Source organism: Magnolia sinica, chromosome 11 (genome assembly GCF_029962835.1).
Source record: "Magnolia sinica isolate HGM2019 chromosome 11, MsV1, whole genome shotgun sequence".
In the NCBI taxonomy this organism is placed as follows: domain Eukaryota; kingdom Viridiplantae; phylum Streptophyta; class Magnoliopsida; order Magnoliales; family Magnoliaceae; genus Magnolia; species Magnolia sinica.
The window spans coordinates 27,069,015-27,141,103 of record NC_080583.1 but is presented as its reverse complement, the minus strand read 5'-3'; the positions used below and the strand labels follow the sequence as shown (position 1 = coordinate 27,141,103).

General features: G+C 40.3%; 1 protein-coding gene across 1 annotated transcript; it reads left to right on the top strand.

Moving 5' to 3' along the window:
* The first annotated feature begins 26,978 nt into the window (after window positions 1-26,978).
* LOC131218981 (adenine phosphoribosyltransferase 1, chloroplastic-like) lies at window positions 26,979-52,945 on the top strand. Its single transcript, XM_058213899.1, has 6 exons — window positions 26,979-27,159; window positions 29,807-29,917; window positions 34,514-34,606; window positions 49,461-49,610; window positions 51,487-51,545; window positions 52,604-52,945. The coding sequence occupies exons 1-6, from the start codon at window positions 27,084-27,086 to the stop codon at window positions 52,655-52,657; spliced, it is 543 nt and encodes a 180-aa protein (XP_058069882.1). The 5' UTR covers window positions 26,979-27,083; the 3' UTR covers window positions 52,658-52,945.
* Window positions 52,946-72,089: the final 19,144 nt, after the last annotated feature.

Genomic DNA, 72,089 nt, shown 5'->3' with positions numbered 1-72,089 from the left:
CAAGTACCGATTGTCCAAAACCAATGATTTTCTTTATGATTCCATAATGTCTATATTCCTTGTAATATTTTCTATATTTTTAGTTAGTGAAATATTTTAAAAATTTTTGTAGTGGTTTATCATTAAGTTTAAACTCATTCCACAAAATTTTAATTCACTTGGAGTTGTAGAAAATTTATTAAAATTCTAGAAGTAACATCTTTCCAAAACTAACGATTTTTAGACAGTTGTCAAAACATCCTAAAATTAACTATATTTTAGTTTAATTTATTTTTTTTATTTATTTTTATGTGAAACTAGACTTATTTAGCTTCAATCTGGCTTTTGAATCACCTAAATCGAAGTCATATTGAAGGAGATGAATTTTTTAAGTTCACCTAAAATCTGAATTTTTCTAAAAAAATCCGACGGTGGCCCGCCGATCTGGCAGTGGCTCCACCACCCCCTGTGGTGGTCAGTGGTGGCCCGCCGATCCGGTGGTGGCCCTGCGACTCTCTGTGGTGTTTGGCAGTGGCATGCCATTTTGTGGTGGCTCCGCCACTCTTTGTTGGAAAATGGCGTATCTCGCAAACTAGAATGAGTTATTTGGCGTGCCATATATGATTTTGGGGTAGGAGGAGCCACTTTATCCAAAAAAAAAAAAAAAGTTAGGTTATTTTGTGAGATTCCATCAGGTTAATGGTTTAAAATCCATTTTATTTACATTTTTATTATTTATAGTATGTTTTAGTTTAATTATAGCTCTTCATCCCTTGAGCTTTAGGAATTGTGTCCAACATGAAAAGTTATTAGAAAAATTATAAGAATAAAGTGGTGAAATGTGAGAATTTGGTGGCCTTGAGGAGGATGGGTTTAGGGAATAAGGGACAAGGTAAGAGGATGGTGTTTGGATGGGAGTTTTTGTAGTAAGAGGACCTAGAAATGAAGGGAATAAAGGAAAGGAAGGCTTTAGGTGTTTGGAAATGGGGGATCTAAAAGAAGATGGATTGTGGGTCATGGGGAAAAGGTTTTGGAATGAAATGGGGTAGAGATGGAAGGTTTTTAGGGTTATTGAGAAGGATAGCTTGAGGAATTTCGAATTGGGTGCTTGCTTGGGGTGGAATTGGATTAGAAATGGGAGTTTAGGGTAAAAGGAGTTTTAAAAAGGGGCCAAGCAAGGGTAGGAGGGGCCCACATGTGTTTTGGTGTCCTGCCAAACTGGCGGTGTCCTTGCCACTATCTGGACATCTTGGTGGGGTCCCACCGAACTGACGGGGGTCCCGCCACCCTCTGGACATTCTGGCGGGGTCCCACTGAACTAGCGGGGGCCCCACCACCTTCTGGACCTTCCGGTAGGGGGCCCGCCGCTACCTACTATTTCGCCCTAGCGCAGACTCGCCAAATGGCAGTGGTCCAACCATTGCTAGTCCCTTTTTCGATGGGGGCATGCCCCAATGGTGATGGCCCACCCCTGATTGGTCATTTGTAGTGTTTTTGGGCTGAGGCAGCTCACTCGCCATGGCCCCATGTCCTATCGAGTGATCTGAACGGCGTGTCACGCCCGAGATGGGCCAAGAGTATTGATTGGGAGTCGGCGGTGGCCCATTCAGGCTTAGGGGTACCAATTTATGGTGAACCTAGGTTTTTCCGACTCTGTACTTCCCCTTCTCTCACATTCCGACTTCGATTTACCCGTTTAATGGCCCAGGTGGGCTAGGAAAAGTCCCGATCAGAAGCGAGGATGATCCTGACTATCAAACTTGAAATGGGCATATCTCATAAACCGAAATGGGTTATGGGACTTACTATACATGACTTTGGGGTAGGGAGAGCTACTTTGGTCACCTAGCTCAGTTATGCCAAGTTACAATGTCGAATTTATGAGCCTTCACCTAATCGTGGGCTGAAACACACTTTAATATTCGTAGAACTAATTTCTAAGATTATCGTAACACTCTCTTCTTAGTCTAAGTCCCACCTAAGTTCAATCTCCTAACTAAGACTCGATCATTTGGAATAGTCGGGATCTTGGTCCTAGGGTTTTTTTTTTGTGTCGCTAGGTTTCATCGCTCCCATTTATGTCGAGAATTTGCGTTGCGATAGGCCCCCAGCCCACGTCCCAACTTAACCTCAAACCATGCTCTGATACCACCTGTAATGCCCTGGATTTCAGGGGATGAGAAGATACTCAACTCCCGAATTCCTGGGTGCTACTTATGTCTTATAGGGTTTTAAAATATGCATAACTTGTTTGTTTCATAAGTAATGGAGAAGTTTAGTGGACCATGCAGCATAAATCAAGACCAATATAATAAGCTCATGTGCAACTAATATATATATATATATATATATATATATATATATATATATATATATATATATATATATATATATATATAGCAAAAGAGATAATATAAATAAACATAAGGGACTGTGTCCCACAAAATATATAATCCAAAAGATGTATAAATCCCTGCCCTGGGGCCCCATTGCAAGTCCTAAGGCGGTCTACGGGGATCCACCAAAAGTCTGAAAATAAACGAACTCCTCTTCCTCGTCCACACTTGCCCCATCAAGCACATCGAGCTCTGTGACACCTGTATCTAAAATATGTTCTGATTGGAGTTTTAAAGCACCATCCTAGAGTGGGAGTGAGTAGCTAACTTAGTGGTTCCATTATTAATAAGTTATGTATATTATCAAATACATGGACAAAGTTAGTGAAAAGCAATCATTCATAGAATCCTAACTACTCTTATTAATGCATATGCATGGTTTCATGATATGATGCATACCCTTACTTCCAACACTCCCTCAAGCGACAACGTCTAACGATCACAATGCCTAACACTCCCTCAATGCAACCTCGACTACTGAATCACCAATCGTAGATAATGCAATGTGATGGTGAGATGTTAACTGTGTTGATTAATTACGTCCATTCATCTAGCAGTTTAGGAAAACTGGGACACCATGACAAATCAATGCCCTATCCCGATCGCGTAGCCTTGGCAGAATTGATCTCGCGATCCTTGGCCCATTTTAGGTTCTTCACTCCCAAAAATAAAATCATACGAAGGTAATTTTTGAGAAAGAGTCCTTGCTCGTAGTCACTCTGGGAAGGTTCATCACCCCAATGTAGTCGACAACTCGAGCATAGTGTCCCATACCACCATGCCCGGCTCTCGAGACTTGTGGGTCATAACCAGCAGGTTATCAATGGGCACAAATGGACGCAGGGTGTCTTGGATTCAAGCAGGCATGTACATACATGGTTAACGAACATGGATGGCCAGCTGGTGAGCCAATTTGTCCCCTCTAGATGAACTATGAATCGTACGACATTGGGATCAGTGTCCCACATAGTCCAACTACTGCCGACTATCTATTTTTTGACTAGTTGGGTCAAATTAGCCCTTGGGCGGCCCTACCAGAGGGGCTACACAAGTGGGTTCAGAAATTGCTAACCGATCCGGAAAGGGAGTAATGTATAAATGAAACCTATTAAAGTAGATGTCGATCTACTTGTAGTTGTGAAAGATTTAGACAGATATAGCAGTAGCCATTGCCATCATGATTCATCCAGAGTTCTTATATACAGAGAAGAATTTAAATAAGCATGTAAACAAGCTCAATTTTAAGGAAATACTCAAGTATAGGATGAAAATTAGTAATTAATCATGTGTATAAGGGACACGCAATGAAATTTTTCTATCAATTTTTAAATTTTGGGGAATGTGTACTAATTTTATGTTCTTGAATAATAGGAATTAAGGCAATGTAAGGATCTTGGGCGATTGAGAGCCCAAGTTTCCCTCAAACTGGAAAACATTCGAAATAACACTCCAATTCCAAAATTAATATACATGCAAGTAATTTCTACATCTATAATCACTAATTTTAGCCTAGATTTGATAAATGGCCACTTATAGTTAATGGTCCACACCTAGGGGTTGCCGAAGGCTCGCGGAGTGGCTTTTAGGGTGCCGGACTCGTGGGTTGACGCGTCAGAGCTGTGTCACATAGATTTGTAGGTTAGGACACATGCATGTGGCTCCTCTTCCTAGAATTAGGGAGATGATAGGGTGGTTACCTTTTTGGATTGCTGCAAATCCCCTCTTGTGGCGGTGGAGATGCGGGTTCCAGCGTGAGGTCCTATTAGGAGAGGGAATCCTCTCAATTCCCACCCTTTGAGCTCACTCTCTCTCTCTCTCTCTCTCTCTCTCGCCCCCCCCCCCCCCCCCCCCCTCTCTCTCCCTCATTTACTGGAAAATTAGTATGAGAGGGTGGGAGCGGATTTTTAGAGCTTATATAGCGTGGAAGTTAACCCGATTGGCCCTGAGGAGGCTAGTCCTAATGCATATACCCTTAGTGGGTGCATTTCTAGTCCTTAGGGCTATACCAGTGACCCCCTAGCCCATCTATGATACGAAATAGGTGTCCCATAGTCAGATGAAGGGTTGTCCTAAGTTTGGTGGTAAACGGATGAGTCAATTGATCGCAGGGGCCCGATTTGCAATTAACAGTCACTGATGATCGATCGAGCCCACAATTATACGGATATGAACAAGGAAATATCCCCGACTCATGGCCCGAGTTTGATTGCAATTCAATGGTTGGAAATTCTCAACGAGGCCAACTCACTTGAGTTTCAGATTTCAAGCCCCAGAGAGTCGCGCCTTTCAAGCTCTACCTTCATGGTCCAAGTTGTGTGGTTTAGGGCATCGTTTGGGCCCATCGTCCATGATGGACGTCAAGCCCAATGAGACAGACATTATTTTATAATTTCGGAACAAGTGGCCCACTAACGAGCGATCTAGAGCTTGTTTGGATAATCGGGCTTTTCTGAAATAAATTGGATAGGGAGATTTCTTGGGCACAGTTGTTAGGGTCTGGATTAACTAAGTTCACAGTGTGGCCTATTCGAAATTAACAAAAATGGTGATTCGATCATGATCACTCTAGATCATTGGTTCTTAGGCTAAATGAGTGACCGAGTTGATTTGGTTTATTAATCAAGATCTGACCCATCGTTGTCTCGGCTTTAGATATGTCTTTATTTGGTTACATTATCTCAATTAGTTAGTGATAGGTTGGCTAAATTTGGGTCTTATGTGAACAAATCATAAGGCTAAACTAGATGTTTGGGTGATCAGTCGGATTCATTGGTTTTCTACGGTTGATCAATCTTATTTGTACGGTTCTTTATTGGTACCAGCTGCGTATAGGCTCACTTTGAGCGTCAAGGTTCTGTAAGTGACTACATGTCTAGTTATATAAAATAAATAAATAAATAAATAAATAATTTAAGGATTTTTTAGCAATCTAAAATAGCGAAAATTCAGGATGTTACAATGGTCATGGTATAAAATTTCACATCAAACGGATCGTGGGAACCATGTGATATAAAATCTAAGGGTCTAGTTTAATAGCATTTTCATAATTATTGCTAATTTGAGAGTTTTAGGAAATCTAATGGTTCTACATGGTTATATGCATGTTTCTAAGTAATTTTTACAAAAGAACTTATATCTAAATAATTATGAATAAGGAATTATTCACCAAATTAATTAAGGGAATGTACGTATATCAACCAACATAATGGATGGTCAAATGACATGTTAAGAATAGAAAAACTTAATGGTTAGTACTTTGATCATGTATGCAAGTGGGTGTATGGTCAATTTTGTAAACAAATGATTGCAAGTGAGTTTTTGGAGTGATTAAGAGGTAGAACATGTATACCGTTAGATTCAAGTGACTTGTTCACATGTGTAAGTTTCTCATATTATAGTTTTGATGGTTGATTAAGCATATTCATTGGTGGTGAGCAAGATGAACGGATTAAAATCTCAATTCGATATGTGTATGAGCGGATATAGAGATCAAGTAGCTTGTTTACTATAGTCAGGTGGTCCAAACTCAGAGTAGACGATTAGATATCTGTACATAGCAGTGAATAGTTGACTGAATGATTGGCTATGATGGACAAGTGAGAATACTTAGGTATATGATGATCCTATCTCAAAATCAACGGTCAAATTGTCACACCCCAAACTTGGGAACCAAGCTCACAAAATTCCCAACTGCCGAATCCGTTGCCGACAGCCTCCGTAGTATCTCATTCTCGACTCTCAGCTCCCATACGCCAGGTTCCGATCCTGGGATCCTACGAGGATTTTTAGGGTGAATTTTATTTTTTTTGTAAAGGAGCAAATCACAAGTGTACCTAAGTCAGCAAAACATCATCACCACATATCCACTAATATAATATTTAAGTACAGCGCTAAAAGGGAAATACATCATATAACAAAATTCAAAAGATGGGCACATGCTCCTACCTCAATGCTGCTGCGGTCTAGCATAACCTTCATGTAACGAATGTGGATAAGCTTACTACAAATCTTAGAGAGTGTGTGCGTGTGTGCGCAATGCATGTGTCAAGCATACAGATGTCAGAGTAAGCGGAAATGATGGAAGACTAAACTGGCAGTTCCATAAATGATGTTAGTCATACCAAGGCTATGCAATGCAAGACCTACATGGCCGAATGTCATATGCTAGAGATGCAACACAAGTATGCCAATCCTCAACTAGTCCACTGTATCGACCAGAAACGAAATGCGTTTGTTTTGGGAAAATTTCTTATTTAACATTGATAAGGATAGAACAAAGGGAATATTCATCAATTTCATTTATTCTGAGTTCATTACATCCTCTTAATCCTTTAATTCCAAGATAGAATCTCTTAACAAAGAAAAGAATATATGCAACCAAGCATAATCAAAATGTAGATTTCGACAGCATTCCGGCGTAGTTTCATCAAATCTCCAAGGGAGACGAGTCATGTGGGTTTCCCTTATGGGGATCCCTTAAAAATATTCGAAATAACTGGATCATCTATCAGAAATTTCAACATAACGGCCGCCCTCAAAGATAATCCACACAACTTATACCAGAGTTGCGTGGCTAGCAACTTGCGCGAACCCACCCAACTTGTATGAGTTGCGCGACCTTCTTTCCTCCCTTCTCTCTGCCCTCAATACTTGTCAGAGAGACTGATCTCTTGAACATCCAATCCGTTAAATGAGGGGGTGAGGGGGTATTTATAGGCATTCGCACGTGTGAGCCCTTGATTCATGTGCCATGGACCCCACCTCGCATCATTAGTTCCTTTGACAAAACTTGCGCATCCCAGCGTAACTCGAGCGAGTTGTGCAGACCAGCGCAACTCAGGTCTCACGTAACTCAGGTCCTGCGTAACTTATTTTATCTTCCTCTCTCTCTTTTTCATCCCTTTCTCTTTCCTTTATCATTTTTCGTGCCCCAATAGATGCCTCCTTGATCCAAAATTTAATTTTTCTGAATCAATTTGAAGGATTAATCTTTGCCATGGAGAATTTGAGTTGTGCGGCTCCACGCAACTCTCCGACCCGCGCAACTCTCTGGCGGCGCCTTTGTCCTATAAATACCAACTTTTCTTAATCATTTCCATTTCCCAATTTTCATCTTCTAGCGATTCCCCTTTTCCGCACTACACTTCCGCGCAACTTGCCCATGCAAGTTGTCAGCGCAACTCATCCGCACCTAGTGCGGTGAATTCTTGCCTCGAAACTCTACCGAATTTTTTCTGGACTTAACCATTTTTCCTGAACTTCCCAACTATGGCTCGTACTAAGAGAACTTTTCATGTAATAGAACCACCCACAAATTATCCCTCTCATGCTAGCCTTCCTAATTCTCCTCTGACTTCTGATCCTTCACCAACTCCTACAACTCAAGTGGCTCTCTCTTCCTCAGCTCAAGCAACCGCTCCTCCTTCTCCAGCTCAAGCAGCCACCCCCTTTTACCCAGCTCAAGCAACCGCTCCTCTTTCTTTAGTTCACAAAAGTCCACCACGTAAGCGAGTCAAGGTGACTAAGAAACGACCCGCATATATAAAGGAGCCGATATTTCCCGTCCTCGACTTTTCTGACAGAGTCAAGTCACTTTCCTGGTCAATATGTCAAGCAATCATCTCTGGAACCATAGCATCACCTCTAAAGCAAGGTCAAGAAATCGACTGGGAGACTTGGCTAGAATCCACAGCCAATCTGCGCACAGACACTATTCGGTCGCCAATAAGAGAAGATACACCACCACCCGCTCTTTCTCAGAAGAAGCGGAAGAATTCAAAACAACAGATACTTTAAGAAAAGATCCAGGAACACAAAAAGAAGAAAATCCTGAACTCTTGGGACACGATAAAGGTTCAGGATGGCTTTATAAAATTCAACAGCCCCCTTAGGAACGAATTGGTGACAATTCCTTTGAATATTCGATGACATCAGTCCATCCTTAAAAGTGAGTCAACGGATCGAACCTTACAAAGCCGTATGATGTATACTCCAAACTGGTCAATTCAAGAGCCCCGAATGTCAGAGTACATTCTTTCAGAGAGAGGTTCAAAACAACAAATTGGTGAAATACATCCTATGAGATTCCTAGTCCCAAGTTATAACCCTCATGCACGCTTTTCTATAGTTTTTTTATGAAATGATACGCTAACAATTCAGAGAGGGATGATCACTGTGGGAATCTGGAGAATTTTGCACACAAGGCTTCCTCACATCTCGTAAATATTACACTGATTGGGCCAAAGCTATCCTCACCAAACATACTACGACACTGATGTATGTTGGCCTCTATGGTGCTATTGAAGCAACTTCTAAGTATTTTTACAAGGATCACATAATTTATAAGGGTTTCCTGAGCTATTGGTGTCCCACCACAAACTCCTTTCATCTTTCTTTGGGTGAAGTCAGCATTACTTTATGGGACCTTAACAAGATGGTAGGTTTACCTGTGACAGGTCATTTTTATGAAGAATACGTGCCCACCAATAAAGAATTCTCACATTTCTCTTCTTCTAAAAGACAAGCACTAGTATCAGATGCTACTGTTGAACTTTTCAGGGAGATGTCCAAATTTCCCGACACTGGCAAAATCTCTCCTTTCCTCTGGCTAGCTCATTTTTCCCAAGAGCTACAGTATATTCTCTTCCTTTTTATTGTAATCTTCTTATATTCATCAATCATCATTTTTTTTATGATTTTCTTTCCTTGGCAGGTTTAAAAATAGTAATTCGGATGAACTGGAAAATGCACATCGTAGAATTCGAAACCCGTCAGAATTTTCATCCAAGGGTGAATTAGCGGCTTTTTTAACATATTGGTTGAGTACAGTAATGCTTCCGAGTTCCAAATGGGCAAACACCATTAGACCGTTCGTATTTGTTATTGCAGGCGGATTGACAAAAGGATGAAGATATTCATTAGCATCCCCTGTGCTTTGCTCATTATACTGAGCCTTCGGGGACGTTGCTACGCATTGCCAGAACCTGTCTGTCAGGGCCAGTTCACCGTTCACCCTGTGGCACTATTTTTCTTGGTCGCTGGGTATATATTTCCCATGGACATATGATGACCTAGAAAAAGCTTACATTCATCCATCTCGACTCCCTTTATATCATTATTAGAGGAGAGTTATGCCAAAACGAATGTATGAATGGGTCATCGATACCATTGAGTCAACGAATGCCATTGATTTTTACCAGTTCTCATTCGCCCAATATATTGTGGATCACGAAGCCGTTGACGATGACGATCTCCCTCCGCCCGAGCGAGCATTTTTCATATCAATAAGGTCCAACAACTTGCCTTTACGAGAAGGCAGTGAGTTTTGGAGAAAACCGTATTACCCCAACCGATTCGCACGACAATTTGTGTATGATCAGACCATCCCTGACCATTCAGAAGAAGTGACTCGCAACATGCATTGCTATGGCATAGGGCCGTTCAATTGGGGTTTAGTCTAGACAACTTCTTACAGCCCATATCAACTTAAAGTTTATCATACCAGGTTTTGGTTGTTTCGTACGCACGACTTATCCTTGGATGCAATGGCGGGTGCATCAATCATTCCTTATTCATCGATGCTTGTCAGTAATTTCGCCAATATGGATCCCCACCCCTCGACTCAGGAAACGCGACAGAAGAGATGGGATAGGCTATACTGTTGAACATGATCATGCCCCTGCTTCTGACGATATTTACGTGAAGATTTCCATAGGAGAGCACATTCATGAAGTTAAACCGGCTAACACTCTTAAAGGTTGGATTGCTCATGGGTTTCCACTGACACATTTCAAATCTCAGAAAAAGCCTACAGCTAAGGAAAATGCCCCCACATATGTTGACGAAGAAAATACTCCTATGGATGTTGATAGAACAACTCTTATTCCGGCTCCTACAGTTCCTATTCATGCCTCCGAAGCTGCTGGGCCTTCAGAGGCCCAAGAAGTACCTTCATCTGTCCCATCACCACCTCCTCATAGAAAATCCTCATCGCCTGTGACCGATCACAGATGTGAGCAAGATCTTCTACCTCCCCCATGGCTACCGCTATAGAACACCCAATCTCTGCCGAAAAGAGGGAATCTATATGGAAGGGAAAACAAGCAGTTACCGAAGAATCCCCTCTGGGATCGTCATCATCTCCATCATCTTTTGAGGAAGAAGAAGACGATGAGTTCGTCTCTTATAGTTCTACTTCTACTAGTTGGACATCCTCCTCCAGCGGTTCAGGAGAAGAAGGTGAATCGGATGCCAACACAGAAGAAGTTGAGGTCATAGAAGAAATGGAAGAAGGGGAAGTAGATATTGGTGAGGACAATAGAGTCGGAATGACCACTAGGGTTACCGAGGAGCTTCCCCAAGTGGACATTCCTCAGGTCATCACTGGAAATGTTGACGAGGGAGAGGAACCCCTAGACTACGGAGATTATGAGGATATAGCCAGAGCTGACTTAACCATATCTTTCAACAGCAATTATTCTCCTCTCCCAAGTGTAGCGCCTTCAAATCCCCCGATTTATATTGTGACATCACCGGAGATTCTCCCATCTCCTGTGGATATAGTTCAAGTTACCCTTCCCACTTCTGGCTCTGATAAGCGTTCCACTAAAAAGAAGAGAGAACATCTCAAACTTCCCATTAAGACTAGTAGAGCAATTCATGGCATAACTTTCCAAGAAGAGCCTGCTACTATTACAACCCCAACTACTATGACGTCCAGTACTGAACTTAGAGCTCCATCTTTTGCCAACATGGTTTCGGACTCACCCAAACCTCCCTTGGAGGAAAGGCCATGCATAGAAGTGGTAACTCTAGTTCCATCTTCTTTGGCAATCGCTGGTATACTTCACTTTATTTCTCTACTTCATATTAACTTCCTTATAATACACATATATCCTTTAACTTATGTACTTTACCTGTATTTGGCAATTCACGCTGTCTCGAGTGGTTCTACAAGCTCAAATTCTGTTGCCATTGTATCAAATACCATATCTTTGGAAAAGATTTCTCCCCCAGTGCTATCTTTATTGAGAAGCTCCATATCAGTAGTCATTTACATCTTTGAGGATACATCTCAATGGTCTGAGCTAGAGATAGTGTTATCTTTCCTAGAAAATGTTGCACGAATTGCTAGGTTCAATATTTCTCCCTTGCGCGAGTCTTTATCCCATTTTTGCAAGACCTTCCGCGACTCAGTGGATGTCAACAATATAACTATCGCACCCGAAATTCTTGCTCGGCAACAAGAATTATTACCGCTAAAAGAAAAGGTCTCAAAAACAGTAGCAACGGTTTCCATTTATGATAAGGAGTTTCATTCTTTGGAGGAGCAGGTAAAGGCTGCCAACCATTCCTCAGTGACAATAACAGAGAAAATTGCAAACCTCAAGCAGCAAATTCTGGATTTAAAGACTTAACAATGCAAAATAAATTCAAAGGCAAGTCAGCTTGAGGCTGATATTGAAGTTAACAGGCGGATAGCTAATCTGGAGCGGCTGGAAGTTTTAAGAGGGGAAGAGGTGATAAATTCTTTGGAGCAGGAGCTAACAGACGCTCCAGACCAGGCTAAGCTTATCATTGAGGCTGAAGTCGAAAGAGGAGCCACTGAAGTTCAACTGAGGGATGATCTGGGTCGTTACATGCTTGCTCTGGGGATTTCAGATGATATATGAACTTTTTTAAAAATATTTATCATAGTTTGTTTTCACATTTGCTATCTTTTTTTCTTTGATATTATAGACAAACTTTGATGAATCATGCATGTTAATCGTAAACAAATATCATGTTTCAAACATAATGGCTAAACATCATACTTAATCATTCAATTTTCTTATGTTGCGGTTTATTATTAATCATACGGTGTTGTCTATATGGTGTTATTTCGTATGGGCGGCGCTAAGTTTTGGTCCCAGTTAGTAGCACACACAGTTTAAGCTCATAAGTAGTTAAATCCACCACAGTTTAGACTCATAAGTAGTTGGAGTTGGTCTTATGCGAATGGCTGCTGTAACTCTCTAAAGTTCACAGGGCTTATCGCTGTCGGGGAATTCACAAACCGTGATCCATTAGAGGGGCCCAATGAAGCTACCGGGGTCGTGCACTCAATAAGTTTTACGCACAGGGTTGGCCACAGTAACTCTCTAGAGTTCACGGGGCGTGCAAAGCTACCATGGGGTACCAGGTCCAAGGCCGCCAGTCCATCAGTGGAGGGCCTCTTGCTTCAGAGACTTGCCCCCATGAGCTACTATTGAAATCAAACTAGAGATCTGGGGAGTCATCTTACTTCGAAAACTCACTTTTCCTTCACCTGCAAGGTTAGACCCATTCACAAGGGGCGCTCTCTGGCCATCCTCATGATGCTACCTGAAACTGTACAAACAGTATGGGTCTTACATGACTGCTTCGTCAATTACCTGCATGAGTGCATATGAAGCTCTTTATGGGCTTTTTAGGGCCACAGACTCCACTGCTGCCCTGTCACTGATGATGATAAGTCTTATGCATAGTTGGCCACAAGAGGCTTGGCTACGCTGCCTTAAATGATAATCTGCCATTGCTGTCATCGACTTTATATGCGATTGGCCATATAGTCTTGTTCCACTGCCAAAATGGCGAATCAAAATTGATATTCCACCATTGCTGATAATGTTCCGCCAATATTCATATTATGTTTAAAATAATATATATATTAGCCTGACGATGATAGCAATTTTGACAAGACAGGCTTGCACGAGTGATTAATGATGATAGTGATAATCACCGGCTTAAATGAAGATAGTGATAATCACCGGCGTAATCATTGGCGTAATCATTGGCATAATCATCGGCGGCGTATCATTGGTGTAATCATTAGTATAATCACTAGCGTAATCACTGGCGTAATCATTTCATTCACTATTATTTTTTATTACCTATTCTGCCCCCTTTTGGGTTTGAAAGGTATGTCATCAATACCTTTTGTAGCCACAATCGTTGTCACTTACAGGCTAGCTTGTTATTGACAAATCAGATATAGACATTTTTATGGAAATTATTCCACACCTTCCTCCTCGCTCCTTTTTATCGAGGTATTCAGGTTGCAATACTTCGACTTTTCATTATCAAGCATTCTGAATATAGATGCCCCTAAGCTCCTCTTCTGATCAATAGACTACCTCAATGATTCGTTGTTTTGGCCGTTGACAGAAAATAATTTTTCTGAATCAGTCTCCTTAACCAGCATCACTGACGATCTTCTTACAGTTGTGAGATTTGTTGTCGCCTCTCATTATCCTTTCTTAAGATGATTTCTCCTCGCCTTATCATTCTTTACAGTATATTTTTCAATGCGAAGCAGTCTTCTGTTTGATGTCTCAAACAGTGATGATAGCAATAATAATTCCTTTCTTTTGTCATCACAGCTTGTAAGCCCCGTATCCTAGACCGTACCGTTCCATAGGCTTCCGCGGTCTTTCCGGTCGAATTTCGGCAACCTTCGACCCTTAACCGGTATTTGCGCGCGACCCTGATTCTCATGCCGTCAACCCGAGTCGACTCAACCCAGGACTTGTACCTTAGCGACCGCGTCGTCGCCGCGGTTCCGATGCCGCGACTCGCGCACTGATGCGATGCTCTGGCCAAGAGATGTAGGCCAGCGTTCGGTGCGAGGAAAACGCCGCGCGTGCGAATTCCGAGAGAATCTTTACAAGGTGTCACATCAATCAATTAACCCATTAATCCCATCATGTCAACTACACATCACCTTTTACCATTCCCAAGCAAGCTCCAAAAGTCAAAAAGTTTCTTACAACCCATACCTTCTCTTACAACTTTTGCCACAAAAGTCAAAAAGCCTCTTACACCCATCACCACCACATCCATCACTCCATCACCCATTACTCCCTCTCTCTCTCTCCCTTTACAAGTCTCTCTCATTTTCAAACTCTCCCTAAGCAAGAAAAAATCCCATACGTATGACCTCTCCAAGCTTCCCAAGCTACAAGTGTGGCCCACCTTTCCATCCCAGATCTCCCATCCTAGCCATCCATTTCTCATCTTCCTCCATCAAAGAGAAGCTCAAGGAGCTAAGGAAGCCAAGGGAGCAAGAAGATCAAGCGGTGGGTGCTTTGATAGGGTAGTTTTTAATGTTTTTAAGATGGGTCAAGTGGGGCCAACCGATCAATGGTTTGGATCTCACTTTGGACCCTAAGATGTGGCCGATGGCCCACTTGGATCATCATGATCATTCCATGATGGGGCCATTCTCCATGGACCCCATCATGATGTTTATTTTCCTTTCATATTTAGATCAACTAGACCATCTAATTTAGTGGAGAAGGGATCTCCACCGTTGAATTTTGGATTTAAGGGGCCTATGTGTAATAGGACCCACTTGATGTATGATTTAGTGCAAGGGAGGGCCCATAGTGTCGGGATCCCTCCATCACATGTGTCCCACTCTCTATCTCTCTCCCTCCCTCTCTATTTCTTTTTTATGTGTGATGATAATGAGGTTGTGTGGCCCACTAAAATGGACCCCACTGTGAAGTATGTATTTTGTCTAAGTAAGTGGGACCCACTTCATATGTGTAGTACCCACACCATCCATCAGTGGTGGCCCACCTGAGCAGGCCCACCTTGCATGGCCAGACAGTCCAGCGTCCAGGACGTTGGACGTTTTGTTAGGAAAATGCAAATATTAGCTTGGTTTCAAGCCAATGGGAGTGGTCCACTTGTGTAGGCTCCATCTTGATGTATGTTTTCAATCCATACCATCCACTCCTTTCCCAAGCCATTTTTAGGCGTTGAGCCGAAAGATGGGACCAATCAGACCTTCGGGCGGGCCATACCATAGCAAATGGTAGTTTTCACCATTAAAACCTTCCCTAATATTGTTATACACCGAAATATACCTAATATTGGGCTTGTTTTGCTTGTCTTGAGCCATGGAGGGCCATTGGACGGAGTGGATTCTCTAGATGTGGACCCCACCTATGAAAACTATAAAATTTCAAAAAATAAAAATAAAAATACATAACATCAGCATCGCTCGGGCAGACGGGCGGACAGGCAGCCACCCACGACTCTAGCCGTGGGCCCCACCTTGATGTTTATTTGTCATCCAATCCGTTCATGAGGTGGGTCACTTCCTTAAATGGGCCCCCTCCAAATTTCATCCACGTCCAGCACTCAGGTGGCCCACACCGTAGGAAACAGTGGGATTGAACCTCTACCTTTGAAACCCTTTTTGGGTCCACAGAAGTTTTGGATCAGGGTGAAATTTGTTTTCACCCTTCATCTAGGCCCACATGGCCTTATCAACGGGTTGGATGGGGCGTAAACATTATGGTGGGCCCCACATGGAGCCCACAATGATGTAAGTGTTTTATTGCCACCGTCCGCCTGGACGGTGGAGGCCGCTGTGATGTTTGTGTTATATCCCCACCGTCCAGGGACGGTGGGCCTATTGTATGCGTGCGTGTGTGGTGTGTGCGTGTGTGTATATTTATATATATATATATATATATATATAATATTATATGTACTATATATATATTATATTATATCATATTTAATATACTGGTGGTGGGAGGCCCATCTCAGTTCGCTTGTGGCCCATGGTTGAGGCCCACTTTGATATATATGTAAGGCCCATGGGTCGAGGCCCATTGATGTATTAGGGGCCCATGGGTTAAGGCCCATTAAGATGTATTGGGGCCTATGGGTTGAGGCCCATTTGATGTACATTTGGTGCCCCATTGGTGTGGCCCATTTGATACACATAAGGCCCATGAGATTAGGTCCATTTGACGCATTCTAAGGCCCACGAGTCATGGTCCATTGCAATGCACATAAGGCCCATTGGTGCGGCCCATTGATGTGGCCTACTTGATGAATATAAGGCCCATATGATATGGCCCATTTGATGTATTTAAGGCCCAATGGGACGTACCTAAGGTCCATTGCAATGTACAATCCCAACATGGGTTATGCAATGATGTTTACGTCGGGCTATGCCTTGGGAGCAATGGTGGTTTGACGTCCACATTGCAAGTATAGTGTGGTTAAATGTCCGCATTATGACTTTTCCTAGGGCCCATTGTTAGGCTCGTACGTGTAATGTGTAGGCCGTCTAGGCCCATCTTCGTTATGAACATTATCCATCCCATATAACATGTTTAGTTCCATAATTCATGATTATATGCATCATACGTATGCTTGATATGAGAAATGACTGATCATAGCATATGCCTTCGGGCAGATTGTTTAGGGGCTCCCGTACAGGGGGTGTTGCCCTACATGAGCGCACGATACGCGCAGGATTGCTGTATGACTGGATAGTGTGATTCATGCATTTGCATTGTGTGATATGGTTACTGTACGCCCTAGTGACATCAGGGCTGTAGCCTCCACAGACGTATCGTGGTTGGCAGGATTGGATACCAGAAATACTGTTCTACATGGGGTGCGATAGATATCCCTGGGTGAAAGTCCCTAAACCTTTATGGTACCTAGAGGTTGCTTCAACGTCTAGACCGAGTGGGTGCATGAGCGCTGAGTGCCGATTACCAGACGGTTGCGCTTTCCACTGTGTCGTGGTCGGTTGGAAGGGGGTGCGGCCTTACCCGCCCGAGAGTAGGGGGCAATGCTAGTCTGAGTCTGACCAGCTCAAGGAATGGGTCCGCTATTGACGAGCCGAGCCCGATACTGGCAAGCTGATAGTGAGGTCTTTTCCACTCACCTTATTGCGCGCGATGGGGCGGCAATCTGGCTTGGAGTGCACTAGACCCCGGTGATATTCCAGATTTTGAGTTGTATCGATATGTGGACTTAGATAAGGATTTGTATGCTTGAGTTGCATTTTGCATTGCATGGCCTTGGTATGGCCGACATCATTCTTTGCACCACATGGCCTTGGTACGGCTAATGGTATTCTTGGCATTCATCAAGCATGCTCCGCATTACTCTGATACTGCATAACTGCATTACCACCTTGAGCATACACTTTCACCACCCTCTAAGCTTTCTATAAGCTTATGCACGACCGTTGCATGCAGGTGACGTTGGATCGCAGCAATGCTAAGGCTTGGGCGCGTGGCAGATCATTTTGGAGTTTTGTTCATCTTCATTGTATTTCCCTTATGCTCATTGTACTTGTAAAGTTTTTTATTATAGTGGAAATGTGATGGATTTTTTGGTTGTTGTTTGTGGGTTATGCTTCTTACGAATCAAACTGATGTTGAAAATCCTCCTTGTAACAACCCAGGATCGGAACCTGGCGAATGGGCGCTGGGAAACGAGAATGGGTTCTACGGAGGCTGTCGGCGCCGGATTTAGCGATCGGGAATTTTGTGAGCCCCGTTTTCACGTTTGGGGCATGACACAGCTTCTTCTAGGTACCGTGGTAAGGGCAATCTGATAGTTTCGATGGCCAATAATTGTTCCATCATTGGCAATATATCCTCTTTTTCAAACGCATACTCTTCATGTGAATCGTACGGCCGTGGTCGTTTATCGTTCTTATAATCTCTTCGCCGGTCTGACCCTCTCTTCCTTTTATTTCCTTCTTATCTCGGAATGTACTTTTTCTTTTCTTCTGATCGACAGCATTCACCACCGCCCTATTCAGCCCTCTCCTTTCAGTTCTAGCTTGGAACGCGGGCATCTTTTTAGTCATCAGCCCAAACACATGCGCTTTGGTTGCCAAATCTAGAAAAGTCTTTATATTGGCACTAGTAAGTCTAAATGCAATCCCCGTATCCATGGAACTCAAGCACATTTTCACCTGTTCCCTCTCTTCAGGCAACTGATGACATGTTGCTCCTAAAGTTTTCCATCTACCAATGAATTTCTTCACTGATTCATTTTCCCTTTATCTTACGGATGCTAATTCTGCTATGCTAACATCGCGATCTGATGAGAAGAAATTTGACATAAACACATCCTACATTTGTTCCCACGTTTGTATTGACTCTGGGGATATACTTGAATACCAGCGAAATGCTTTGCCCATCAAGGAAGACCCAAATAGACACAGACAATATTAGGGAACAACAAAGAAATTTCTCATAGATGTGATAAAATGCATCAGATGTTCATCAGGTGATTCATCTCCGTAAAATTTTCGAAACTCGAGGTGTTTGAAATTAGCAGGAAAGGGTATGTCCTCTACTTCTTTCGGATATGGCGTTCGATACCGGAACCTTCCCGTACTATTATGCTCTCTCACGGCTTTCGTAACCATTTGTCACACTTCCTCCTATGTTATAATTCTCATCACAGGGATGGATCCATGAGACCCTGCTCGAGGCAACCGGGAGCCTTCAGGCTGTTGTTCTCGTTTGTTCATAGTAGCCATCATCGGAGGTGTTATTATTTGGGCTACGTTGTGTGCAAGAGTAGCCAGAGCTTCCCAAAAATTCTAACATTCATCCATCAACGCCTTTTGCGCTCAAGCCATTTCAACTAACCTGTCCTCGGTGGTGGGCAGAGGGTCTTCACTTGTCCGAGCCATACATACTGTGGCTTCTTCGTTTCCTGGTGAAACTACTGCCGAAATAGAGCGATAATAAGACGACGTGAAAGGACTTATCGATGAAGGCGTTCTGCTTGACCCTGTTGTGCTTTCGTATAGTCCAACTGACTACGGCGAAAAACTTTGTAGTGATGTACAGATTGGTGAATCCTCCATACATGATTTGCCCTTTTATCTTCTAGTCCATTGAATTCTTGCCGTGGGTAGAGCCGGAAGTTCTTTGGGTGATGATGAAAATAAAACTTTTTCTAGATATATTGCTGGAGGGGCAAGTTCAGGGTTTTTTTTTTGTTGCATTTCGTGCAACGGGTCCGCTGGTTCTCGGCATAGATGGACTCATCCTAACTATGACCCTTGATCTTCGACGCGTCACTACTACCCATTCATTCTCATTTTCCTGTGTTACTGGGGAGACTGTTACGACTCCAACAGTGATACTAAGCATGCATTGGGCCCTCTCCAAGAGAGTCCGATTCATCCGCTTAGCTACACCGTTCTGATCTGGTGTGTGATGTACTGTGTTGTGCCCCACGATCCCTTCATCCTTTCAGTATTGATTAAATTCACCTGAAGCAAATTCTTCACTGTTATCTGTTCTTAAAACTTTTACCTTTTACCCTGGCTATTTTTCCACAATTACTTTTCATTACTTGAAATTAGTGAAAACATCAGATTTATTTTTCTTAAAATAAATCCATACTTTCCTGAAATAAGACGAAACATGAAGACCCTCCAGTGTAAACCACGAGTGACCGCCCCCATACATTAGAATACACATAATTAAGAACACCCTTACATATATGTTTACCAGACTTAAAAGATAACATTGACTATTTACTAAATATATAATGCTCGCATATACTTAAATCAAAAACTTCAAAAGATGAAATTAAACAATGATAAAAAAGTATCTTCGTGCCCTGCTTGCTCGTGTGGCCTAGACATGCATGTCACATACGTGCCAACTGCTGTAACTCCACTTGATGAAGTGCTCTTAATCAACCTGCAAAGGTTTCTGTTCCACTATGCCTTAATAACTACAAGTGACCCCTTTAAAAATTTAAGGACACAATTAAAAGCAGTGAACTTACACCCAAGCACCTCGAGTGCTCCAAGAAATACTAAGCTCTTCCTCATGTCAGAAACGCGTCTCACCTCGGTCAAGGTACGCTCCATGCCATCAAACATCTCAATGCACATCGATCTAACACCCACCAAATTACAAGCATTGTCATTACCTATAAATACCTGGTCACCATCATACTCTCTGTAACTGGTGAACCAACTTCGATGAGGAGTCATGTGATATGAACCCAGAGTATTCAAAATTCACTCATCCTTATGATCATCTTATAAGTGTCCGACCATAAACACCGACAACACATCACTTCTACTTGTACCTTCATTAGTCTCGATAGTGTTGGCTTCCCTAGAAGAATTCTCTAAGTTCTCTTTTCTTGCCTTAAGATTTGTATAATCCTTCTTCATGTACCTAGACAACTCACAGTTCTATCACTTTTAACTTTCCCTTGCCCTTGGATTTGGATCTCGATCAAGAAGATCCATTATCTTGCTCAGAATTCCACCCCCTCGTAAACAACGCATCAGTAGAGGACCCTATGTTACCATTTTTCTTTCTTATCACCTTTCCTTGGAGGGCTGAGATAACGATATCGACACTAAGGGACATTTTGTCTTTGAAAGACTCATACGAAGCCGGGAGAGAATTCAACAAGATATATGCTTGATCTTCATCTTTAATAGTTTCCTCCACATCTAATAATTTGCAAATCATCTTGTTAAAGTTACTAATGTGGGCCTCAACATCTCCTCCCTCTGCCATCTTTAGATTGAATAATTGCAAGTTCAAGTATAGACGATTTTTAAGAGATTTCTTCACATATATGTCGTCTAACTTCACCCATAAAATTGTTGCAATTTTTCTCTCTCACGACATTGTAGAGGACCTCATCCGTTAGGAACAATTGGATAGATGTTCTTGTTTTCCTAAGCACCTTGTTAAAAGTGTCATAAATTGTCAATTAGCGTGAGTATTGAGTCAGCAAGACAAGTGAGTCTCATAGGAAGATCATTCAAGTGTCTTCCTCAACAAGATGTGTGCCCGAACTCGTCAAAGGTAAACTTAGCTTCACATCCCATGTCCTAAAATACTAGGTAAATAAAACCCTTAAAACTAAATAGCACAATTAGGGTTTAAGGTAAGAAAACTATTTTGTAAAATCAAGAAATCTGTAAGTTTCCTGCCTTTATCGATTTATCGATAAGTGGTTCGATGAAATCGACTTATGTTATCGATATCCTCGAAACTAACTCGATATTATTAAAATGAGGACTTCAGATGTCCAGCAGCCACAAAGAATACTGGACTGAATTATCGATGAATCGATGGAATTCTCGATATCATCAACTTTCAACTCTCAAGTTCATCGAGACGGCTCGATAAAATAGACATCTAGTCAGTTGTGTCCAATATGTAGTTAAGGAAAATCAAGTGATTTTCGATATCTCGAAGAGAGTCTCGATATCCTTAAAATGCAAACCTCGATGATATCAACTGACCTTCGATGATATTGAATTGGGACACAAATCTGACCAACAAACTTTCAGGTAAATTCATTTAAGTATCGAGAATCACTTGATGATATCGATATTCAAATATCGATCATATCTAAGATAGGTCAATGTCATCGAAATATGACACAAACCGTCCAGTAAGCTTATAGGAAAATTCCTTGAAAATATCGATGAATCAAAAATGGTATCGATATCATTGACATTTAAAATCAGATGATATCGAGGGGTGCTCAATCATAACAATACCTGTTAAGTTTCAAAGGCAAGATTACTCTCACATTTTTCAAATATCGAGGAATCGAACCATGCATCGATGAAATTGGAGTTCGAAATCCGATGACATCGAAGCATATTTGATATCCTCGACTAGTTGACAAAAAGGTTCAAAAGCGTGTGACAGATTGAGTTCGTGTCTTTGAGCGGCCATTCAACGTTAACGAGAGTATACACTCGATGATATCGAACTCTGTCAAAAATATAACTGTTTTATTTCTGTTGAAACTTTTTATCTATTTAATGAGAGCTTGCCTTTGGTTGTTGGTAGAGAAAATAGATAGAGCTTTTGAGTGTTTAATTTATATCACCTACCCTAAGCCTTTTTCTCTTATGGGAGTTCATCTTCCAATCCACCCTCATCATTGATATTCAATAGAGTGTATTGGAGAATGAACTTCTGCATTCAAAGATCCTTCAGTTACCACCTTAATGATAAATCATTGAACTGGGATACCTTAAATGCTTAAATGCTTGAAATCACTCCGTCTCTAAAATAGGAAAACATTTATTCGAGTAGGATTCCAACATAGCCTTGACCTAACCCGTCACTCTATACTGGAGCATCATTTGTGTTCAGTTCAAGTGAGCTGAAGATTCTTCATCATCAAAGGACGAGATCTTCATTAACGTGCTTAATGGGGCTCATCTACTTATCTATAAGTCATTAAAGTCCAGAGACTCTTTTGATAATTCCTTTTGTAGGATTGGGTCAAAGGTGCTTCTCACCCATTTCAAGTCCTCATAGGAGGCCTTCGAAGAAACCTTCGTTAGTGAGATCCGGTACACTCAATGGTTGAGTGCGTCCGCCGGAATTGGAGTAGACACGTAGTCGAACTACTATAAAAACGACTGTGTTTGGGATTGCTATTTACTTTTACTACTTGTGTGATTTCTCTGAATGTTGTCATAATGCATGTTTACATGATTGCCTATAACTAATTAGAATCACATCTCACACACACAGTCACATCCATCATGAACAAGTCACATCCATCATGAACTATGTTATACATCTTACTTATGATTTGAATAGTCTTATGATTGAATCCTTTATTTGACTTGGAAGCTAATAAAGTTACATTGAAGAAATCTTGCTATTTGCATATTAGTGCAGGATATGGTTGATAGGTTTTAAATCATCATAAAATTTTAAAAAATCCTATTCACCCCCCTCTAGGACATCTTAGCATATTTCCACTTCGACTAGAGCGGTCATTACCACAATTTCACTTGTTCCATTCATCATCTTCCTTAGATTTCGATTACTTCTCAAGGACCTTATCCAATCCTTGCTGAACTAATAGGCCAATCATCTTGACCTTCTATAATTCAAAATTGTTTTTCTTAGAGTACTTCTAAACATCGAACTTAGGATTAGATGCCATTGATACTCTACTTTCAGATTTAACCTGCGCCCCAACGTTAATCTCTGATACCACTTGTTACGGGACCATAGAGGCACACAAAGATGAATCAAGCAAAGTATTCTAATGGCACAATTAAGCCCAATCGTAAAGACTTCGAATTTAATGTGGAAAAAACCCTTTCGAGAAAAAAACCATGGCATAAAGCGACAGATATCACTATGAAAGCAGAAATTATAAGAGATAAAGAGAATACCCAATTCGAACAAGTTTCAAATCTCCCCTTACAAGCCCTTGAAAACCCTAAGAACATATTAGAAAGACTTGAGATATCCTTTAATCCTGATTACACCCCTATATATAGCCTTTAGGAGAATTACAATTGAAATCAGAAAAGAATCTCGCAGATACACAACTCTACGTAAATCTGCGCATATGTTCAATGTCACCTTTGATGGGACTTCGATGGCATCGATAGACCGTCGAGTGCATCAAACTCATTTCAATGACATCGAACTAATGACCAAAACGTTCCAGCGACTAAACATGATTTTTCAAATTTTACCAATGGCATTGAGCATGCCTTCGATGTCATCGAACAACCTTCAATGGTATCGTGCAACCTTTGATGGCATCGAACATAGCACATAAAGTGTCTACCAACCAATTCGATAAATTTCAAATTTTACCGATGGCATTGAAAGTCTGCTCGATGGCATTGAACCTGTCATCGAAAAACCTATTGATTTACATATTTAAGACATCAATCAACATGAAGTGCATGATTACAAGCAATTTGGGAGATATTGGAAATTTTTTGAATTTTCTCCAAATCAATCCACCTATACTCAAATTTCAAAATTAGAGTGCATCTAATGATTAATTCATCAAAGACTTCTAAATACTTTTAAATTGAACTTAATTGGCTACTGCTAGAAGTGAATTCTTCTTTTTAAAAAAATTAATATTTTAATAATTTTTAATTAAAAAAGATTTTTTTTTTTGAAATTTGACAAGAACTTATACATGTTTAATTTCATGTTTTGAATGCAAGATTGCAAGCAATTTGGGAGAAACTAGAGAAATTCTGAATTATCTCCATTTTTTTTCCAAATAGTGCCATCTACACTCATCTTGAAATTAAATGTTGAAATCCTTGATTCTCCAAAACACGGAGAATCAAGGATTTTTATTTATTTATTTATGATTTCATGTTGTTTTAGTTGATCTAAATAAAAAAGGATCAAAACATAAAATAACTCACCAAATGAGAAATGGCCCCAAATGCAAGAAATTCTTAATTTTAATTTCAAATGTGGGGTTTTCTCCCAAATCCAAGTAAATGATGGATTGAAATCCACCCACGACCAATGTAGATAAGAGAAAATTAAAGAAATTGGGGGAAAACAGATTTTGGGTGTTTTTTGGAGGTCCACTTGTGGTTCTTAGAAAGCGTTGATGATATCTATCGATATTAATGGATATCGATGATACATGGTAAATTCCTTTAGAAAAAACACAGATTTTTCATGATATCGCGATATATCATTGATACATTGAGATGCATAGTGATACATTGCAATATTATTGTCGATACACAAGAATATGCCTTTTCCAGTGATATTCCCTATAGATAATATCGACCGATATTGCAAACATTGGGTTTAATGACGGTGATTGCTGTGATGATGGGTTTGTGGATTAGGGTTGTAAAGGTCGTTCGGATTGGAGGGTGTGGGAGAGAGGAAGACGGGTTGCTGACAACCAGAGTAAGGGCCGTCGGTTGCAATTTTAGAAGCGGAATGCGAGTAAAGAGTTGAGATCTAGCAATGAGTTTTGTGGGCTACAGAGTTATAAAGATGTGAGTTGATTCTAGTAAGAAATCAGGTTGGATTGCCTAGAAGAAGAAAAGATTCAGATCTGTGAGATGATATTGGTCACAATAATAAAGAGATCGCCCTAACAATAATGATAAATCAAAGGCCCTGAATCATGTGCTCTAATACTATGATAAAATAAATAAATAAGAGAGATTAAAATTGAAATATTATAAAATTGCTTGTGTATTTTTATTGAGTATATCTCCCAATTTATATGAGAATGACCATGAAAAATAAAGATTACAGTGAAATAAAACCCATTTTAAATTACTTATAGTCTAATCAAATTTTGACACAAAAGGAAACCATAATAAAAAATGTTATGTGTAAAAATAGACTGGCCAAGGAGAAGGGGTCAGCTCGGACATCTGTACTCGTTGTGTGATCAGACAGCGCCTGTCATGACCGAGAAACTCCTCAACGACCAAAAAGCAGCAATCCACTGGTGGGGAAACTGCCTATTCCTTGAGCTCGATCATCAGAAGATTAAATATCTCCACTTCCATCAGATGTCGATGCCTTCCACGGTCCCATCTATTTTCGAGCTGTTGCTCGGATCATCTCTTGATAAATGCTCCCAAGGTATGACCCCGCATGGGGCCAGACTTTGAGTTGCTACACTTAGGGAATCTTTGCACCGTACGACAAGATGAAGAGGATGGTCATCCTCGATTTTGTTTATATTTTACTAAGGAATGAAGCTTGGTCTTAGTGCTCAGATATGACGTCCAAGGGCAAGTTGGCAGGTCAGTGATCCACTCAATGTTAAGGGAAAACTCGACAACGGCTCACTAGAGAATCTAGGTTAGTAAACTACTTCTCAGGATAGCTATGTATACCACTTCGGATGCTTGACCTCGACCTCATACTATATGATTCCTCTGATTCCTACTACTCGAATCTTATTGAAGAGATTTGTCTGAAATCTTAACTAAAGATCTCGGAAGATAACTGTGACGCAGACCTGTCTGACATCTCAGTTCAAGATCTCAGAAGATAATTGCGACATGCTTGGGATACGATTCTCTCTCTACAATATGCACCAACTAAATATGAATATTGCTATTTACGTCACCGCACCTTTTAGCTATAAATAAAAGCATATTTAATGGTGAAAGGTAATGCACAAATTACACCCCAAAACCTTATGCTTTAGTATACCTAGTATACCTGTCTAACTTTGGCATCAGAGAGTTCTCTACTGCAGTCAGGGTTTCCTTTGTCTTCTTCATGTGTAGGTACTCGAAATTCCACCGAGTGTTAACCAGATTTCTGCAATTGTATCACGGTACAATCTCCCTTTTAGTGGGACACACATGCCAACGTGGCATATACGTATGATCCCTCCCATTCAGCTATGCTCCACACGTGTACAAAAACGGTTTGCGAGATGATAGCCAAGATCCAGTGTAAACGTCCCGGTCTGGCACACGTATGGCAAGTCGGTACGTGCGATGCCCATGCTTTTTGGCGCGAGCTCAAGGCAGCCGGGTGCAGAGAATCTGGACGGGAAGACAAAGTACTGATGCAGGCTCTCCGACCGAAGTAAAAAGTTGACAGCATAAAACACGTGGGATGATCACATACATCTCATGTACGTACGAAATATCACATCCAATCTCGTCATTTTTTATAACATGTTATCAATACTCGACATCCAATCAATGAAAAACGGGCCACACATAGAGATCACCTCAGATAAAGATCAGGTTCATCCTTTCATGAGGCGGTCCACATCTTGAAGTCAACGGAAACCAATTAATCTGATCCAGTGCATAGGTTTAGCTGAGATAATGAATTTATCAAACTGATTTTCATGTCAAATGATATTCAAATTGTTTTTTAACTTTTAGACGGATCAGATTAATAACACTCCTCACGTGTGTGCGAGAAATACGGAGATGTATAGAAAGTTCACGTACATCCCATAGCAGCATTCATGTATGAGAAAAAAACACGCCCCCTCATAAAATAATGCCCCCTCTCTCTGTCTTTTCAAATCTCGTGAACTGTTTTTCCCCCAATTCTCCGAATTCAGATCTTCCCTCTTTCTATCAGATTCCTGAGCTGCGAAGAAGGAATGACAAGCGAAGAAGATGTTCGTATTGCAAGGATTTCTTCTGCAATTCGGGTCATCCCTGACTTCCCCAAACCAGGTATTTCTCTCTTTCTCCAACATCCCTCACACGAATTCCCATTTGGGTCTTTCTAGTTTTCTACATAATAGTTCAAGAACCCGAAAACTCGACTTGATTTGAGCCGATCTCCAGCTGGGTCGGGTCAAACTCGATGACTCGGCAAGTCATCACATGACTCGACTCGTTGTTTAATAATTATAGTCGACTCGAAGACTCGAGTGAGCCATCACTTGACTTGTCTCGTTGTTTAATAACTAAATAAAAATAGAGTTTTATTTTATTTCATTATTTTATTATTTTATTTTTGGTGCAAAATAGATGAAGTAGATTAACGAAACAGTGGGGAAACTTAGTCAGCGAGTCAACTCTTCATGTCAGATCGAGTTTGTGCCGAATCATGGCGACAAGCGAGTTTCCAAGTGACTTAGCTCAAAATCTAGCTGAGTCTAATTTCGAGTCATGTCACCGAGTCTTAGATCTGTGGTTTTGTATCAATGGGGGTTGTAACAGCCATTGCAACTCTCTGTAACTGCGATGGCTGATGGGGGTACTAAGCCAAATGCAATAGAGTTGGTAGTATTAGAAATCTCCACAGTACACATGGTGGGTGTGGACATGTATCAATCATGACCGTTCATCTAGTTGAGTGCACTGTGGATAAAAAATGGCGTGGAAAACAAATTGATTGGGTTATCGTATCTGTCCAATCAGTGACCTTCAGAGCAATGTAGACACAAAAAGGCACTTATGGGAAGGTGCATAAATGTGATGGCTAGGATGGTCCTATAAGTGTAGTTTGTGAAACATTTTTTAATCCATGATAGGCCCACTAGATGGATGGTCCTGATTGATCCATCATCTACTATGGTGATCATGGATTTATGTAGTGGTTTTGGTGTGTGGCTTGATTGGGGACCGAAACCAGTCGGACTCACTTTCTTGGTCCAACTCAGATTGATTCGGTCCTGTTTTGGTCCCATCACTCCTTTTGTTCCAGATTGAAATCGATATGACTTTGTTCAAGCGGTATTTAAAAAGGAAGTTAGTTGATACTAAGAAAGTGAATGGCACTTGATAGGCAGGAGCTTAAAATTGTACACATGGCATACATTAGCTTGAATTAAAACTGACTAAATTATGGAGCCCACTTTCGCTAAGTCACAGTCTGAAAATCAGATTGGTTGAACAATCCTAACCTTTGACTCGCGGCCACTTGTTCGTGGAAATAAGACCACTGGATATTTTTCATTTTAACCATCCAATAAATCTCCGCCAATCTGAGAGTCGAATAATCAAATAAGCATGGTTCTTGGTCCACCTAAGCTGCTAGATGACAGACCACCCTTGTTTAGTGTAAGGTATTTCGTAATAGTAACGGTGTCCGTAATGGCTACCTCCATTACCTTTATGATACGGGTTGTAACGGCTGTTATGGTTTTTTTTTTTTTTTAAATAAAATTATTTATTTAAATTGAGAAAAAAATAATCCAAAAAACTTGTATTGGGCCACTGGCCCCCTAATGGATCGTTACGGCCTTTACAAGGGGTACAATGGGCCGTTATGGGTCATTTTTCGGTAATGGCCGTTGCAGGCATGTAATGTGTAGCCTATATGTAATGGCCTTTATGGCACTGTGATGGCCATTATGGCATACCATGGTTTAGCACCTAAGCAAGGGACCAAGCCAAGCAAGACAATTGGCAACTGGGCTGGGCTGGCATTGACCTAGCCCAAGCTCATCCTGCTATGGACTAGGCTTGGGTGTCCTGGAGGCCTGCAGGTTGGGCCCATGGTTGTGCATTTTGTGCATGATAACAACTTGAGTTTTGCCTGCATTGCGTCTGCCTAAAGGTCCAAAGATTGACCTGGCATATCCAGTTTATTTAACATTGTCAGGCTGAGTTTTTGGCTAGACTGCCTCGATCAGCCCGAGCCAGGTTCATTAGCTTGTGGGCTAGGCTTTTGCTTGGCTTCGGCTCCTTAGCTTATGAGTCACTCCTCTGCATGGCCCAGCCAATATGCAACCCTATGCACCTGTGGTGTAGGTAAGCTAGACCAAACCCAAGACATCAGCATTGTCTGAAAGCTTTGGTGTAGTGTGATGGAGCATGTCCTGACAATCCTACTGATTTGCCATTGAAATAGGTCTGTTGACGATTTCCTTTTTAACCATTCATTTGTTGGTGACCAAGAAGACAATGAGGATTGTCCAATAATTGTTATTTCTGGGCTATATTTATCCATGGCAGGGCCTGCAACTTTGACAATCTGGGTTGAAATGCATTTGTTCTACAATTAATCTTATGTGGTATGATCATTTAGCAGCCACTTTATGTTGTAACAGCTGTCAAAACCATGGAATCAAAACTCAGTAAAGGAGGATCGCCCTGGGACATGCCATTACAACTCGTTCCAACTCAGTCCAATGATATACATGTTTCCGGGGTTGGACTACCAAACCCAGGTCATCTCAGCTGAGTTGACTTGTTTTCTGTTGAGTTTTGGTTCCATGGTTAAAATACATGATGGTGGTTTTGTTAAAATAAGATTTTTTATTTTTCCCCTGTTAGTTACAACATGATATTTTATCTTGTTGGCAGGAAACTATTATGGCCCCTTAATGGTGACTTGAAAACCTTGATTTCACTTGGATCTTTTTTGCAGGGATCTTGTTTCAGGACATTACGACATTGCTCCTTGATCCCAAGGCATTTAGGGACACCATTGATTTGTTTGTCGAGAGATACGAAAACAAAGGGATCACCGTTGTTGCAGGTAATTGCTTATCTTGAATCGAATGTAGCTTGATTTTGGTTCACATGTTGATTTGATATTTGAAAAGATTTGGACACAACAAAATTCTCTCAATTGTTTGGTTCGTTTTCTATAAATATATGCATTGGATGTATACATTTGGGTTTACCACAACACATCTACTTGTGAAGAATGAAAACTGACAAAAATACCTTTTAATAAGTGTTGATTCTCCTGGAAACCATGATGGGATGCAGAAATGGTTTTTCTTTTTCCGCACACAATGGTTGCAGCACTGGAAGCAGAGTAGTCCTCACATTAGGAGTACCCCTTGGTACGCGGAAGTACTTCATCCGTGCCCATCTCTGATACACGAAAATAGTTTTTCTGCACCCATGAGATGTGTCCCATTGCGTACACAGTCTGAAATTCCCTGTCTCCGAATCACACCGACTTACGGACGGCTCCTTTGAAGATTTCCCTTCCTTTTACTAGTTATTTCTCAGGGTTTTTTAGTGGTTTTGATCTCTTTTCTCCTTGATCCTTAGGATTAGAGAAGGGTTTTGACTGGTGGAGAGTGTAGGCCCCCTCTTTATTTCTAGATGAGGAGAGAAGGTCATGTAGGAGAAAGATTTTGTTGCTTGTTAATAAGTAGGCTACTGTAGATAGCTGTAGGCATTGATTTTTGGAATATAAATTCTGAGATTTTCTTTTATCAGCTCTTGTAGGAGCATGAGAGAGGGCCGAGGCCCCTTGACCTTCCCATGGGTCCTACCGTTTGGGCCATTTCGAGGTTCTTGGTGTGTCTCCGCTTGGTGCACTTTGCTAGCCATCGTTTTCTGCTGCAAGTGTTGCTGATTCCCGTCGATCGGGTTGGCATCACACCTGCTTCATTTTAAAAGAACCTAATGGGAAAATGGGCCTAAGCCCTACAAAGAGCACAACAGGCCCAGTGTGCCTAGGCCTATACCAACACACCAGCTTATATAAACAGCTCCATAAAGTTGTAAAGTAGATCCAATACTTGTACATGCATGTTGGAAGCCAGCCTAATTTTAACCATGCCATGGCCCCCAAAAGAGTCATTTTGGAGCTTATCAGGGAAAATACTGTGCGAACTGACGGGTTCAAAACATGCACTGCCTACTGCTCCAACTTTTTTTTTTGGGGGTGGTGTTAAGATGGCATACTTGTGCAAGATCTGGGCCAAGTACTAGACAGGCCTCACATGAACATACCCTGTCCTGAAATACAAGATGGCCCACTTGTCAGGTTTGCTGTATTTGTATGTTGAATATCAAGCATTGATCATTTCTAGCGCTATCAATGGGATAGGACCGGGCCAACCAAAATAAATTTTTTTAATAGAGCTGACCAAACAGGCCTGATTTGTCGAGTAAAAAAAATCCTGGCTTTAAACAAACCCAGGCTCGGCCTGCTGATAACCCTGATGATTTACTTCTTTTTTTTTTTTTTTTCAAATAACAGACTTTCATTCATTAAAAAAAAAGAAGATCCACCATCAAGAGCAAGGCAAATGGTTGCCGAAACAAAGCTCCAGCTTAGTGATCCCTTAGAAAGCGGGTCTGCAGTGGTTTTTTTTTTTTTTTTTGGAATCTTGATGATATTATTAAAAGAGCCAATGGCTCAAGAAAACAACACAATATGAAAAGGAAAATGACTCCAAAACACAAACTCCACTCCCCAATACAACAAAACACCTTTCTAGCGATATTCCCCTGAGTTTCCCTCTGTCCCTGAAGCACCTGCCGTTCCTCTTGAGCCACATGCACCAGAGAACTGCCATCAAAGCAAGGCGCGAGTTCCCCTTTTCATTAGAAGAGGGCCCCCCAACATACCAAGACCTGAATTCCATGGTATTTGGCAATACCCATGGAACCTTAAAAGCTGAAAAGATGAAGTTCCACACGCCCAAAGTATAGGGGCAACTGAGAAAAAGATGCAGCACAGTTTCCTCATCCTTCATGCATAAGAGGCAAATGTTGGGCATAATAGTCTACAGTGGCATTCACACCTCTATATATGTAATTAAATGAAATATTTAATACAGGAGAGCTCAGGCAAGGATGTCATTGAAGACAAAGGTGCTAAATCTTCTTATTGGAGGCCCACTCAATAACATTCTTGGAAGCCCATCAACAATCATACATCCAGAAAAAAATGAGACATGAAGATCCCAAGGGCCTGTTTGGATTCAGGCAAAGTTGTGTTGTGAGTTGTGACTAGCAATCCATTATCCATGTCATGCTATCAGCAACCATGGCATGCTGTCAGGGCTAGTTGGTGATGGGCATGCTAGTGCTGACTAGTTGTTTTGTCTCTTGTTTGTCAAACACCTTGGAAATTAGACAGGATAGAATTTGTCACATTTGGGGAACTTAAAGATTGATTGGTGGCACAATTACACATGTACATGTGCACATTTGACAAATATGCACATTGACACGTGCCACATTTTGTAGCGCTTGAAGATTAATGATCGCACATACACACCTATGGGATACTTAAATTTGGACGGTTGTACATGTGTCACATTGGAACATTTCATGCATGTGCACGGAAGTCTGAGCCTCATGTCAACCGAAAACGTAAAGTTTCATTGACAAGCATCCCACTTTTGACACATCTGCACATCAACACTGCCACATTTTTTTGTACTCTAAGATTGATGGTGGCTCATACACATCTGTGTAATGCTTGAACTTGGATGGTTGCACATGCATTTCATGCATCTGCATGTATAAGTCTTGAGTCTTATGTGCACCGAAAACATAAAGTTTCATTGACAAGTAGTTCCACTCTTCACGAGAGACCCAATCCATGGTCTAGTGGTTATAAATTCCTTACTACTTGTCCAAAAGTGCATTGGTTCCTTTGCAAAAGGGGGTTGAAAAAGCATAGACATGTATGGTTGCTTTGACTGCTTCTTACAACACAACTTTGCCCAAATCCGAACAGGCCCCTAGTCATTTCTAAGAACAGAGGTCTGCACTCTATTAGAATATCCCCAACCAACTGGCCTAGAGAAGTATTTGTGAACCACTCCTGTCTCATCTCTAATTATAACTCTACAATGCCAAAACAACCTGGGTTCCCAAAGGGAAGAGCCTTGAAAATTGAGCTTCCATACTCCCAGAGATGGGCTTCCAATGCTCTATTTTCTCCTGGTGGAAAGGTTAACAAATGATTATAAAAGCTCCAATCTCTCGTCATGTCTGAAAATAAGAACCTTTGAATTCTGTCCTATTTAATGACAGAGAAGATGATAAAAGCATCTCAATGGGGATGGCTGTCATTGAAATTTTTTCCTTTTCTTGCTTCCAAACTGCCCAAACCACATTGAATGAAATGAGCTGTGAAAGGACCTTCTTTTCACTTTAAACGCCTATGGAAGACTGAAAAAGGAGTCCATATATTTGTTGCCACCACGAATGGAACAAACTGCTGTTTAGTGATTTTCTTTCAAATCATCCATCAGGACTTTTATGAGTGTTTCTCACCTGATGGGTGGATTGGCCTGATATATGGGACTGGCTGTGTTCACCATCGACCCAACCAATAATTGGACTGGATCTTGAGTACATCGGCCTTGTAGACACATCTGCCACAATTCACCTCTTCAATCTCTCTGCCAACAAATTTCCGTAGCATTCCTCAACCAGTAAAATCAGCAGGAGGAAACGTTCAGTTCCACAGGATTTCTTTGCAAAGAGTGAAAACTTGAATGATGTGGCAGAGGGCCAACTGATCGGAACCCTGTTGGTTCTCACAGTATTGTCCCCTTACAGTCTCCAAACAAAGTCCTAAAACCACAGTATGTTATGACTGTGTAAGTTTTTTTAGCCTTCGATTTGATCCCTTTATCTAAATCCATTTTTAGTTGGTTATGCCAGTTTTGGCTGATTTACTATTACCAATGCAGCAGTTGCGTGGATAAAGGAGGAAGATCAGTGTATTCTTCTCCTAAGATAGACCTTGAATCCACAAGGAGACGGAATCTCTATAACGAGAACAAAAATTGATATTATTGAATCTATGTACAATGTACTTGATGGCCTTACATAAGCAAAAGAAGTCCTAGACTCCTATTCCATCTCAAACTAGGAAATTTTCTGATATAGTAAAAATTACTATAAATAATAAAAGACATCTAATCCTAATCAAACTCACAAACACCCCTTAGATGACTAAAAGAAAGACTTTGGACGACAATCTGACTCTTAGAATCCTAAAAAATGCAAAACCCTTACTAAAAACATTTTGGACTTAAAACCCAAATTTGACCCCTAAAATGATTGAATTTTGCAAAAAAGCCATCTAGGTGGTAATCAACTTCGGGTGATTGTTTTGGACGCATAGCTCGTTGACAGCTTTCCAAAGACATTATATGCACGAAGCAGATAAGCAGTCGCAAAGTTATGGCTGTTGGAAGCTATAGTGCGTGTTTATGCCGCTTTTGCCCTATATCGAACTTTCCAGCCTGATTTCTTTCGATCCCGACTGTTATTGAAGTTGTCAGCCACCTGTCTACATCAATTACTGTGAGAATAAAAGATTTATTACTATTCCTTATTCGACAGTTGTCTTCGATTGCAGGAATTGAAGCAAGAGGTTTTATATTCGGACCCCCTATTGCCTTGGCTATTGGAGCAAAATTCGTCCCTATGAGAAAACCAAAGAAGTTGCCTGGTATGATGCTCTTTTATCCTACCTTTTTCTTTCTTTTGAAAATGACATTGTCAGACATCTAATTTATGAAATATTTAATGAAGATTGAAAGACAACATACTTGCATCAAGCTCAAATATCTTGTGTTGAGAAACTGCAATGGACTTTTCCTATTTCTGGTCAGTGATGTGAGCTGTCTTTAGCAGCTGTAGCACATGTTTTGAACTTACCGAGCATTGGATCAGTGAGAAAAATTGAACAAAATTATTCGTGTCGTGGAGAAGCATTAGGGCTGTGCCAGTGGGCTGAGCACATGATGAAGAAAAGATGATTTGAATAGGCTCGGCCCGACACTAACAGTTCAAGAAATGGACCTCAAAAGCTTTCCAGGTCTGACAGGCATGGACCATTTTTGAGGTACTTTGGACTGTACCGTCATTGGTTCTAAGCAGTCCTCTATCCACTGCCAAATCATAGAAGAAGAATGTCAGAAAGTAAACTGATTCAACAAGAAGATGGTTTCCACATGCCTGGTTTATCATTCTGATGGAGCGAGCTCGGTTTTTCTGCTCTAGAGGGGCAACCTAACTAATGACCTGCCTTTTGCTTAAGCATGTGAATGCTGAAATATCTTTTTCTTGATGCATAATTGATGCTAGACAATTAACCACTTGCTCTAAAAGCTCGAATTGATAGAGTATGATGAATTAATCCCTTTATCTCACAGCATAGGCTCCAAATCCATTGGTTAGGTCCTCGGCCGAACCCTCCTTGCCCCAAATCCATGGGTTTCGCCCTCTCGTGGGCCCCAAAATCCATGGGTTCTGCCCTATACGAGCCACCTGCCTCACACGGCCTCTAAATCCATGGGTTATGCGGGCCACTCACCCTGAGTGTGCCCTTGCAGGCTGCATCCCACAGGCCACCCCACTCGAGTCCAGTGTGAAAATGTCCCCACATTAATCACCCCCGGTGAGAAGTCTCGAATTTATACGAGACCTCTCGCTTTGATACCAATTTGATGCAGGACAATTAACCACTTGCTCTAAAAGCTCGAACTGATAGAGTATGACGAATTAATCCCTTTATCTCATAGCCTAGGCCCCAAATACATTAGTTAGGTCCTTGGCCAAACCCTCCTCATGGGCCCCAAATCCATGGGTTCCACCCCCTCGTGGGCCCCAAATCCATGGGTTTCGCCTTATACGAGCCACCTGCCTCACACGAGTCTCAAATCCATGGGTTATGAGGGCCACCCATCTCGATTGTGCCCCTGTAGGCTGCATCCCATAGACCACCCCACTCGAGTCTGGTGTGAAAATGCCTCCGCATTAATAATTTATGTGAGTGAAGTGTTGCATGTTTTTCTGCAGTCTCCCCTGGAATTCTACTATTTTGGGGTCCTGATGCATTAAGATGTGTACTGTGCTTGTGCTCCCTAGCACATACAAGGACCCTCCATCTTTTTGGGGGGGGAAGATCTTCTGTCCAACAAGACCATTTTGGCACACATCGAGACTTCTATTCCGTGGAACATTATCTATTTCATGTGTTTATCTTATACTTATATAGTTATGTAGACATCCCACCTAGCACCGAGGTCATTAAAACCACTTGACTTGATCGAATTGGATATGGAGATTGTACTCCTCGACTCTTTACTTGACAAGGAATCTAGTTTTTAGGACCTATCCAAACCCAACCCTAGCGCAATGAAAACCAAAATCCCAGTGGCAATGCAATAAAAGGAGGTGGGGTCAAATCACGACGCAAGCCGACCCCCCCCCCCCCCAATTCATTTTTTTTTCAAAAGCGTGTGGGCACAAGAATCGATTTCCTGCATCATTATTCATACTCGTTGAAAACAATGGTACATGAATTATTCAAACTAGAATAACTCAGTAAAATATAAAACGACACACCTATTCAGACGATTACGAAAGCAGTAATCTTGGTCAATGTAGAAGTTATTCTTGTTGGACGAGGCACGAACTCAGTTGTTCTTTTGATATGGTTTGTGCCCCTCAGTAGAATTTCTTCAGCGTAGTAGGTTTGCGATGCACTCTCCCCGAGATGCAATCGCCCAACGTATGGTCTCAACAGCCTGCACACGTTGTGTGAAACCCAATATCAAAACCACCACCATTCTTCGCATGCCCAAAGAGAAGAGGAGGAGAAATTTTAGGAAAAGAGAAGATTTTCTGATAATGGTTGGAAAATACCTTGGTTGGACAATCTCCACTTCGATGAGCTCAACGTGGAAGAAATAGGCCGTCTCGAACTCCCATTTTCTGTGGATGATATTAAATTAGTGGTGGACTCCTTGGGGAGGGATAATGCTTCGGTTCTTAATGGGTTCTTGATGGCATTCTTTCAGGTCTTTTGGGACGTGGTGAAAGATGATGTGTGTAGTTTCTTGTTTGTCTTTTGGAAAGTGGGCAGATCTCTGCGGAAATGGGAGCATCATTTATAACCATCATCCCCAAAGTTGTAGGTGCAGCCATTATGCGTGATTTTAGGTGGATAAGTCTCAATTGGGGCCCTTATAAAGATCATTGCAATTTTATTTAATTTATTATTATTATTATTATTATTATTATTATTATTTTGCTTCAAGATTCTGATGAGTGCTACAAAAAATTGCATCAAAGTCTTAGGTTGCATTTGTGGCGGGGAAGCAAATCTTAGATAATGCATTGGTTGTGCACGAACGTTTGGATTCTTGCCGTGGGGAAAAGATAAAGGGTGTTATTAGCAAGCTTGACATCAAAAAGCATTTGACCATGTAAATTAGGACTTCTTGGACTACATGTTCGGAAGGATGAGATGCGGGTTTAAATGAAAGTGTTGGATTCAAGCGTGCGTTCGGTCAGCTCAATTTCTATTTGTGAATAGTCTCCTAAGCAATGTTGTCATATTGCATATATGATCGCATGCGATCAACATATGTTGTTTGCATATGCGATCGTATAATTGCATTTGATTTTGAAAAATAAAAAAATTAAAAAACTAAAAGAAAAAATAAAAAATTGTAAAAAAAAGGAAAAAACTTGCCTAATTAGTACACATGATTGGATTGGATTATTTTACTTATTTCATTGTAGCTTGAGCGTTTCATTATGTATTTAAGTACTTATATTATATTATATAAATTTTAACAAAACAATCAACAAGCTATATTAAAAGAGAATTAATTATTAAAAACTTCAAACAAATAAATTTTGTTGATAAATGAATAACTTGAAACACTTACAAGTTACAACTTACAATTTAAGTTACGAATACAATTTACAAAAAACAAGTACAACTTACAAAGTATAAAAAATAAACATACTTGATATAGTTGTAGAGAGATTAGAGTAAGAGAGAGAGAGTAAGAGATTTAGAGTAAAGAATAGTGAAGATGGAGGAGATATGAGTTCCTATTTATAGGCAAAAGTTCTCCAAATTGAAAAAATAATAATAATAAAAAATGCTTTCATTCTGACCATTGGGAAATATGCAATCATATATGCAGTATGCGATCGCATATTGGTCGCATGTAAAAGTATGCCATGGGATACTTGCCAGGATCGCATATGCCATCATGGCATATGCGATCTGATCCACAATATGTGCATATGTGATCGCATTTGACAACAATGCTCCCAAGCGTTTCTTCCAATCGTTGAGGGACTTGTAGCAGGGTGATATGCTATTTCCGTTCCTCTTTGTAGTAATACCTGAAGCTTTGAGTAGAATGCTGAAAAAAGGCCAAAGCATCAGGCGTTCAAGGACTTCGCGGTGGAGAATGATGACTTTCACATCTCTCACCTCTAGTTTGCGAATGATAAGCTCCTATTCTGCGATGCAGATGAGAGGATGGTGGATAGTTTAAAGAAAAGTGGTTAGGTGCTTTGAGGTGGTAGGGCTGTCCATGGGCCGGGCCTGGGTTAGGTCTCGGCCCGGATTTTGATCTGTTTCATCTGCTGGCCCTATTCAAAATTCCGATTTTTCAGGCCCAAGCTTGGCCCATTGACACCCCTAGTATTCTAGCCTCAAACCAAAGCGGTTGGGTTGAGATGGTTGTTTTTTTGTTGTAGTTTCTTGCCGTTTGGCGTTTCTATTAATAAAAGTTGCGTTACCTTGAAAAAAAAGAAATCTTCTTCTTTTTCCCATTTGGTGTTTTTGTTAGTAAAAGTTGCATTACCTTTAAATGGAAAAAAGAAATTTTCTTCGTCTTCTTCTTCTTCTTCTTCTGCATCTTCTTGTTTGGTGTTTCTGTTAATAAAAGTTGTGTTACCATTAGAAAAAAAGTAAAATCTTCTTCTTCTTCTTCCCATTTGGTGTTTCTGTTACTAGAAGTTGCGTTACCTTAAAAAAAGAAGAAATCTTCCTCTTAAAAGAGACATTATTACATGCTTAAAATGCAAAACATTTGAAAAACCTAGCATGCATAATAAGTTTCCATTGTGTGTGGTCCTAAACTATGAGTTGTTTGACAAAAGTGATGCACTTAATATTGAAAAAGAGCCATATAATTCATAAATGATACAATTCAAGTACCAAAACACAAACAATACATCCAAAAACCAAAAGGAAGCAAAAATAAATCAACAAGTTTTTTAAATGATACTTTAATTATCTTTCGCTATCTTTTAATTAAAATTAATCTTTTTCAAAAATTCAAGAAACCATCTCCAATCTGTAGATCGGTCCACAAGTAGTGTGTGACTTTTTGATACTTGGAATTTAAAAGGCTAAAAATTCAAGATTTTCAAAATTTATCCAAAATCTTTTGTTTTCCCCAAATTCGAATATCGGAGCTTCAAATCTATGATTTTGCATGCAGAACCTGCATAATCACGATTTAGTAACTTATTTCTACCTATTTGGAACAAAAGAATTAAGTAAAAACAAAGAAAATCACAAAATTTTTATGGAATGGGCTCCTGCTTGTTTTTGCTCTTCGATCACATTTTTTTTTTCCACCGAAACCTTGATTACTGCCCAAACAGCTCAAAAAAGGTTGTCTAAATCTTGCCATGAAGGATTCAATTTATTTTTTTTGTCCATTCTTTTTCCATTTTTATTTTTCATAAAAGGGGTGCGTTGCATTGATGCCATTGATATGTATTGTGTGTATCGACAATATCGGGGAATATTTGTAAAAGGCAATGCGGCATTTTGTGATATAACCATGTATCGACGACATATTGACGATAAATTGCAATATTTTCATTGATACATGGGAATTTTACAACCCCCTGTATTTTGTATCGGGCCCATGCGATATCAGTATCAGCCGATACTATCAATACTGTAGACATTGGTTGTTCCTTAACTGCCCAACAGTTTTAGAAAATCTATATGTGTGTGTGTGTGTGTGTGTGTGTTAAATTAAAGAGATTCTCCAGTGTTCTCCAAGCATTATAAGTTATGTTGCTTCTAGTTGCACTGATCTATGTTGTTTATTCGGTATAACGGCTACCATCAAAACATCTCATTGATTTAACAACATTAACCATAATGATCAATGGACTTGGCTAAATTACTCTAACAACAATCATCTATAAAAGTTTTATATAAATAGAGCCAATTCCCTTGCAAGTTGCAATGTTTGTAGAATAAGCTTATTTATACATGGGCCATCATTATGTAAGGCACACATCCGCTCTATCCATTGGGTGTGTGTACGGTATGTGATGTATATGTAAATGTGCGTGCTTGTGTATTCTATTGTTGTAGTTCTGCAGAGCACTATATATTTTCTCATGTTAATATGTGTTAGGCAAGAGGGACTAACACAAGTGTTTCATTTCTCTAAAAGCCTTCTCTTTTCCTTTTCTTCTTCACTCTCTATCTCTCTCCCTCTTCTTACTACTCTTTGTCCTTGGTACTGGAATGTGAGATTCTTATGCTGAAGATCTTGCTGTGGGGCCCATTGCTGATATCGTCATCCATATGGGTGACATCATCGGTGTACAATCGGATGGTCCCATGGTGATAAAAAAGTACAACATTTGGAAGAGCATGATTTTAAAATATTTATGGTGATTTTTAAGAGAATTTTTGGTATGCTTTTCTTAAGAGTTTGTCATAATAGGAAGTTAGGAAAAACCGTTGACTCCCCTTTCTCTCTCAAGTTTATCTTGGGGTTTCTTATACTTTTTTTTTTTTTAATGAGGTTCTGGTGCAGTTTGGGATTTCCCATCTTATTAAAATCAAGGTGTCCCGTATCCGTTACGATACGGCTGTATCGGCCGTTACGTAATGGTAGCAGCCTAGGCCGTTACACGATACGGGGTCGAAACGGGCACCCTCCTGATTCTGTGACCGTAACGGCCGTTACGGTCCTTACGGACCCGTAACGACTGATACGAAAATAGGGTAAAAAAAAAAAAGAAAAAAAAAAGAAAAAGAAAAAGAAAAAAAATACGTACTTTTTTTTTTCTTTCCTTCTTCTTCTTCTTCTCGGGCTGCGGCTGTGGCCCCCCCTCTCGTTTTCTCCTTCTTCTCGGGCTGCGGCTACAGCTCTTGTTTTCCCATTCTCTCATTTTCTCTTTCTTTCCTACTCGTTTTCTTCTTCTCTCTCCATTTCCCTTTCTTTCTCTCTCATTTTTTCTTTTTCCCTCTCATTTCACCCTCCCTCTCTCTTGGTCGGGAAAGGAATGGAAACGGATTGGTTGGTGTACCACACACCAGCTATATCGCTGCTGTAGGTACGTTTCGTGCGAAGATGAGCACTGACGCTGGAAGCGGATGGGCTGGTGTAACACACAGCGGCTATATAGCTGATGTAGGTGCGTGTCGTGCGAAGACGAGCACTGACGCTCCTCGAGCTGCGAGTTGTACAGACGGTTGAAAGGAGATCAAAGTTACATGGGCCCCATAATGATGTATTTATTATATCTAAACTGTTAATCTATTTTTAGAGATCATTTTCAATCATTATCCAAAAAATGAATCATATCCAAAGATCAGGTGGACCACACCACAAATAGCAACGGAGATAATGATTTTCACCGTTAAACAATTCGTAGGCCCACCATAACGTTTATTTTCAATCCAATCTGTTCATAAGGTCACAAAGACCTGTATGAAGAGGATTTTTTTAATTTTTTTTTTCATATTGATCCAAAACTTCTGTGACCCCAAAAAGGGTTTCAATGGTAGACGTTCAATTCCCCACTAGTTTTTGCGATGTGGTCCACTTGATAGTTAGATCTGTCTTATTTTTCGTCTCAAGCCTTAAGACGAGCTCGCAAAATGGATGCACGGTTTGGATATAACACATACCTCATGATCAGACCCACAGAACTTGCTGACGTCAATACAACAACTATATAGGTGAGGTACACCAGCCAATCCATGCTACCCATTAGTTTTTCCTGATCATTTCAAGGCATGGTCCCTAAAATGACGCAGATCCAGATCTCAAGTGGACCACACAGTAGGATTGAATGCCCACTGTTAAAAACTTATTATGGCCCACTGTGATGTTTATTTACCATCAAAACTACTGATAAGGTTGCATGGACTTGGATCAAGGAAAACAAAAGTAGTAGCTTAAAAATATTATATATATATATATATATATATAAGAATAATAATAAAAGTTTTAATTGTGGGAATTCAATCCCTACTGTGTGGTCCACCTTAGATATGGATCTACCTCATTTTTGGACCATGCCTTAAAATGATTTGATAAAACGGATGGATGTCATTGATATACAATACATACATCATGGTGGGCCCTATGTACTTGGCTGTAAAAATTGTCCATGAGGCATACATTATCTCGAAATTAATAAATTAAATTATGGCACTATTGTTGCCATGTCACAATTCCAAAATTAAATTATTTAAATGATTTTCACCGTTAATTTGCAAACACTTGTTTTGCTGAAATAGGATCATTTGATATTTTTCATTTATCACTGTTCAATAAATACCCACCAATCCATTAGTGAGATAGGTGCCAATAGATTGCATGAATTTAACATTGATTTGGGGCATCAAATGGTCCACCAAATCAGTTCTAAATCAACAACACTATTTACTTGAATATAACTTCAAATTTTTTCTTAAGATTTATTGGGAAAAATTATATTAATTTGTTAGATATATGAATTATATAATTGGACATAAAAGTCCCTAGATTGTATGTTGAAATAAAATGTACACAAGTCACAAGGTATCTAATACACCAAACCTACAAATATGAGATATTTTGGTATTAGATTCATTCTAACTAATTCATATTGTTGTTATATAGTTAAATAATTAAATATAAAATATCTATAGCCGATAGCAGTTTGTCTAGTTTATAAATTCATCAGATAGTCCGATACAGCTTCTCACCAAAGAGTAGACTGTTACACCACCATAAACATGTTCCAATTTATAAATGAATCCATATGTGGAATGCTTAGAATATTTTGGATTTAATCTATATTTTTTCATATTTTTTTGGCAAAAATTTTTTTTTGCACCATTATGGGCCGTTACGCTCCCGTATCGCCGATACACCCCCGTATCCGTATCGGTATCGGTGGGCACTATTACGCCAACTGATATCGATACGGGATACCTTGATTAAAATATGTATCGTGTTGCTTGGGTGAGACTTAAGGAAGTTACGATGTATTTTGTGAGGAAAAATGGCCACACAATCCTTTTTTTTTGGGCATTTTCTTATTGTTTCTAATGCAATTGTTTCAAATGGTGGCTTAGATTGTGTTAAGACAGTTTTCGCACTTGTATATTTGTAGTTTTTGTCGGCCTTGATCGATTTCAAGTTGTTTGGAGTGGTGGGCAGTTTTGTGCGTAGTTGAGAGCGTGTTTGAGTGGTCTCTAGTAGTTTGGAGTGCTTTTTTTTTTTTTTTTAATAGCAAAATGGAAGGCATAGAGTCACATTCCCTATAGTGTGCCCCTTCACGTTCACCTCCTCGGAGTCTTAAAACTAGGTTTGCAATGTTTGTAGAATACACTTATTTGTGTGTAGATCACCGTTATGTAAGACACACATCCACGCCATCCATCAGGTGTTCCTCGTTAAGTTCACACCATCTCAAAAGTTAGCAAATCCAAAACATGTAGATCACATGATAGAATAGTTTGAATGGGGATGCCCACCATTAAAACCTTTAAGAATATGTGCCGACCACTGTGCTTTTGATGTAGGACATGGAAATTAAATATGATATGCAAGATTTCAAGCTTTAGATCATACTAATTTAGAAACAATCACAAAATTTCACGTCCCATATATGATCAAACATTCAACAAGAGGGATCTACAAGGGTCCAAGCCTACACATGCTAGGGCTGGATCAATTAAAATTATAGACCAAACAATGATCAAAGGAGTAGATTCATCCACACATGCAAAGGATTATTTCCCCAATCTAAGGGATTCACATGTTTCAATTTTGGAAATCCTAGGGTTGTAAAAGGAGAATAGAACTTGGGATTTATGATAATCTAGGTTTAGGGTTAGGGAAATAAGGTGAGAAAGGAGTGAAATAGAGGAAATAGACGAACCTGAGGTGATCCACACGTGTGAACAGCGGCTGGGCCCAGACGCACATGCGTGTGATCCTGGCCGGACGTGTGTAGGGCCCACGAATCTGAAATCGGCCAACTTGGGTCTAGTTGGCTAGGGGAGGTCCACCTTCACGCAAAATTTCGGGACGATCGAATGTTGGGTTTGTACACGGTGCTCCGCCGAAGTTTCAACTCTCCTGCAGGACCTGATTCTGCAAATCTGCTGTATAGGAAGGATTAACTAGAAAAAGGGATGAATTTGGAGATGGGGTGGCTGTAGAAGATGATGAATATTGAGGGTAGGAGGTGGGGGCAATCTGAGTTGGATGTGGCTTCGCACCACGGTAGTTAGCCATTCGAAGAAGGGAGGGTTTTGCACCCAATTGGATTTCCACAACTCAGAGAATTAGAGAAGCAGGAAAACGCAGAATTTTATTTATAATATTAAATGAAAAAAACCTACAAGGGGTTGCCTATTTATAAGAAAAATGTATGCCCCAAAAGCCGCGCCATGTGCGCACCCTATTACTTAGAGACGAAGTAACAAAAATAACAACTAATCAAAGCTATCTAAACCGTCCATGATATTCCTAATAACAATAATAAGCAAAGCTCAAAGTACTAGATCATCTAGAGTAGTGGGCCACGATCATGAGATCCAATGGTGGGATCCACATGATGATCGGGTCCACTACGAGGAACCAAAACACAGTCTTCTAACTAGAAGTCCATCCCTAGACGTCATCATCGATCCAGATCGATGGTGGGACCTTCCTCCTCCTTGCGTACGTGCGGGAGGGGGGAGGGTGGGGTGTGCGTGTCCCCATCAGCTTTGCGTATGCTATCCAATCCATTTATCATATGCACCCCACAAGGATGAATGGACACCCCAAAATCCAGCCATTTCAAAACTCATGTCAACCACTCTACATGTTGGCCTTGGTCTTTCATTCGTACACCATGTTGGTGGTTGTGCCAACCAAAATCTGAACGGAGTCATGGTCAAGTGAGCAACCCTCATGTGATGGGACATAATGTGTGTTACACATCCTTGCATAGGTGATGAGGACATCAGGCACCATTACGAGTATACCAGAGACGGAGGAGGCCCCCAAGTCCAGCATCAGTTTCGTTATGGATGGATGATGTCTACATGGAGACCTGAGGACCAAGCTGAAGACCCCAAGTACATATATTGGTGCATCTAGACACGGGCTGCTATTGGGAGACCATCCGACTATTGGTTTGCAAGGAAAAGATCGGACCGTTAAATGGATCAGATAGCATGATCAGGCCATTTGGGCCACTTATCACGCTCCATCTTGAGTGTGGACCTTAGGATAGGACATTAGGACTTTTATTTGTTTATATTTTTATTTTGGGCACTGATTTGATGGTTATTAATGTTATTTAAAAAGTAAAACATGAGAGGGAACATTTTAATAAGTGAGGGTATTTTTGTCTTTAAATATCTTTTATGAAGGTATATAACCAAAAGGAGGGGATGTCCAACCCTGATGGAGGCTTTTTAGCATATTTTGTTTTCTCTTCTCTTGAAGGATGCTTCAATGCAAGGGATATCCTGTGATGGGATGGATGTGAGGCCCCCTTGGAAGTGATTTCCAACAATATCTTCTTCTTTCTTTTATCTCCTCTCAAGATACAGGCTTCTTTTTCAAGTTTTCTGATTTCATTTGCCCTAAACCATCTTGTTTTTTTTTTTCTTTCCTTTTCCCTTTGATCCAAACCCTTGTCATCTTTCTTCAAACCCTACACAAACCCACTAAACCCAACCTGTGCGTGACCGTATGGCCACCCTCACGTGCGTACCACTGTTTGTACGGACATCCGTACGTCATTCCTTTTTGGACCCTTTTCCTATTTGATTTCCCCCCAACTTTCCTCTATCTAAACCCTTTATATAAACCCTAAACCTAAAGCCTACCTGTTGAGAACCCTAAATCCCTAGATCTACCCATTGAAGCTTGGGCTAAAAGTCGGGCGGGTTGGGTCGGGTTGGTGCTCAACCCTAGCCCAACCCAAGGTTCCTATACCTCAACCCTAACCCAACCCAACCCAACCCAACCCAACCTCGGGTTGGGAATTCTCAACCCAAGCCCAACCCAGGCGGGCTTGATCGGGTTGGCTGGGTTGGTCAGGTAGATATATGCTAATATTTCATTATTACATTAGTTAGGGGTGCACATCGAACCGGTAGAACCATGGAACCGGACCGGAACCGACCAAACGGTCCGGTTTGGTCTGGTTTTAGAGTGCATCGGTTCTGGTTCCGGTTCCAAAAATTAAAGAACTGTTTAGTTCAGTTCTGTTCCGGTTTGGGGGTATGTAGGACCGAACCGAACCGTGATCCGAACTGTGAATCCAAACCATGGATCTGATCTGTGGAATCGAACCTAGAACTATGAGTTTACAATATATTTTAGTTGTATATTTGACTCATGATTTATGGTTTACAATGCACCTTTTAATTGTTTTCATAAATGTGTTTTTTCACACCATATACAATATCTAAACCATTCATAAAATGGATCACAGCGCGAATGGACATGGGCTAAATTATAAAATAGAACATGCAATTGGGTTGGATTATAAAAAGCCCAGAACCGTGGAACCGATCCGGAACCGAACCGGTTTTCATGGTCTGGTTCCGGTTCGGTTCTAGGGTGCTAACGGTCCGGTTTCGGTTCCGAAAATCCTAGAACCACAAGGAACGGTTCGGTTCCGGTTTCACCCTAGAACCGGACCGAACTGAACCGTGTGCACCCCTAACATTAGTCTATTATATTTTCAATACCCGTCTTATTTTTTGTACCTATAATTTTATTTATTATATATGTAGTTATTTATTGTAAAGAAGTTCATTTTTCCTAAACAAACAAGCTAAAATATAGGACAACTACTCCTTAAAAAGTTGTATTGTGTATCAGGCAATCTATTTGGGAGAGAAATCCGGTGTGTCTTGTTATCTCCAGTCATCGGAAATGACATGGACCAATGAAACCTGACGACATTGGAATTTCCTGTGCCGTCAACACAGACGATCCGCACTCAATTATAATTAACTTATAAGGAACTTATATATCGATCGGGTTCCGGTTGGGTCGGGCAACCCGAGACCTCAACTTGTGCCCAACCCAAGTTTTATCGGGTTGGTGTTTGTATGGCCCAAGCCCGAGACCAAACCCGATACATCCTGCCCAAGCCCAACCCAATGTCGGGTCGGTCATGGGTCGGTCAGGTTGAACCCGCCCAACTTTCAGCCCTAATTGAAGCATGAATCAACCCTAGACTAGTTGGGGAATCCCTATTCCCTTAGGTCCTACGTATTATGGCCTTACACAATAATGCATATGGGATGGAATGTGTTTAACATGCAGAAATTTTCTGATTATTTTTGGATCCTTGATTTTATTGCTCATCTATTACTTGAAACTGTGGATAAGTTAGTAGATTTTATATATTCCCGTTCACACTGATTCTGCTTTGCTGAATTTTTGCATGAGATTCATGTTTTACATTCATCCTGCATCAGTAGGCACACGTGTCAGATACCTGGCCCACTCATAAGGTAGGTGACACTATGAACATACTATGTACAATAAATGACAGCAGTACAGTCATCAACTGAGCCACACGATTATGTTGAGTATTTTACTGCTGGACATTTTTTCCCCAACTGCCCTTTTTTTGTCATGCAAGTTTGACTTGTCTAATTAGTGAACCAGCTTTATTTTTGGTCCATGGGATTTTCCGGGTGCAACCTACCTGATGAATGGCCCAGATCTCTAAGTCATATGCCTGCCTCATGAATGGCCCTAATTGTGTGCCATAGAGATGGGTCTCTGTTAGGTTTTCCGCCTCCTAACATGAGGGGCTGCTCACTGAATTGTGACCCAAATTATATTATTTCATGATTTTCTTTAAAACAATTTACACTAATATCATGTTTTAGTTTAGTATATTTTATTCTTAAAGCTAGTTGAGCTGTTGGACATCCAATGAACTGTAAAAGAGAAACTTACGTAGTAAGCGGTCCAAATGCAACTAAAGGTGACCCACTAAACAGAGTTAAGATCATCAAATCAATCTGATACTGTGTAGATCAATGATCTATAGTGGGTACTGCTATTTGGTGGCTCTGATTTGAGGCAAATGCCACGTGTATGGCAGGGGAGCCTAGCCTGTATTCTAGCAAAAGGCTATGGGCTACTGTGTATCAAAACCACGTGCATGCAACACATAACTGGAGAACAAAAATCTTATAATCTCTAATGAGATTTTCTAGCCCTATACGTGCACCATTTTCCATGCACCTCTGCATGTGGACATGCATCGCGAGCATGCTTATAGGACATCCTAGACATGAGCTGTGGCCTACATTTAGATCATCTATCCAGAAAATCAAGCTGTTCAGCTATAAGCTAGGCCAATGTGGTAGAAGCCAATTTTATGTCTGAAATACATGGAGCCTAAATAATGGCTGGATGCCATTTCTCCTCGGCCAGATGATCGAAATGTTGGATCAAACCTGATTGGCGTAGATATCTTACACAATTTCCAGGTTAGCACATGTGTTCATGTGTAAATGAGTGAAGAACAGCTGGATGACATGTTTCCATGTTGGCCTCACGTAGGGTGAAGGGTCCCACTCCCACAGGCTATTAGCCTTTGCCAATACTGGGCTGTACTGGATGATTGATGATCTGAACCACTCATCTATGCAAACACAAATCTATCTCTAAGAAAAAAAAGTAGAAAAAGAAAAAAAATGGAGATGAGATCACATACTACCCTCGGTGAATTCTCTTCAAAAGAGGGTTCCCTTTTATAAATTCTTTAATTTCAAAATGTTTAACAAGATCATAATGTGAATTGTAATTTGCAATGCTGAATAATAAAGTCTAGACATGAATTCTGTTTTATTTTTCATCACATCTTTCAACTCCTGAAACAACAAGTCTTCATTGTAGGTACAAAATGCCCCTATTTAAATTACTTAAAAACCCTTCAAAATTATGGTTTTCAAAGGGCATATTTGTAATTTCATTGGTAGAAAAGAAAATTACTTTAATGCCCTTAATATGTGGTGCAAACCACTTAATGAGGGTAATTTTATGAGGGCAGTTATGCAATTTCATAAGGGCGATGAACCCAGAGAGGACTTTGCTTTAGGGAGTAGCATAGATTCTCTAACTAGTGTGATATAGATGCTTAAATGCAACTAATGTTATCTTCTTTCATGCATATGTTGAATGCACAGTTTTCTAATTGAGTGCTGATATTATTGTAGTTACACAGAATTATTAATGATAATGATGGTCCTTCAGGTGAGGTCATTTCAGAAGAGTATGCTTTGGAATATGGAACAGATCGAATGGAGATGCATGTTGGAGCTGTGCAGGAAGGAGAACGTGCCCTTGTTATTGATGATCTCATTGCAACTGGGGGGACCTTATCTGCTGCAATTAGGCTTCTAGGTAATGTATATTAGTGTTTGTAATTTCTAAAAATATAACCTATAAATAGAAAATCTATTGTTTACTTAATACGAGGAAGATGTGAACTGTCATCCATATTTGCTTCTATGGTTTCCTTTGCTTTGTAGTCAGCTAGTTACCACTATTATTTATACCACAGTTCAACTAAGGGATGTAGCATATGTACATGGCTATATTAATTTAAATTAAGCTTGTGCGTGTGTGTGCGTGTGTGTGTGTGTGCGTGTCTGTGCGCGCGCGCGCAATATCTCAGTAGTTTGTTACTCGCTGCATATCATCTATGCGTGTGCGTGTGCGTGTGCGTGCGCGCGCGCGCAATATCTCAGTAGTTTGTTACTTGCTGCATATCATCTATCACACTGCCTAATATTAAAGTATTTCTCTTTAATTTTGAATACTACGTATAATCATAGTTCTATAACCCGGTGACTCCATCCGGAACTGGTCTGAGTCAACTCGACTCAGTGAGATTTGGAGCCGAGTCTCATGAAAAATAACCGGCAAGCCAGACTAGGTTGGGACTTGACGAGACTCAAGCTGACTCGAAAATTCAATTGATGTGGTATGACTTGATTGAGTCACTTACCCTGTCAAATGCTGTTTTTGATTATTTAAAAGAAGGGAAAAAAAAAACAACTGATGAGCATGAGATGGTTTGAACAAGCGAACCACTTCTGTAAGACTAACGACCTCCTACCATTGCACCAAACATTGCACCTCTGCTTTTATATGGTTATCTCTACTTTACATAATGCCAACAGCATTGGACATTTTTGCCCTTGCAATTAGTTTAGAGAGGGGTGTCCTTTGAAAATTATTCAGATATAAATCAAATTACATATTTGAGGAAGGGCATTTTCAGAATCGAAAATTGTGTGTGCGCTTAACAATTGGCAGACAGGATTTTACCCACACCCTTCCATTGGAAGGTTGAGATTTTACCCGCAGCCTCACAATGACAAGCCCTAGCCTCTCTCTCTCTCTCTCTGAATATGTGAATCTCCATTTTTTTCTCATATAACTCAATAGATTTAATCACTTTCTCTTTGGTGAAGGAGATCAGGAAGAATGTTGGAATTTTTGTTGTTTATTGGGTTTTTTTTTTTCTTCTGGTATCTCTCTCTTCCTTTCTCCACATGTGTTGCACATGCCATACACCCTAGTTTTATTTACTTTACCTCATTCTAACAATTTTATAATTTTCAACTCATTATATACTATAAATTAATTATTAAAATTTCAAGTCATTGAACTAAGGACTCGTTTGAGTCTTCGAGTTGACCCAACCTGGCTGAACATTGAGTTGACTCGAGTTTTTGAATTTTTGAACTATGCAAATAATAAATTAAGTGGGTTGTTTTTCTTTGCCTATGGCATGTAGGTGCAACATTCTCCATTTTTTGAACTGGTATCCATTTTAATTTGCTTTTCTAATATTTTATAACACGTATGCAGCTCACATCACAGAATTTTGATGCAGTCCATCTTTATTGTGGATGTTGGTATCATTTATGGTGTTTACAGTCTACATCTTGTGGCCACCTTGTGGACTGGCTGTATGTTGAAAATCACAGTAATTGGACAACTCCAACATTCTAGTTGTGAAATTTTCTTGTTGAATATGAGCCACTTCTCTAACCATTCCATTTTCTGGAATGGCTACCATGGCAACCTATACAGCCCCATCCATGCTGCAGCTCACCAGATCAACAGTCCTGATCACCAAAAATGTTTTCCACTTGTGGTATGAGATTCTGAGGGATCTGCATATTAGCAAATTTATCCTTTTTTGGTAATGGCATAATATGCTGTCAAAGAAAATATCCAAACCATGCTGGTTTTTTATTCCCTGCAGAACGTGTTGGGGTCGAGGTGTTTGAGTGTGCCTGCGTGATTGAATTGCCAGAGCTAGAGGTGAGATTGTTGATTTTGTGTCTTACAATATACTTAGCTTCCTAACCTTAAATAAGAGTATTGAAAACTGAAATATTATGATGAACTTCTAATGACACTGGAGCATCGCACAAACTCAAGCATACCCACATATTGGAACTTACATTTATGCCTAGAGTTCTCTTGTTGTGCCTTTCAAATTGAATGAGATTGAAGACACCAAAATAGGCACTCAACTTTGTTTTAGGGTGCATTTGGTTGCACCAAATATCATGAAATATAATGATATTTTGCACCAAATTAGACCAAGCAATCATGAAATACATTGCTATTTGGCGCAACCAAATGCACCCTTATGGAAAAATTTCATTTTGAGCAGGTACTATAGAGAATTTAGTTAAATCCAGAGGTTTGCCAATCCCATGAGTAGTATACATCCAACCTATAGACATATCACCATGTGCCAAGATGGAACCCATGTGACAGATCTGAGCTGTCCATCAGTTGGCTCCACCATGTAGATGCTTTGGTCAAAAAACTAAAAATCAGGCCAGTCCTTTGTTTCAGAAACCGTCCATGTAGGTGTTGCTCCAGTTCGAATCACATTTCAGATTTGTGCTCTTGCTTCCTAGCTGTTTTTACTTTCAAACAATTTGAAATAGACTTGTTCTCTGGCTTCCCCTTACGCTTTGTGCAACTATAGGCCATGCTGATTGGATGAGCCAATTTACGAAACCAGTAGACGGCTGAAACAAGTTTTTTTTTAGCTGTTCTTGTTCCTTGCACTGTGGCCCACCTTACGAATATCCAGTCTGATTTTTAAGTCATCTCACGGCGGGCCACCCGGTGGACAGCATTGACTTTTACCGCGTACCTTTCCTAGGACGTGCTGGCATGTGTGGAATTAACCTCTAATGCAAAGCTCATTCTCCAACTTACATGGGCTTAAGGACTAAGGTTGTTGTGACAACTAATGGACCATTTATGTGGCATTTACATATCTTATGTCAGTCCTGACTGTTCTAATTGGATGGAAAGATACTCTTCTAAAACTAATGTACATCTCACACTGCCTGCAGGGTAGGAAAAGGCTAGGGGACAAGCCACTCTTTGTGCTCGTGAAAGCCGCCTGATCAAAGTTCGATTCAGCTTAAGTTGATTTGGTTAGCCCATAGTAGTTGCAATTTTTTGGAGTTGTTTTAGCTGGGGAAAGCTCAGACAAAGGTCTCAAATTCACTGAAGTCTCTCTTCTATGGAGGTAAGAAGCTTTTGTAGTAAGGGCTTTTTTCTTTGGTTTGTTGGTTATATGAGACCTAGGAATGAGTGAAAATTATTCAAATTTGATCTCTATGACAAAAATAAGGCCCTGTTTAACACTGAATTTTCTTTACTTAATGCGGAATTTTGAAGTGCTCTGTTTAGTGGTGTTTGTTAACGCCGAACATGGAAAGCGCTCCGTAATTTTATGCCGAATTTTTTCGGCTATCGAGGTCTAGCTTAATGGTGAATCCAAAATGCATCTGCTATACGCAACCCAACTTTTAACTTGTGTGGCACTTCTCTAGGCCCACCATGATTTATGTGTAAGATCCGCACTGTTCATCAACTTTTCTATATCATTCTAGAGTATAATTCCAAAAAATAGGCACATCTAAAGCTCATGTCGACTACACCACAGAAAGTAGTGGGAATGGAATGGCTACCGATAAAACCTTCCTGAGTTACACTGTGAAGCTTTATTTGCCATCTAACCTCTTCATGAGGTCCACAAACTTGACAAAGGGAAAAGCTTGATCAGAGCCTTCCATGGCCTCAAGAAGTTTTCAACGGTAGGCACGCAATTCCCATTGTTTCTTGTAGTGTGGCCCACTCAAGTCTTAGATCTGCTTTGTTTTTTGTTTTATTTTCTAAAATAATATGAAAAGATGGATGGACGGTATATATATATAGGAAAAGGTACTATATGCTCGACCGTATGTTACCTTCCATACGGTCGAGAGCTGGCAACACACAAGCGGTCGGATGTTGAAAATTCTAACCCAACGGTAAGATTTTAGAGGATAAGTGGAGAAACAAAACCGATGAAACCGGTTATTAAAATATAACTCGGAGTATTTACTGCAAAAGCCTTTAGCATGAAGTAGTGCACTAGAATCCTAGGTGGGGTGGGGCATACCGTGGGATTTTTTGAGAAATCCACCCGGTCCATCTGTTTTTCCATATCATTTAAGGGGTTGGGCCTAAAATTGAACCAAATCCAAGTCTCAAGTTGATCGTATCACAAGAAATAGTGGGAATAATGATTTCAACCATTGAAATCATGTTAGGCCCCATATTGATGTTTATTTGTCATACAATCTATTCATAAGATCATACAAACATGGATGAAGAGAAAAACCAAATATAAGCTTGATCCAAAACTTCGTTGGGCCCCAAGAATTTTTTTAACAGTAGATGTTCAATTCTATTGTTTCATGTGGTGTGGTCCATATGAACATTTTATATGATTAATTTTTGGGCTCAAGCCCTAAAATCATATGGTAAAATGGATGGACGGAGTGGATCAGATACATAAATCACGGTGGACCTCACAATGTTTACTCAGTACACCAAGGGTAGTGAGTTACTCCGCAATACGAACAGGGGCACGGATTAGATAATAACACGCTGAGTAGCGAGGCTCACTACTGAAGTTATGTCACCAAGTTCCGTGGACCCCATTATAATGTGTGTTTTGTATCCACTCCTTCCATCCACTTGGAGAGATCATTTTAGGGAAATATCCAAAGAACGAGTTAAATCCAAAGCTCCAGTGGACCCCAGCACAGAAAACAGTGGGACAGTGACGCCCACCATTAAAAACTTCTAAATGCCACAAAAGTCTTAGATCAAGCTGATATTTGTGTTTTCCCTTCTTTCATGTCTTTTTTAACTTTTGAACGGGTTGGATTTCAAATAAACATTATGGTTGGCCTTAGGATAGTTTCAATTGCGGGAATCACTCTCCCCACTAATTTCTGTGGTGGGGTCCACTACAGATTTTTATCTACCTCATTCTTTAGCTCATGCCCTAAAATGATATCTCAAAATGGATGGACAGTGTGGATACAACACATACATCATAGTGGGGCCCACAAAACTTAGTGATGTCACTTTAGTAGAGGAATCGTTGCTCAACCTTTTAGTATCTAACCTGCGTTCGTCAAACAGGCTCGTTCCGGAAACGAATTGGCTACTCCCTGCGGAAGCGGATTGCGTTGTGAGTGTGGATTGCGTGCTTAGCGTACTAAGTAAACTCTGTGGGGTCCATTGTGATTTATTTATTATATCCACTCTATCCATTCATTTTAGCAAATAATTTTAGGGGTATAGCCTAAAAATGAAATATATAAAATATTTGAATGGACCACACAACAGGAAATAGTTGAATTGAACGCCTACAATTGAAATTTCTTGGGGCCCATAGAAGTTTTGGATCAAGCTTATATTTGTTTTTCCCATTTATCTATGTCTGTATAATCTTATGGATAGGTTGGATGAAAATTAAACATTACTGTGGGGCCTAGCAAGGTTTCAACGGTGGAAATCATTATCTCTGCTGCTTCCTGTGATATGGTCCACTTGATCTTTGGATATGCTTCAATTTTGGTCTCAAACCCTTAAATTAGATGGAAAAACGAATGGACGGTGTGGATAGATCACATACATTCAAGGTGGGCCCAAGTAACTCAGTATGCAATCCGAATTTGGTCAGTGCTCTGTGGGCCCCACAATGATGTATGTGTTTCATTCATGCCATCCATCTATTTTTCTAGATCATTTTCGGGTATGAGACCAAAAATAAAGTATATCCCAATCTCAAGTGGACCACATTACAGGAAATAGTGTTGATTAAATGTCGACCATTAAAAACTTTTTGGGATCCAAAATAGTTTTGGATCAAGATGATATTTGTTTTTTCACTTCATCTCTGTCTGTATGACCTAATCAACAGATTGGATGTCAAATAAACAGTACAATGGGCCTTAGGAGGATTATAATGGTGGACATACGATCACTATTGTTTTCCTATGGTGTGGTCCACTTCAGATTTATGTCCCTTTCATTTTTGGGATAAAGCCATAACATGATATGTAAAAATGAATAAACAACATGGATGAAACACATACATCATGGTGGGGCTTACAGAGTACCGACCATCACCACCCGGCTAGTGACAGGGGCTGCCTCCTACTCGGTAATCTGTCCGGCAAGGCTCTGTGGGGCCCAATGTGATGTAATTGTTTTATCCACGTCGTTCATTGCTTTTCTCATATTATTTTAAGTTATGATCCTAAAAATGAAGAAGTCCACATCTCTAATGGACCACACCAAATGAAGCTATAGTGATAATGACACCCGCTGTTGAAATCTTTTTAAGGGCCACCGTGATGTTTTTTTTTTTTTTTTTTTTACCATCCAACCTATTTAAAAGGTCATGTAGATGTGGATGAAGTGAAAACACAAATATCAGATTGATCTGAAAATTCTTTATCTCCTAAGAAGTTTTTAATGGTGGATGTTCAATCCCCAACTTGTGGTCCACTTGATCCCTAGACCTGACTCATTTTTTGGATCATAACTTAAAATGATATGAGAAAAACTGATGGACAGGGTGGATTTCTCAAAAAACCCCACCGTAAGCCCTACATAGGTTTCTAGGGCAGGACCTTCATGCAGAGGCTTTTCGTAGCAAATATTGGCTGAGAGAGAGAGCCGGTTTCACCAGTTTTGTTTCTCCACTCACCTCTAAAATCTCACCTTTCTCCCTCTAAAATCTCACCGTTTCTTTCAAAGCCATCTGATTGCTAGCGTAGTGCCAGTTCTCGACCGTATGGAAGGTAACATACGGTCGAGCGTAGAGTACCTTTTCATATATATATATATATATATATATATATATATATATATAGGAACACGGTAGCCCCACAAAGCCCTTTGACATACTGTCCGTCTCTAGCTGGATTCTTGAAAGCGGATTCGCTGGTGTACCGCACACCAGAGATATGGCGGGCGGGTGGCCACTGCTCCTCGAGCTCGAGTGGTAAGAACGGTGGGAAATAGCCACACCGTTCATCCATTTTGTGAGATTATTTTGAGCTTGATGCCAAAAATTATTCATATTCAAATCTAAAGTGGACCACAGCAGAAATAGCAGTGGGAAATAGCAAAAGGGACAATGATTCTCACCGTTAAAACATTCGTAGGGCCCATTATAGCGTTTATTTTCCATCCAATCTGTTCATAAGTTCACACAGACCTGGATGAAGAGAAAAAACAAATATCATATTGATCGAAAACTTTGGTGACCCCTAAAAGGGTTTCAAGGGTAGATGTTCAATCCCTTACATCTTTTTGTAGTGTGGTTCACTTGATCTTTGAATCTTTTTTATTATTCGGTTCAAGCCTTAAGATGAGCTTTCTAAATGAAAGGGCGGTTGGATATAACACATACCTCATGATGGACCCACAAAACTTGCTGGCGTAAACACACCAGCCAGATCGGTGGCGTGTGGCACATCAGCCAATTCGCTTCCGGTTGGTGGGGGTAGCAGGCAATTCCCGCCCGGATTTGGGGGAGCATATTAGGTGAGCCCGATCCACCGAGGTCGGTTGGACTCCTGACTGTAGGGCCCACTGTGATATATGTGACTACAACCACACCGTTCATCCGCATTGAAAGCTCATTCTAGAGCGTGATCCAAAAAATGAAGCAGCTCCAAATCCCAATGGACCATAATACAGGAAGCAGTGGTGATTAATCATTAAAAACTTCTTTTGGGCCACAAAAGCTTTGGATCAAGATGATATTTGTGTAGTCTCTTCATCTAGTTTTTTGTGACCTTATCAACAGGTTGGATGGCAAATAAACACTTTGGTGGAATCCATGAAGTTTTTTATGGTGTGATTAAATCACAATTGTTTCCTCTGTAGGCCCAAAATTTGTCAGCCTAATTTTTGGGATAACGATGGTATTTTATGTGAAATCTTTGGTAAGAACTTCCAGCACTGGATGCTAGGTGGGGCCACTATGATGTTTGTAGGAAATTCACCTCATTCATACGTTTCGTAAGCTCATTTTAGACCATGATACAAAAAATGAAGAGGATTCTAAGCTCAAGTGGGCCACACGAGAGAAAATAGTAGAAATTCAGCGAACGCCATTGAAACATTAGTATGGCAACAAAAGTTGTGTCAGCCCAAGTATTTTGTGTTTTCACTTCACTCTAGCGTTCATGACCTTATAAACCATTTGGATGATGTATAAACATAAGGTGGAGCTAAGGAAGGTTTCAATTACACGCATTTCTTTCTTCAGTTTTCTCTCTCATATGGCCCACTTGAATTTTGGATCCGCCTGATATTTTTTATCATGTGTCCTAAAATGAGCTCACAAAATTGGATGGCCGAGTGGATTTCTCACTAACATCACGGTGGGCCCCACCTAGCATCCAAACTTCCTGTTAAACCCTTTCTCACGAAATCAGCATTGCATGTTGTGCCACAAGCCAACCCCGGACTCACCCAAGACGGTACAACCCTTACTGTGGGGCCCATCCAACACCTGAGAATTGTACAGTTTGCTAAGGTTATTAGTTTGTATAAGTGGGCCCATGGTGCATTGATCCAAACTGTTGATGTGCGACCCTCCACGATGGTCCACACTCTAAGATACTCGCCCTTGTGTGGCGAACATTTGTCAGTTGAATATAGATTGATGTTGTCCTATCTTTCTTACCTGTCTATTTGGTGTCGTGATTCTTACATTTGGGAGATTCGTACAAAGTGAAAATTGGAGGAAATTGTCCATATCCTCATGTTGACAACTGTATACTGTCCATTACACAAATATTGCATGTAACTTTGGGAACCTAGAAAAAGTTGGAAAACTCATGAAAAAGGAAAATGTGTTTTCCATGCAGATATGTTTAGGGCTGTTTGTTTTACCGGTTACTAGGGTAAATATGCAATGATTATAAATTATTTTATAAGTCTCCTTATAACATTTGTACTTGACCGCAGATTCCCAGGTTTTGTTTATTGGGGTAAAATTATTAATAATGATAGAAATTTTATGTTAATACCAAATCATCCTCAAAATTCATTAATGTTGCTATTCAGATTGGAGATTTTTCCAATAATGTTATGAAAAAGTGCAATGCTTACAAATTCCTTTGTAAGACAGCACACTCACACTAGTGGAGTTTCACCACCTATGGATACTCAACCCTTGACCAGGCATTGCAACTCCTTAAGAGTTTACCACTGGAGCAAGTGTAAGGACCCTTTGTTTTGACTCCTGAATGTACTGCTGTTGCTGTTTTCTATGTTTCCATGAAATTTTCTGTGCTGTTATGTTAAGAAGAAAACTGTGTGAGGAAAAAATCTGGAAGATTTTCCATGGAAAAATGTAGCTTTCCATTTCTAGAAATATGTTTTCCATGCGCTTGCAAGCAGTGGGCCTGCAACTTCTTATTGAAAATTGTTCCCACCCAAATCATTTCCTACTTACCAATCCCAAACAGGCCCAAAACTTCTATACCCAGGTAGTGTGATGGATGACACGTGGACAATCAAACATTGCATGTGGCACGTGTAACTCAAGCTGTCTAGATTGTGGGCGCCACTTTCGATGGTTTTCAAAACCTGGAGTGATATCTTAACTGGTGGGTTGTTTGATGTTTATTGGATAATCAACCTCGAAAAAATAAAAAACTAAAAATTATTGATTGTAATTCAATTACCAACTTTCATGAACCAGATTATTCCAATCGTTCTGTTAATATTATTTTAGGTTGATGGGCCGTATAGAAAGTGTTTGATGTTTTAGACAATATATTTGAGTTACATGTATGCCACATGCACAAGTGCAAGTGTCCGTGTATCATCTACTATACTCTACCAGAGTATCGAATAATTCATGTTTTAAAACCTGGACTGGACCGGGCTGATCGGACCAGTTTGGAGCTGAACGGTGGCCTGTCTCAACGATACCTGTTTTCGAATTGGAACCGCCTAGGTCAGACGGGACATACATATGCTCTCATAAACTGTACACGTGGCGTACATGTGGAAGATCATCACTTCCATTAATAGACATCTATTGAATACTGAAGTATTTTTCATTTACTAGACATTAAGGGCCAGCAATGTAAGATCACGGAGGGGAAGTACGGAGACAGAGCTACACCAGGGGCTCATTTGGATACTACCAAAAGTAACTTATGTTAAGTAATTAAGGGGCGTTTTAGATAGTAAGTTACTTTAGATAAGTTACTTATGCCATAAGTAGCTTATGAGTTTCTACTTAATCAGCATATAAGTATATGAATATGTTTGGTAAACAATATACTTATCATCCAAAAAGTAAAAATGTATATATAATTTTAAGTATATTTGATTTCTAACATCAAGTGATTATCCTAAAAGTCTGTTTGGTCCTCTCACATCCACCACCCATCATATGGGGCCAACCTTTGATGTGGATCGTTCATTGTGTGGGCCCCACCTTTGATGTGGCCAATCCATGATGCAAGGTGCACTGTAATTGTGGGTCATTCATCATTAGGGGCTGACCTATAATGTGCACAGTTCCTTAGGTAGGGCCCACTTTTGATGTCAGTCATCCATCATGTGCAGCCCACCATTAATGTTATTGTCCATCATGTGGGGCCTATCTTCAATATTAGTGGCTCGAGAAGATTGCTCTGCTAAATCTTTGCCACATGTTGCAATTACCCATCTAAGGAGATTGCTCTGCCGGATCTTTGCCGCGTATCATAATTACTCATCTAAGGTGGCCCAAGAACTGGAACCGTTTTGATTTGGGTGATATTATATGCTAATGTACAATCATTTTATGCATACGTATGAAACATCACACTGCTAGAATAATTTACAGTAATTTAAGGTCATAGTTCGTCATCTAAAGTGGCCCAACAACTTGAATGGTTTAATTTGAGTGATATTATATGCCAACGTACAATTGCTCTCTTCATGCTACTCATGAGAACCGTCCATTTTAATCATGAAAGATTCAATGGCGGTGACGTAAGGCAAGCCGGGCTTGAAGCCTTGATAGTCACTCGTGGGGAGGTGTCCCCATCAGCTCATCTAGTAAGCCCGTCACATTCAGGGGCGCAGCTTCGGTATCTCCCTATGGGCCCCACCGTGATGTATGTGCCTTACATTTATGCCGCCCATCTGTTTTGACAGCTCATTTTAGGGCATTATTCAAACAACGTACCAGATATAAATCTCAGGTGAATCACACCAAAGGAAACAACGGTGACTGAACATTAAAAACTTTTTGTGGCCAGAAAAGTTTTGGATCAAGCTGATAGTTGTGTAGTCCCTTCATCCAAGTTGTTTTGAACTTATGAACAGGTTGGATGGCAAATAAACATTTTGGTAGCCCTCAGGAAGTTTTTAATAGTAGGTATTCAATCACCACTGTTTCTTGTGGTGTGGTCTACCAATCATTTAGATCTGCTTTATTTTCGGGATGTTATCCTACAACGAGTTGTCAAAATGGATGGATGGCATGGATGTAAGTAAAGTTGTACATGAGTTGAACTGAGTCGAGCTTAGCATAGCTAGGCTCGGCTAACAGCCAACCTGAGCTCGAACTTGGCTCAGCTTAATCCTCGACTGTCCAACTCAACCTAGTTTGATCAGCAGCTTGGGCCAACTCGAGCTGAATTCAAGCTTGAGCTTTCTACTCGAGTTCAAGTTTGTGCTTTTGAGTTGAATTTGAATTTGTGCTTTTGAGGTGAGTTCGAGTTCGATACATTGGGTCGAATTTGATTTCAAGTTCAAGGTTGAACGTAAAACCAAATGCATAAAATATAGTCCGTTCTAATTACATTATTCACATCATAAACTCAATATCCTCCATAGGATGGCCGAAATTAATAAATAAAAAACAATCTAACAAATTAATAAATTAAAAAAAATCTTAAATTTACACAATCAAGATATACAATATGTATGTGTGTGTGTGTGTGTGTGTGTATTAGAACATAAATATATAATATATATTAACATTTTTTGGTATTGAGTCGAGCTGCCCTGGAAAGTGGCCGTCTGAGTTACTGCACACACGAGCAGCCAGCCATGGACAACGTATGCCCAAATACAGGGTTCAATTGTTTATCAGACGGGCAAGGTAGGGCAGTGATGAGCTGAGCTGAGATCAGAGGCTAGAATGGTTAGACAGGGGCGAGTGGGACAGTGATTGACGAGTAGGGCGGGGCGGTGATGAGCTGAGTTGAGATTAGAGGGTAGAACAGCCAGATAGAAGCGATTAGGGTAGTAACGGACGAGCTTGGAAGTTAGGCTTGGACCAGAAGTTGGGACGGGCAGAAGAGCGGACGAGTGGCTCAAGCAGAGATAGAGAGAGAGAGGTGTTAGAGTGCTCATTGGAGTTGGAAAGAAATGAAAATTGAAAAGAGAGTAGATTGTTTTTTTTTTTCTTAAGTTGATATTTATATTAACTGAGTAATGTGCCAATCTGAGTCGAGTTGCATTCAGTCCAGCTTGATATCGGATCGAAATTTTTTCGAGCTCAAAAATTCAACACGACTTGGCGCCAACCCAGTTTCAAGCTGAGTCGAGTCAAACTTATCCAAGTCGGTTGGAGCCAGTTAATTGATCTAACTCTGTTTCTGTACAGCTCTAGATGTCAGATGTTAGGTACATACATCACGGTTGGTTAGTCACGGGTGGATCCAGGATCCACTAAAGTTGCGCCCCAGCGGAGTACTCTTTTAACTTTAGTTAACTTAAACTATTGCCTGACTAGTGTAGGTATATAGGCGTGTGCCACCCCTACCGCAGGCGGAATGACTTTACTGGCATGAAATCTACCCGGTCCATCGGGAATATAAGCCCTTGTTTGGCCTTGATCCAAAAAATAGGCTAATTCTACTCTTAGGTGGGCCACTCCTTAGAGAATAATATAAAATACCTCTAAATTTACGTGGTCTGGATCACCTGAGTTTTGGAATGCTTTCATCCTGACAAGTCACTTCATATGAATGAATTGGATGGAACACCAACACCGGGTTAGGCCCTACACAAAACTATAACAACGGTCGCGCCCATCCCAATCCCGACTGTTTCTTATGGTAGAGCTTGCCTAGTTTTGATATTTCATGTGTTTTGGATTCCACGGTGACTAGGAGGTAGCGTATGGTTACCACGATGGATCTCATCAAAGTGGAAGCAGATTAGCTACTGCTTGGTTGAGTAGTGAGACTTGCTACTGAAGTGGCGTCACCAAGTTCTAGGGCCTTATCATGTTGTATATTTTATATCCACATCCATTTGGAGAGATCATTTCAGAGGATGAGCCAAAGGATGAGTAAGATACGAAGCTCTAGTGGACCCACCACAAAAAATGGTGGGGACAGTGCTATTAAAAACTTCCAACGGCTACAAAAGCTTTTGATCAATCTAATATTTGTGTTTTCCTTTATTTCATGTTTGTGTTAACTTAAAAATAAGCTGGATCTTAAATAAATATCATGGTGGACCTTAATAAGTTCCAACCGTGGGTGTCACTCTCCTCACTGTTTTCTATAATTGGCCCACTCCGACCTTGGATCTACCCAGTTCTTTTACTCAGACACTAAAATATTCTCCCCAAATGGAAGGAATCGTGGATGCAACACATACACCACACGCAACTTGCTGACATCAGCCAGTCTCGCTGGTCAACTTGTCAGCAGCTAATCCGCCTCCCAAGAAACTTCATGCACGTGGTGCTTGTCAGAGACGGACACACGTCATTTTCTCTAATAATTGAGTCCCACCAACCCTGTTAAAATGTTGGTCTGTGTGCTGCGACCACCCAAACATTTGTCCAACCACCATGGTCAATCATAGTGGCCTAATCTTGGTGGGCCCCAATTACTTTTGAGACAGCGCGTGTAACTATAGTGGGTGAGTCCTTGAAAGTAGGGCCCACCTTATATATGTGTTGTATACTGTTGACGTCCATCTATTTTTCCAGCTCATTGGCCTAACAACAAAGCTGATACAAATCTCACTTGGATCACACCACTGAAACCATGGTGGTTGACCAATAAAAGCTTTTTGTGGGCCACAAGTTTTGGATCAAGCTGATTATTTTTTATTTGCTTTACTTTCAAGATCATGTTATAAAATGAGCAGGCAAAATGGATAGACGGTGTGGATATACAACACATACATTGAGATGGGCCACTCGGTCAGAGACTCACCCACACCTTAAACCTGGTTCTTGGCGTCCATTTGCTGTGATTTGATTTTGAGTTTGATATCCTCTGTAGTATCTCATTTTCAACACTCGGTGCTTATTCATCAAGTCCCGGAAACGGGATTCCACAAGGAGGATTAATTTTCAAGATTTTTTTTTTTTTTTTTTTTTTGTAAAGGAGTATAACTACAATATACTACATACCAAGACATCATCACATACATTTATTATAAAAGGATTCAAGTACAGTGCTGTAAAGGAAAATACAAACTACAATTAAAACTCCAAAGATCAAGTACATGCTCTGATTGCACTATTGTTGCCATCTTACTTAACCTACATGTAAACAACGTGCATAATCTTACTACAAAACTTCTAGAGTGTGTGTGTGTGCGAGCGCACAATGCATATAATAAATATACAAATATCAGAGTATGCGGAATTGATTGAGAGCTATGCTGCCAAATTTATGATAGTCATCAGCCATACAGAGGCTATGTACTATGAAGGTGTATAAGGTCAAATGTCATATAGAGCCATGCAATACAAGCATGCAAATCTTGATGTCTAATCTATATCACAGTATAGTTCTCGTGTGGAACATCACTGGGGTCTCATACACCTTTGACATTAGCTGCTGCCCATCACATGCATAACTAAGCGAGTGGAAGAGACCTTGCTATCCGCCTCATCAGTGGTATGCCAAAACCCACTTGACTCGTCACGATAGCAAATCCATTTCGAAGGTGGTCAGATTCAACTTAGCATAAAGCCCTTTGCATCTGAATGGATAAGGTCACACCCCTTTCCAATTGACTTTGAAATAGTGGGAGATATAGCTTACTGGTATTTGACCCTAGTACGCTCATGATTCTATTTGGTTTATAAATGGAGCATCCTACCGGTACTATAGGGTTTAGGACCTTTCATCCATGGACATCCATAATACCCAATATGCTGTAATAGAGTTTTCGGTGCGTGTAAACTCATCTACTAGCCACAGTAAAGCTGCGGTGGTTACAACCCCGTTGTCGCTAGGGTAAGTACTACGACCTAAATGCTGCTAGGGTGTAGCTATAATATGTCGTGTATGATTCACATTATTCAAGTCATGCACCAATTATATGATAGTCATGTAGGTGACCCTATCTTATACGAGTCCTCGAAGAGTCGTGAGACATGTAGGTTTGCTTGCATAAGACAATCTAATTCAGGATACGAGTACCAACCATGATCCCATGGTTGAGTTTATGTCATGATACATTCACATCCATGGTCAAGCATACATATAATGCATATGATGATATGAATAGAAATAGTATACATTATACTAAGCATGTTATTAGTGTTGACCATTTTCAGGCCATGTATACAAGCATGTTAGCAATTGTGGTACATATGTGCATATTTCTATTCATATATATGATGTAGGTCACTACACCAAAATCGTCAATTGAGTACGGTCTGTAGTTTGGTTCAAAAATGGCTGTAAGCCGTTTCTGATTTGAAACGGTAGTGAACCGTACTCGAATAGTGGCTGTCGTACGTTGTTACTTTCAGTTTTTTGTTGGTGTGTCCCGATTGAGTCTTATATATTCGTATTTCTTACTGATATAGTTTATCGTATTATTTTGAAACAGATGGATGGAATGGATTCTATTAGAAGCCTCTAAGTGGACCCCACATGTCCCGAGAGTCACATTTATATAAAATGCCGCAGACTACTGGATTATTTCGGTCGCCAAAACGCCCTAATCCCTCCAAAACGCCCAAAACGCGAACTGCCTATCCCTCTCCCTCTCCCGATCTCCCTCCCTCGATCTCCCTCTCCTGATCTCAACCCTCTCTCTCGATCTCCCTCTCCCTCGATCTCCCTCTCCCGATCTCAACCCTCTCTCTCACTCTCCCTCTCACTCTCCCTCCCTCTCTCGATCTCCCTCTCCCTACAACATCAACCATTCCACGACAGTCCCCACACACATGGGGTATCTAATATTGTAGAAGCAGCAGCAGCAGCTCCATATGGGGTGTGTGATTTGTCGTCCACGGTGGAATGGGGAAGACTGAAGGGAGGGAGGGAGTGCAGCAGCAGTAGCAGCAACAACGGATTCCTAGAAAAGTAATTCATCTCCCTCTTCTATCTTCTATATCAGTCACCGTCTCTCCAGCAAATCTCAGCTTGTAAGGACGCAGATCTTGTTTTACATCTCTCGAAGCTGCGATTTGTTAGATTTTTCGTTCTTTCTGCTTTAGCTCTGCTTTGTAGTCGTAGATGCGAGATTTTTATTTGATGTTTTTCTCAATGTAGTTTCTGTTTTCTGTAGTCATGGACGAGATCTCGTTTCTTGCTCTGATCCATACGCGGATTATTTAGCATTTTTTTTTCGATTTTTTGGTTGCGAGGCTGTAGATTTTCATGATTTTTAGATCCTAGCATGAAGGAATACGGATTTAGTTTTTGGATCTGTTGAATAACCGTTTTATTTTATTTTTCTGTTCACACTGCATTTTAACTTTCCATGATTGTCCTTGCCAACTGTAGATTTGAGTATTTTAGTCGTTTCTCATGTTTCTAGTTCTTTATTATTTCCATTTAATTGGATATCTGCATTGGTTGATTTTATTTTATTTTTCATAGGAAAGAAACGATGTCATTCAACATTCTGTTTGTGGTTGGGTCATTCTCAATTTAGCCATACTTAAGACCCATGCCACTCATCTATAGTTGCATGGATTGACAATAGATTCGGGTGCGGGATCAGGGAAGTGTCCGTTTCAAAATGTAAATAAGTGCAAATGGGTAGGGAGTGGCATTGTGAGTGAAAGTCCAAAGTGTGTTCAAAGCAGGAGCGATGCCTAATTTGATGGGTTCTGCAACTAAGCACCCACTATGCAGTCATCTGGATGTTATTGGTGGGATCAACCTGATGAAGGATGTCACATAAATGTGTCATGTTGGCACATGTGTGATGATTCACCTCTTGGATATCTCCTTGTTTTATTTATTTATTTATTTATTATTATTATTATTTTTTGATGTTCTCATTGTCTATGTGAGGGAGTTCACCCTTATATAAGATGTGAACAAACATAAATCACTCATGCTTGCCTGTCAGCTTGCTTGGATGTATGCAATTTTGTGTAATCTTTCATCTGTATGTAATTGAATAATAATGTTGATTTTCAGCTACAAGGACCGATTTCTTGCTGCTTTGCCAGCACGTCGTTGAGCAAGTGTTGACTTCAGTCAGCCTGTTTTCACAGCCACTGCATTCTACTTGTGTGCAAAAAGGCACAAGGTAGCTAATCATTGAAATCCTTTCTTCTCTTTCCATTTCAACCTGCCTGATTTTTTAAAATGTTTCTTACGCTTCAGTGTTTACTTGTTTTGCAGCTTAAAGTAGACAAGATTAAGCTTATTGAGCTATGTGGCACATCAGAATCTGAATCTACTAGTGTAAGACATGCTCCTGTTAGCATTTTCTTTATTTCTACTTTGTAGCATTTTTTTTATTATTGGACTTCCGAATCATGGTTGCAGGTTTTCCTGCATCAATTTTCTCATAAGATGTTGCTTCTTGGGCAACAGATTCTGTACATGCATGTTTCCATTTTCACCAAGACACTAAGAATAAAAGACAAACAACAAATGACTGTGACTCTGTAACAGCCAAAAAGTTAGAGTGCCACCAATTTTATAGTTAGTAGTAGCAAAGGTGGAAATGGAGGGTAGAGATGTGGATAGAAATTCAAAATAAACATGTTACTTACAAGGAGAAAGAAATCATACCTTACCAAGTTGGCTAGTTGTGGCCAGTAGTACATTACATTTATGTTTATTTTGGATTACAAAGAAATCATACCTTTGTACTCTTATTGAGGTCAATGCATTGTATCATCGGGTGTAGGATGTGACAAAGGTATGTGGTTGTTTTTTTTTTTCCTTTCTTTCTTTTTACAATTATCTGTCATATGCAATTTACACAACATTTTTTGCTGAAATACATTCACCTAATCTTTACTGCTCATTGATCATCACAAATCCTGCACACGTTTTGTATGTCCGCACATGTAAGGAATCACCATTCTTGTATAGACCCACTGATTTGATAAATACCCCCCCATCCCTTCTGCTTTTAGTCAGATAATAATACTAAATTAGAAAGTAGACATGGTGGGTGCATTTTTATCAGGGTTGCAACAGACACAGGGTACTTTTCAATATTCCATGTTCCTATTCATGCACAATCATCCAAAACCAATTTTCTTCAAATGGCACTAGTAGCATACAATCCACAGCATGATTTGGTTCAGATCATCATCTAAGATACAATTCAGTGGTGGATAACACCCGCAATAGATATATTAATTTTCAAATTATATTTTCAACAGTAACAGGTTGGACGATATTTCATTTCTTTTATGGTGGTTGACATACAGAGCTACTGGAACTAGAATAGGATACTATCTGCCACAGACCAGTCTTGAATGAGCAGCTAATCCGTCAAACAGAAGGTCCAGGGATTGATTGGCAGCATTTTGTATCAGGAAAAAGAAAAAAGCTACTTGCCACTAGAAAGGTGGGAGGTGTGCAGGGCACATAAAGTGATTTTCTTATTAGGAAGGCCATTCATTTTCTTCCTTCTAAACTCAAAATTAATATTCTGCTTAGGTTGTGTAAGACAGAAAGCTATGTGGCTGTTACTTTTGGGCTGAAGCTAATTCTGCCCAACCTCATTCTCTTAAAATGCTCAGCATATACATATCATATCTATTCTTCATTTCATCTAGGTGTTTTTTTTTTTTTTTTTTTTTTTAATATTCTCTCTCATGATGATTTCATTCACTACAATCAAGATCATTATTATCATCAACTTGGAAGTAATAGTTGAAAAGTGCGATCTTATTGGGGAACCAAAGCAATATGGGGATGGCACTACTTCCAGTGCTCCTACACAGGGAAGTGCTTCCATGCCTGCATAGTCATCATCCATGGATCAATCAGGGATAGCAGCTGGAAGTCCACAATCTTATGGTGGGCCACTACTTCAGTGCTCCTACAAAATTATATATCTTTTGTTCAACTTCCAGTCCACAGTCATCGTTCATTCTTTCTTCATTTCTTTTGTTCAGCTTACAAAAATTATATATCTTTTGTTCAGACTAGATGGAAGATGAGTTCTAGTCTTCTACCTCAATTGGTCGTCATTTAGGGATCCATACTTTGTTTTAATCCCACTAATTTTAAATCCTTCAGATTCTAAATTGTATATCATTAAAAAAAAAAAAAGGTAAAAGAAGGAGAGCGATAATGCATTGAGCTGCATGATAGTTGTATGAAGTGTGTTGAACGTGGGGGGGACCATTGATTGATTGAGTCATCAGTTAGATGCAGTGGTTTGACAATCCCGGCTGTCCAATTGATGCATTCGCTAAAAAAAAATGTTGGATTCCATCAAATGTGGATTGCTAGTCTTAGTTAAAAAGTCCATGAGTCTGTCCTATGGTATGGTGTTTGATGTTTGTCTGTGCACCTGATCTAGTTTTCCTTATCACATGATATTGGATGTGTCTTGAAATAGCTGTTGCGAGATGCATATTTCTAAAAAACAAAAAGCTATAACCCATCACTTATCTTTTTTTTTTAATCCAATGCATGTGGTTTGTGGGTGATTGTGTGCATCCACGGAGTAGTCTTGCCTTAAAAAGGGGCGGAACACCCCTTCATTGTAAAAATAAAATAAAATAAATCTTAGGTGTTCATAAGGATTAAAGTTCTCTAGTGGGGTCCATGTTTTGGTAATCAACTCCCATCGGTCTGGTCAGCCCTGTTGTGAATGGTGAATGTCCAAAAAAAAAAAAAGAAAGAAAAAGGACGAGGAAACATAATGGAAAAATCTCGTTGACCGCTACAGTTGCACGTGGCCCGATTAAATCTCCCTGTTCTTATTGAGGTACATGTTTTTATTGACATTTTACCAGGCCAATCTCCCTGTTCTTCCACTGCACTTCCCACTTGTTCCTGTAAACTCATTTTCTTTACAAATGAATGGTTTGCATACCCAAAAGAATGTTCGTAGTGATGGTGGAGAGTTTATTTTTAAAATGAATGTTACATTCCTTGCTAACAATGGTATTACTTGTTAGAGAGTGCAATGGATTAATGTGGTGCATTAAATGCTTTTATAGAATGCTAAATACCTCTTTAATCAAATGAACCATATATCTGTTTTGTTTTGTTTCAGGAATATAATCATATTTGTTGAAGTCCACTTCTCTTGTTGTAGATAAGAACCTACTGAATCAGGTATAATTGTGTGCTTACCTATAGTCTTAGTTAATTTATATTTTTATTACTTCATGTAAACATATCTGCCCGTTGAGTCTAAAAAAGAGATGCAGTGTTTTTTGGCAGATGGGCCTCAAATGATTCATGGCAAACCTCTTCAGAAAGATCTTTACAAGGTTGCCATTGATGTCATTATCAAAGGAGACGTCGAATTGCCCGAGCCAGACGGATATCATTCGACTTTAAGCGAAGTTGGAATTGGCTCATTTGTTGCATGGCATCATTGCTTTACTGAGTTCACTGATTAGCAACAATAGTTTAATACTTTTTTGGACACTTAACCTTTTTGGACTATATATATGTTTTGATTGTATAGCTTACTTGATTAGTTGTTTCTATTGACTGAACATGATAGATATAATGCAGGTTTTTGACAAATGTGTTGATGGCTTCGATCATCACTGCATGGTAAGGAATTATATCACAGATAAAACACTTTACTGAAAGTAGACTCTACCAGTTTGGCTAACACTGCATTGTTGTTGTCTATTTTCAGGTATCTGTATGGGAGAGATTTGCTTCTTGCATCAGAGTTAAATATCATGAATGATTATATGCTGTCAGGTTTTTTACTGAAATGGTGGGCTCTCTACAAGGCCCAAGAAGTCACTGGGAGAATTCTAGCAGTCCATCTGAGAGGAACAATGTTTAGGTTTTTCTTTTTTGTCGGTGATTTTAGTTTCCACGACTATTATTGACTTCATTTAAATATTTTTTCTTATAACCTTTGAATATTTAAAATTTTCTGTCATGCAAGATTAACAGTAGTAACAAAAATGTCAAAGACTTGTTTGTTTACATTTAACCTTTTGTGTGAATTGAAGGAGGAGATCCAACGACCTGCAGCTACCTGCATGATACCTGATAACTTGTCGTGCCGTCTTAATTCTCCTGTCAAAATGGCATCCGTACCATGCAAATTGCAAGCTAGAGGACCTGTCAGGCCTCTCGTGGGTTGCAAGACCCATCACTGGACAAAGTACTCTTGGTCTTGTGTCTCGCCATGGAAGTATGGAAAGTCAGAATGTGCCCCTTATGGATCCAATGGTCACCCTCTTTGGTAGCGTCCACGAGAAGCTCCCTGAGATGGGAAGCATGCGAAGCACGCTCTTTCCGAACTTTGGCAGCATGTTCAGCATGGCAGGGCAGCCCACCAAAAATGAAGAGTGGGATGAGGAGAGTCTCCCGAGAGAGGGTGAGGACTATGCATCTGACGCTGCGGGAGGTGATTCCGATGACAACTTGCAAAGCCCGCTACTCTCACGACAAACAACGAGCATGGAGAACGATATGGTCCCACCGTCGCAGGCAGCTCATGGGAGTGTATTGAGCATGAGACGCCACAGCAGTCTCATGCAAGGGAATGCTGGGGAGGCAGTTAGCAGTACAGGTATTGGTGGTGGGTGGCAGTTGGCATGGAAATGGTCTGAGAGAGAAGGGGAAGATGGGAAGAAGGAAGGAGGGTTTAAGAGAATTTATTTGCACCAGGAGGGTGTCCCTGGGTCCCGCCGTGGGTCTATCATTTCGCTTCCTGGGGGTGATGTCCCTGTAGAGGGTGAGTTCATCCAGGTTGCTGCTTTGGTGAGCCAGCCTGCATTATACTCCAAGGAGCTCATGGAGCAACATCCAGTCGGACCCGCTATGGTCCACCCATCTGAAACCGTCAAAGGGCCAAGTTGGGCCAGTCTTTTGGAACCAGGAGTGAAGCATGCATTGATCGTTGGGATTGGGATTCAAATTCTTGAGCAGGTAGGAAATAGGTCATGTTAAAAGAGTTCTTTAGTCTTTCAGGTGTTGTTTTCATGGAAGCTAAAGTCAGTAGACTGTGTTGGGCTATTTCTAGCATATGGTGGCTGATTGAGTTGTTGAAATTATGTTTAGCTTCCGTGGTGAAATTTTGTTTCCTTTGTATTTGTTTTGATTTTTTTTTTAACAT

Excerpts from the sequence above, each read along its gene's own strand:
- LOC131218981 (XM_058213899.1), top strand. The coding sequence starts at position 27,084 with ATGACAAGCGAAGAAGATGTTCGTATTGCAAGGATTTCTTCTGCAATT. Across the intron at positions 27,160-29,806 it reads CCCTGACTTCCCCAAACCAG|GGATCTTGTTTCAGGACATT; the intron begins GTATTTCTCTCT and ends TCTTTTTTGCAG. Across the intron at positions 29,918-34,513 it reads AGGGATCACCGTTGTTGCAG|GAATTGAAGCAAGAGGTTTT; the intron begins GTAATTGCTTAT and ends CTTCGATTGCAG.